Consider the following 65442-nt stretch of genomic DNA (forward strand, 5'->3'; position numbering starts at 1 on the left):
AAGAAAAAACGTAATTTGAAGTGTCACTTAACTGACGTCATTTACATACTTAGCAAAAATAAGAATACTACATTTTTCAGTAACATGCTTTTTTTTAAATTGAAATCCGGAAAAAATTGCAAATTTTAACTGTTAAGATTTGTTTTTTTTTTAAACCTTTTTAATGGCTGCCTTGTGCTTGACGGAACTCCGTTAAAGCTTTGATGTCTGGCTTTATATTAGTGAGATTTAATCTGAGGTCCCCTTTGAGGCAGATGTCCAATCTATTTCTTTGCTTCGTGAGAAGCGGCACTACAGAGCTAAATCCTCTTTCAACTAAATATGTTGAGGGGAATGAGATGAGGAGCTGTTCAACTTTTTTCCAAAGTTGTGGGTAAGTACCCATAAGCTTCACCCAGGCAAGTTCGTAACCGTATTGCTTGAAAGTAGTTTTTGATTCACAATCAAATTTGACATCCATAAACTCTGTCTGAAAAGAGTTTTCCAGTTCATTCACATCTTCAAAACTAAATGGGTCTAAAATCTAGTCAGGAATTTGTAAGTTGGTCAAATCTGCAAACCTTGATTCCATGTTCTTTTTTAACTGATCAAGGTAATCAATAAAAATTAAAATTTTTTCTTCAGGAAGTTCATCATCCAAGATTAAACTCTTTTTTAGAGTCGGAAACAGGATAAATTCTTTACGGCCAATATTTGCCTTGTGGATTTCGAATTTGCAATGAATGCTGAAATTATGCTTTTGACCTTGATGAAGTTCATCTTGTTTCCTTGAAACTTAATGTTGACTTGTTCATTTTTTCAAAAATATCTGTGAGATACGCAAGTTTTAATTTGCGCTGTTTCAAATTCTCACTTAAAGCAGAATCATGCAAGTCGAGAAACTCAGCTACAGAGTCGAATATTTCAAAGAAACGGCGCAAACAGTTTCCTTTGGAAAGCCATCTCACAGACGTGTGTAAAAGCAAGCGTTCCAATTTTTCATAATTTTTTTGGCAAAGCTCTCGAAACAGGCGATCATTGAGAGAATTAGTTTTGTTAATACCAGTAATGACTAATTGTAAGGTTTCATGTAAAACACCACTCAATTTTTTGGCAGCCAAGTGTTGACGATGAATGACACAATGGATGGTAATCACTTCTGGCATTCCTTTTTTAAGGTGTGCAAGAAACTCAATATGACGACCTGCCATGGCAGGGGCACCATCTGCTGCGCAAGCACTTACATTTGTCAATGGAATTTCTTTTTCTTCAAAATGATCCTTCACCACTTTAAAAATCGACGATCCCTTTGTATCAGTAATCAAAGTTCTGGCGAACAACATTTCCTCAGTTATCTCTTTCAGCTCATTAATAAACCTTACATAAGCTAATAAAATAGCTATGTTATTTGTCATAGTTGATTCATCAATCTGTAGTGCAAATTTACTTTGTTTCAAAACATTTATGAGTTTGCACTCAACGTCAGCAGCCATTTCATCTATTCTCCTGGAAACTGTGTTGTGTTACTCAAGAGGAGAGATTGACTTATCTTTTTACTAGAGCCCTCACCAAGCAAAATTTCAACTATTTTTTTTGGGAGCCGGTAGAATAAGAGATTCGCCAATCGTATGAGGCTCACCACATTTTGCTATCAAAAGAGACACTTCGTAAGAAGCAAGAAGCCCTTTGTCAAGATCTGTTGCTTTGTCTTCTAAGTAATTCACCCACCTTTGGCCGTTTATCCGCTTTTGTTTTGAGGTCTTGAAAATAACTAAGGGGTTTATTTACTTTGTCACCATGTACTCTTGACAAATGCTCTTTCATTCGCTAGAAAATGTTTTATCGCACGAAAGACAATGTGGAAACTGCACATTTTGCGGTGACATGACAAAAGCAAATTTTAAATACTCTACTAAATACTGTCGGTACTTCTTTTTCGAATTCATATCGAACTTTCACACTACGAAACATGCACATAAATCAAACAATAGAAACTATGTAAGCAGGTTTATGCGCTGATTGCAAGATTCTGAATGACAAATGATAAGTAAATGCAAAAATCCATTCCTACACATATCCATCCACTTTTCAGGCGTTAAATATATACCAGAGCCTACGGTCAGACAGTGCTTACAAGATTTTTTTTCTTCCTCGTGAAAACGGCAATAAAATAAAAGATATTATTATTCGCTTTTGGAATTTTTTTTATCCGAACAGATTTGATTGAGCTGTAAATCATATATGCCTTATTTTCTGGGAACGACTTTCTTTGATTTGACGTGCCATATGCTTGGTTCAGTATTACACAACATAGGTATTCTGGAAGATATTTCTGAATTGTGTACCGATTTGTTTTAATAAATATACACTGGTGTGCAAAAATTAAGGACGAGACGGTTTTTTCAATATAACTTTGCACAAAAGCTTTCCAAATCAACACATTTAATACCGTAAGATCCCCAATACGTAAGGACATGTGTAATGTAAGCAACACTTACTAAAAGAGAAATCAGAGGGATAAAAAGAAGCTTCATTGAAAAAGTAGCATGGAGCACAATGCGACTGAAGGCCGAAACATCCCTGTGATAGGTGTCCAGCAAGAAACATCCGATCTTTAGTAGGGGATATGATCTCCCCCGACTGCTGAGTAGGTTTCACAGCGTCTGCCCATGCTGAGAATGAGGGTGTCAATGAGTTATTGAGGCATTGCTGCCCATTCGTCTTGCAGCGCCAATCGAAGCTCCCGAATCGTTACTGGTGGTAAGGTAGGAGCTGCAAAGCGTCTGCCTAGAAAATCCCATACATGCTCGATGGGATTGAGATCCGGAGATCGTGCCGGCCAATCCATACGTTCAATATCCTCACTCTCTAAGAGCTGTTCGGCAGCTACTGTAATGACATGGTGCATTGTCGTCCATGAAAAGGAACTGCGGACCCATAGCACCTCTAAAAAGACGCACATATGGAAGAAGAATCTCGTTACAATAACGGATCTCGTTGACTGAACCTGCGTCGAAGATGTGAAGGTCTGTAAGACTACCAAGCATGATGCCTCCCCAAACGAGAACACCTCCATACCAGTCCCTTTCAATGATGTTCGAGGGATGATTGCGGCTTCCCCTCTCTCCCCAGATGAGTATGCGATGAGAATCGCTACTCAAACTGAATCTGCTCTCATCTGTAAAGAGTACTCGTCCCCATTCATTGTCTCTCCAATTTCGGTGTTCCCGGCACCACAAGAACGCCTTCTCCGATGGGCAGGCGTTAGAGGTACACACTGTATAGGGCGTCGTGCAAACAGACCACCACCGTGCAGTCTTCTGGCCACGGTAAAACGCGATATCGGTCGTCCAGTCGCCTGTGTCGTGTGTCTAGCGATTTCTCCCGCTGTCTGCCGCCTGTTTCTTATAGCCTATAAGACAATATACCGGTCATCTGCGGGTGTGGTTCCTCTTGGACGACCACTATTGAACCCCCGGATAGCTGTTCCTGTAGTTTGAAATTGTCTCTAAAGTCGTGAAACGATGCTGTGAGCAATTCCGAACTCTGCAGCCACACTTGTCACACTGCGACCTTCCTCCAACTTCCCAATGATTCGACCTCCGGTAAAAGCATCCAGATGTCGTCTAACAGATTGATTATTCGCCATTTCTCGCTGAGGCAGGAACTTGGTGTGATTTTAACTGCTATACGGCGTGCAATCTCTTTGCCAGAAATACTGATCTTACACCGACAACATGCTTTATACTACTCAGATACTCCCCCATTACGTCTGCCTGCATATCTGCGCATGTGCTACCGTACATCACCTTACTTAATCTCCTGATTGGTCTTTCTGTCCGCTCTGCCTCTTCGTTTAGCTGATATGCTAATTTTTCGACTTCGTCCTTAATTTTTGCACACCAATGTAGTTTTTGAAAAGTCAAGAATTTCCCATTACCAGGTATCCGAATACCGGTTTATTCGGATCCCCCCTATCGTCCCCCAGAAATTTATCGCCCCCAGGTTGGGAATCACTGCTCTATGCTAATTTGAACGAGAAAAACAAGTGAAATAAGGAAATGAACTGAAACACTAAAGAGCAGATACCTTATTAATTAAAAAAGAAAAAAGGAGTAGCTACATGAAAAAAAATTCACTGGTGTGAGAAATTAGGAGAATTTTCGGATTTGGTCAATTATCTCCATAACTACTCTATCGATTTTAATGAAATTTGGTATGTACATACATTGAAACAATACAAAACAAATAACCATCCAAAACTTAAAATACGCAAGCATGATCATAAATAACACTCGTCAGAGCCGGATAGTATGAAACAGCGGTTGCAAAAGTGAGCAAAAAATGGGTTAGTCTGGGCAATGGTCCCCTCTAACAGATATATAGGCCTTGCAGTGCGACTTCATACTTAAAATAAATAGAACTCGACCGATGGTTCAACAATTTAGCCATCGGCATCGGCATCGGCGGCCGATGCTAACTTGCGGGAAACATCGGCCCATCGGCCTTAAAAACATCGAAAAGCCGATGGAATTGGCCGATGTTTTCGAAAAAAATAAAAAAGACCTTTGCTGTTTTACTTTTTAATGCAAAGTAAAGGGAGTTATTGTTTTCATATAAAATTGTTTACTTAAACTTCAGTATGAATTTCTATTTTAGTCACCCCTGAAAGAGTTTGTACTGCATTCAGGTACCAAACAAGTTAATTATTGCGTTGTTTCTTGCGGCTGGATGTACGTATGTATCTCTCATAAGTCATAACTCAAAAATGGTAAGCTGTAGAAGGTTAAAATTTCGCATGTGGGGTGTGCGTACGTTCCAGTTGTGCACTTCCCTTTTTGTTTTCGATCGGGTGTTCTAAGAAGCCTATTTACTCATTTTTTTATGGCTATGAATTACTTATTTAAGTACAAAACTAATATAGCGCCTCAGACTGGCGATCATTTGGTGATACACTCTATAACAAAAACATCGACGCACCAAGAAGGAGTGATCCGTCTGAGACGAAAATTGGTGGATAGGCAGACAATGCAAAGAATAGTAAATGATTAAATTCTTAGAACAATTGAATAAATAATGTCAGAATTACACTAACAAGTTCAATAAGGTATTGACTCGCCTCTAGCCTAGATACAAGATGAAGCACGACGTGGGAAACACCGATAAAGCTCCCGGAGGCTGTCCTGCGGTATTTTCGGCCTAATTCGCTCCAATTTTCGAACGAGGATATCAACATTCCTTGCAAGATGCAATCGCCATCCCATCATATCCCAGACAGGCTCGATGGGAGAGAGATCTGACTATCTGGCAGGCTACGGAAGCGTTTGACAAGCTTCAAACAGCTCATAGCAACACATGCTGTATGTTATCTAGCATTGTCCTGCTGAAAACTAGCCGAGGGTACTGCAAAAGGAACGGCAACAAAACAGTCTTAGGATGTCGTCGACGTATCACTGTGCAGTAAGTGTACCTCTAATTACGAACAAAGGGGTCCATATATCAAAGGAAATGGCACCCCAGACCATAATGCCTTGTTGAGGGCCAGTGTGGCGTGCAATTTGAAACCAGGACCTCCTCTGCCCTGGGTGTCTCCAAACACGTCTTCGATGATCGTCATTGACACAGTTGACACAGTTGGAAGCGGGATTCGTCGCTAAAGACTATACATCCCCAGTCGGCACCATTCCAATCTGATTGAGCCACGCACCACTGTATTCTGGCTCGGCAGTGTGTAGGCGTCAGTGACAGGTGGCGTAACGGTAGGCGCGAGCGTAGATTTCGTTGTCCCAACCGTCTGTAAATGGTCATGATGGACACTGGTGATTGGGTTGAATGTCTGTTGGTTCATAGAGATGAAGAAAGCGCTGTGACAGCTGATCGGACAATCACTCTGTCAACACGATCTGTTGTGACCCTAGGTCGACCGCTAACATCCTGATGCTGAACTCTGCCATTTTCCACCCATCCTTGCCAGCATCTTCGAATCGCCGCATCGCTTCGACTCAAATGACAAACGATTCTCCGATTTGACCAACCGGCCTCTTTCAATCCAATGATACGACCTCGTTTAAACTCTGACAGTTGCTCGTAATGAGCACGAACCATGAGGGGAGCCTTTTTTAATTTGTTGAAAGGTAATCTGAAGCACAATCAAATCGAAAGTTTTAACAACTGTTGAAGAATTGCTCTTTATATACATCTGCTGGATGCGCAGTTTCGATGCGCTGGAGATCAAACTATTCATTCATTGGACACCAAATTTTCATCATTTGCACATCTGGTCAAAACAATCATGCATACAAAATTTCAAAGCAATCGGAGGATTGCTTCTTGATGCGTCGATTTTTTTGTTATAGAGTGTATATTGCCAAAATGGAGACCATGGGAAACAAATATGAGATGGCGAAACCGGTTTTTGTGTCATTTTGTTAGATTCCCGTTGAACCGACGGTAATTTTTAGAACACTTGCGCGCCCCCCTCCCCCTCCCTGTATTTCTGAAATTAAACTCTAGTTGCACTTCCAAGTTGTTTAAAACTAACAGAATTCATAAAATTAGAGAGATTTTTTTTTTCAAACTTAATCTATTGTTTAGGAAGAATTTAAAGCATTAATGTAAGAAATTGATTAAAGACGTTTTGAATGGTGACATAATTCGGAAATCAAAGGGACTTTTAAATGTTTTATTCAGAAGTGCTGAAGTCGACTCAGAAACTTCCGAGGCGTTGGTGGTAGCGGTTCTGTACTAGACAAATGGGTACAACGTTGGGAACGAAGTTTAATGTTATGCGTTACTCCAAAATCAGCGGGTGACTCCCCTCCCCGCCTCTCCCTCGTCGTTTCAAACATTTCTTAAATATTTAGCGATTATTTATTTTGCTCAAGAAATGTCATGTTGCGTATTTCTCATTCTTGTTTCATCTTTGTTTCGTAATGCGCCATATTTTTTGCATCATTTATAGCGATCGATTTTCTTCTATTGTAAGTAACTATTTTCATGTATTTTTATAAAATCAATGAACGAGTTTTTTTCGTTTTCATCATATTTTTAATAATATGTTATAGAAAAGTTTGAAGGATTTTCTATTAGGGTCATTCCATAGTGACTAACGTAACATTCGCAGCTGATTTTCAAACTTTTTTTACTTACACCGGGAGTAAAAATAAATGTGTTTTGGTTTAATATGCAGATTTAAAATGTACAAGGTGACTATTTTTCATTTCTACGAAGAATTTGAAGCAAAATAAGCGCCTGCAGGTGTTTTTTCACCAAAAAAGGCATCGTGACTAACGTAACATTTTTGCAACCCTGAGAAACAATGCTTATGTTACAAGGCAAATTTTTCTGAAACTTACGCAGGCATTTAAATTGGCCGATATATTTGTAAAAGGTAAACAATCTATTTTTTAAAATGCGCTACAAATCTGTTACAGATGAATCTTTTTTGGCCCTTAATGGTACTTTTACGAAAAACTGTGTGTGACTAACGTAACGTGACTAACGTAACCATCGAATAACAAGCAATGACTGCATATAAAAATTTTTTTATAATTAATTTCTTGCCCTTATATTACTTTTACACTTTTTAGTAACTTTCTTTGTGTTACATTACGGTTCTTTCTTTACCTTTTTTCTATATTATTGTAAGAAATTGAATGGAAGGATTCAGTTCAATTAACTCAATTTGAATGGGCGAAAAAAAGTAAACAAATTAAAAAAAAAAACTGCTTTTACAAACTGAATAACATCGATCTTGGGCTAAATAAATCCCAATTTTTTTCTCTTTTAAAAAATTAACTTTATGCAAGTTAATAGTTTCACCGAATTCTAGTATTCTGCCGATATCCTAGTTATCGTGATAAGAAACTCCGTAGTACTTTTCAATGGCATATGATTTTTTAAGGTTTACTGATTCATCGAATGAATAGTGTTGTGCATGCTTTTGGAATAAAAATGTAATATTGACAAAAAAAATCGAAAGTTTTTGCAGAATGCATTTTAATTCCAGATATCACCGCAAATGTTTGAATTTCTAAATGATCATTCTTGCATTTTCTGAAATATATGGCAGTGCAGCAGCGCTTATTGTCACTGTATCAGGTAACATCTTCAAATGTTTTCAACAAGCAGCCACTACTTCATTTTAATAATAGGTGGAGATGTATTTTCTAAAAAATAGAGACGTTCTCTTTTGTTAAGACTGTATTTCTATTACCTTAATTCTTAAGCTTGGATTCTTGTGTTGAATGCACATTCAGCAGAGTACTCATTTTGCTTTACTCACCTTTTTTCTCTTTAAATAATTTTTTTAATTGGAAGTATCTTTATAAAGATCTTTAAAAAAGTATTTTTCTAAGTAAACAGAAGGTCTACAATGTAATATTACTGGTATTTTCACCCTTTATATTTTTAATCAATATAGAATGCCTACATGTTCAAAATTGTTCATGAAAATGTACATTAAATTAAGCAAGTTTTAAATATTAGCAGTCATTTTTAAAATGTTACGTTTGTCACATGCAAACTGTTACGTTAGTCACAGCTCAAATGTTACGTTAGTCACACTAATTATTTTATATCTACTGATACTAAAATAAATATTTTGCACTTTTTAAGTAGATATGACACAGATGTAAGAAAATAAAAAGTGCTGTTTGGTTCAATCATCTGGTTTAGTTTTTAAGCAGAAAATAGTACATTTTCGTGACTAACGTAACGCAAATATTTTCAGTGAAATAACCAAACTAATTAAAATACTTATCTTATAATGTATGCAAAAAGAACAGTCAATTTTATTGGGGCAACATCTAATCATTTAGAATGAACATAGTTCTTTTAAAAATTTGCAAAAAATTTTACATTATACAAGAGTATTACATTATACAACGTATAAGCATGTTTTTTGCACATGCTAAGCCTTTTCTACAACCTCGCACATTTAGAGCCAGAAGAAAAACACCGAATGAAATTTTTGCCAACTGTTACTGGATTCATGTACTAGAAAGTATGCTGAATGAAATGATAGGTCACAATTAAGGCTTTGTGGAAGAAAAATTTCTGAGGTTGAGGTTGACATTTCTATGGAATGACCCATTATGCATTTTTTACATTTCAGCAAATTTTTGTTAAATTTAAAAATTTAATTTGAACTTGTTTGCAGTGCTTCATAAAAGATTTTAAACGATCAAATTGTTCAATATTATGTGTGAAAACATCAGAGCAAGTAGTATACATATTTAGTTATTATTAACTTGGAGTAAATATCGAGTTTGTTAATTGTAGCTGCAATTTAAGAACCTCACTCTTTTCATGGCTATTTCTTTTTTCAGAAAAATTTATGTCACTGTTATAGCTTTTATGAAAAATGCAAATTTTTCTATTCATAAATTTGAAATAAGTATAAAAATATTCCTGTTATGATTTAATATTGTAATTTATCTGTTACCTTTTTGTTTGATTTCATGACTAAAAAATGTCTACGCGTAATTTTTCCACTTTAATTGCGTAATTTGTTGACGGTTCCATAGTTTTCTTCTTCTTCTTTTTTCTTTTTTGAATGATTAAACAACCTAATTTAAAGTTTTTCAACTATGTATAGTGTACATAATCCTTACATTTTTACAATATTGCTGAAATCTTAGTTATATGTTGAATTAAAAAAAAACAAATCAGTTGGTTATTAAACTGTCTTCGTTTTTCTTCCTTTTTACTTCCTTTTACAAAAAAGGAAGTATTGTATTCGCGAAAAAATTTTCACTCAAAAATCGCCCTTAATTTCCATTTTGCTCACCCCCAAATGAATGTTGAGTTTTTTTTTCGATTCGACCACATGCGGAAAAGTGCCTAAGAATGTATAGACACGCGAAATATCCATTTTGACCATCACCGAGGTAATTACAACGACTTTTCTCGTGACGTCTGTATGTATGTGCGTATGTGCGTATGTGCGTATGTGCGTATGTGCGTATGTATCTCGCATAACTCAAAAATGGTATGTCCTAGAAAGTTGAAATTTGGTACATAGACTCGTAGTGGGGTCTAGTTGTGCACCTCCCCTTTTGGTTGCTTTCGGATGTTCCTAAGGGGGTCTTTTGCACCTTTTTGGGGGGAAATCATTGTTAATTTCGATGTAAACTCAAGTGACGTTATAATTTGTCGGACACTTGGCGATATATCGCCAGTCTTTTGGTCGCCAAGTTTTGTCGCCAACTTGGCGACAAATTTGGCGGAGTTTTTTTTTTTTTGGTTTCAATTTGGCCATTGTTGGTGATATTTAGAGAATAAATATTGAATCACATTAAAATAGCGAATAATGGGGAAATGACATTAAATTGGAGTAAAAGGAAGTCATGTGATGCACACATCAGCTCGTTTTTTGGCTGTTGTTCTTTCTCTATCATCATACAACAGTCAAAAAAGAGAAGTATAACTACATCCTATATAGATTGTACGTAGTACGATCCAAAATTTCGGGGACAAGCTGTATAAACTTAACCCAGAATAGTTCACATTACCGAAGCACATCCACCTTCAAAGGGTCACCTTGAGGGACTATGTACTTCTGCCAGTGTTCATATAACTTTTGGAAACACTCCTGGAAGCCTTTTTCGCAACCTTCTATGATGCAGCTTTATCTTCTCCTGACGGAAGAAAGCGGCGTCCATGCAATTTTTTATTTTATTTATTTTTTTTTTTTTGCTGGGAACAGGTAAGAATCACACGGAGCTAAGTCCGAAGAAACGTTATGTTATTTGTTTGTCATATCAGAGAATTGATTAACCAAACCGTGCATCCTCAACATGAAAGTCGCTTTCTTCCCTACGATGAAGTTAAAGCAGCAGCGTAAGAGGCCTTACAGGAGGTTGCGAAAAATGGCTGCCAGGAGTGCTTCTAAAAGCTATACGAACGTTGGCAGAAGTGCATAGTCGTTCAAAGTGATTATTTTGTAGACAGATGTGCTTCGGTAATGTGAACCATTCAGAATAAGGTTTTATACTGCTTGTCCTCGAACTTTTAGATCATACTACGTACGTATGAGTTTTCAACTTACTATTTCATAACGTTTCTGAGTGTCACAAGTTTACGCGTATGAAGACATCACAAGAGAACTTGTGATAATTGACTAAGGAGGTGTTCAAAATGGATATTTTGGTCCTCTATATGTTCTTGGGTACATATGCGTGTATAGATGTGCCGAAAAAACTGGTGAAGTTTGAATTGGGTGATTGTAAAATAGAAATTAGGTCGAAATTTGATTTTTTTTTATTTTTTTTTTTTTTTGTTGATTACAAGTCCTTAATCGTAGAAAGGAAGTAAAGTGAAATGAATAAATGATCCTTTAAATCCCTGACAATCTTATCAATTTATTTCCGTTAGATTTTTTTTTCTTTTGCCATCGGCCAACGGCATCGGCCATCGGCCATCGGCAATCGGCCATTTGGAGGAAAACAATCGGCAATCGGCCATCGGCCATCTTTGAACAATCGGCAAACAATCGGCATCGGCCCATCGGCCAAAAAATGCCATCGGTCGAGCCCTAAAAATACAACAGTTTATGGGATCCTGGGGCAATCGTTTCCACTCGTTCAACAACGCTGTTCTCAGACTATGGATGGTCCCCGTAGGGCGTAGTTGCGAGGTATAGGGATGAGGTCTTGGAGCCCTATGCTTATCTTTTGAGGGGCGCTGTTATGCCTCAGTTAATTTTAATGGATGTTAACACAAAGCCACATGGTGCTCTTCTGGTCGACGAATTACGGGAAAGGAAGGATATTCACTGTATGGATTGGCCAAGCATATCTCTTGACTCCAATCCTATAGAGCATGTCTGGAACGCTCTTGGGAGGGCAACAGCAACTCGCAACACCCCATACGGGGACCATCCATAGCCTGAGAACAGCGTTGTTGAACGAGTGGAAACGATTGCCTCAGGATCCCATAACTGCTTCCTTTTAAGTATGAAGTCACACTGCAAGGCCTATATGTCTGTTAGAGGGGACCATACGTCCTACTAACCCATTTTTTTTTTTTTTTTTTTTTTTTTTTTTGTTCAATTTTGCAACCGTTGTTTCATAACATCCGAATCTAACGAGAATTATTTATGATCATGCATGCGTGTTTCAAATTTTGGATAGTTATTTGTTTTGTATTGTTTTAATGTATGTACATACCAAATTTCATTAAAATCGGCATGGTAGTTCTGGATATAATTGACCAAATCTGAAAATTTTCTTAATTTCTTACACCAGTGTATTTAAAAGTGTATTTTACTAGTGTATGCTGAAGAAAAACCCCATTAAAACGATATTTTTCTACTCATATTTGAGCTCAAGCCCTTCCCCTTATTAGCACGCTGCTTTATCCGACCGGGCCAATGTGCCTTCGCTCTCGGCTGTGAAGTAATGTGCAATAAAAATAGGAAAAAGAAAGTTTTTTTTTTCTTGACCAAAAAAAAAAGGCAATATTTAGACCGTGGTTTCATTTTTCGTCATTAACAGAAACGATAAGTTTTAAAATGAGGAGTAAATCATGAAATTTGATAAAGGAACAAATAAGATCTCATATAGTCTCGTCTAGTCGAAAAACAGGTTAGAGGAATCATATATATCATGTTCAATGATATTATCAGGGTATATTCGGGGAGTCTTCCCAGAAATATTATCAGAATCTAAGCCATAAATGCGAAATTTTAGACAGTCCTTGGTGATATTAAGGAAAGGTTCAGGGACGTTCGGAATTTATTCAAAGTCCTAAAAATGGAATTTTAGACGATGTTTAAAGATGAGGCAGAGCTGTTTTTGCGGCCCCCATCGAAAAAACTTTCAAGATTTAGAATTGATATGGTTATTTTTGGCGGTACCTTTTCACTTTCTTCTTTTGTTTAAAATGTCATAGGGTAAAAGCTCCAGTAGTCGGCCGTTTAAGAGATCGATTGTTGATTTTTGTTAACCTATAAATTTCAGCTATCAATTCAACAACAAAAACATGGGAAAACTTTAGGCTGTACCTTTCTGATAATGATTCACTAACTTGTTTCTGGAATAAAAACATTTTTATTTTAAAAACCAAGCTATTGTTTATTCGGGAAAATGCTCCAGTAGTCGGCCATAGAAATCCAGTGCTCGGGCCAGTAGGCCGTTTCATTTTCATTACTGTTATGGCGTGTGAGTGAATAAATTTAAACAAAATAGAATGCGAAACTCTTACAGCACTGCAGTGTACTTACAAAATGAATTCTGCATTCCGGATATCTTCGTAACGTTTCGCTTTATATTATCTTCCAAACTGCAATCAGTTTGAATATGCATCACATGCAATAACGTTTTTTTTTTTTATTCATCTTTTACATCAGCGGTTCTCAACCTACGGAGAGAGGCAGGAAGGGACCCTAGTGGGTCGCAGAAGAATATCAAGGGGGGGGGGGGAGTTAGGGTATATCAGATTAAATGCAATTTAAAACAAACAATGATATTCCAATTTATGGTCACATGTGAATAGTAAATAACAGGGTCATCCCTCTCATTAATGTTGTGAAAGTGACTAATGTGCACGTCAACCTCACCTTGATCCTAAATTACCTCAAAAAATTGTATTTACTTCTTTTCATCTTGGTTTTCATATGTTCTAGTAATAAGCTGTTCAAAATAAAGTTTTCAACAGTTGAGTTAAATGTTACGTGTGAAAAATTATCTATTTACTAGTTTTCAGCTATCCATATCAGTTCAAGTTTCCTATTATACTGTTTGTATCAAGTAAGTACGGAGGGAGTGCGGAGCTTGAAAGTTTGAGAACCCCTGTTCTACATTTTTAACTAAAATGATACCATACACTGTTAAAAAAAATCAGGAAACTTCTATGGTAAATATAACCGTAAAATGGACCGTTTACAGTAGTGAAAATAATTACAGTAAATTGTACCGAAAAAAATATGCGATTGCAGCGTCAATTAATACACCACGTGACTTACAGTCCGAAGCAGATAACACCGTTTTCCCCTTCACTCGATGTGTCCCAATTCGTATGATAGGCAGCAAAACCGCATACGGATTTGAAGGTCCAGAGATCGAACTGCTGCTTGCATTTTGCATGTTTAACTCTCGTTTATTCTACATTAAAATTTAACAGTAAAATAGGATTTTACGGTGAAAGTTACTGGCAACATGGATGCCAGTAACTTTTACCATAAAATTTCAGGATTTTTTTAACAGTGTAAACTGCGAAAGAAGAAATTTGATGAATGGAAAAGACCCGGGTTAAACCGGATGGTTTTTAGGAAACGCATATTGAAAACTTTCAAAACATGAGAATTTGGACTCCCCCCAACCCCCCGACACAAAAAGATTTCTGTTTTGTTAACATGAAGACTGAGCAAAAGAGTTAATAGAATTCATGACCGATAAAGAGCGAATTACTAAAAGATATGATTGACATTTGACTGGACTACGTTCATTAAAACGGAACTTCAACATACGGAACATAAAATTAAAACTGTAGTTTTGGAAATAATTTCACTTCAAAGCAATGGTACAAAATAGCAAAAAATTGTTTTAATTAAAAGATTAGTAACCAAAGTCACGTCTAAAGCAAAATTTATCATAAAAAACAATTGCTATTTTCTGTGAACGAACTGCAGTAAGATGAATTATATAGGCTCGTCCGTATTTTCAAAGTTTTTCGGTGGGGGGGGGGATGGAAAAGGGAATGAATTAAATTCATTTTATAGGAAAAAAGCATCAAAATACAAGCAAAAATGTATAATTGCATTATGTTGTGAAAATCCATAGGGGTCAATTACCCTCCCCCCTGCCCCTGATTGCCCAAATTACGGACCTGTATGTAAATAAATTGAAATTGAGAAATTTGGGGTGTCATGAAGATAATCATACAGCGTTCAAGAAGAATATTAATAAACGATGAATAAACTAAAATGGGATTAGTATCTACGTAATGCAATTTTGAAGCAGTCACCATTATTTTCAACAACAAATAAATTTTAATTTCCTAGAGAAGAAAATCTGAATAATTAAATATTTGGTTATAAAAAAGCAGTAATAAAAAGTGTTACCAACATTTGAAATAATTAGCCTCAGTAAAATCAAACCATCAACGTAAGATGCTTTGATAAGAAAGACGATAAATCACCATTTGATAGACACGTTAAGTAATAGAACTTTTATTCTAAACGCAACGATGTACAACACCTGTTTTCAATAATTCTAAACTAAAATCATCATTCGAAGCAATAAAATGATGAAACGACTCTTTTCGTAGAAAAAAGTTAAGGCACAAAATTTAAGCATTTTCTTTAGGAGAAATAACGTCCGAAAGGGAATTTTTACTCAAAACAGCTAAATTGTCTCTGTGTCAATACTTTATTTTAATTACTATTTGATGAATACTAGAAAATCCATATTAGGTACGCAGTCGACTTCTGGGTATATCAACCAAATAGTATAGAACCAGTGATCAATCTGCCATGGCCGACTATTGGAAATGCTTAAGAATTCAGTACCTAGTGGGCGGCCACCCCTCTAAAAATTATTGAGTCTAACTTTGAGTATATTTTTTAATTAAAACGTTATGTTTGACAATCCATTTAACCAAAAGCAAAAGCAAATTTACAGTAGAACGAAAAAATGAAGGGTACTTTAACGTTTAAAGATGATGTGTCTTCTTAACACAAAAATAAGCAGAATCGTAAACTAGAATGACGGGCACATCATTTAAAATAAAATGACTCCTTACTACTTAAGAATATGTACCCAGAACTTAACTGTTATTGGGTGATAATTGGGGACAGGTAAGTGAATATGGGAATGCGTCATATGCGATTTTCAATTATTCATATAATATTTAAGCAGTTTTTTGTCCTTGTGGCCGACTATTGGAGCCCGGCCAACTACGGGAGCACTTACCGTACCTGATGAACATCGCTGTAATTTTTTTTTTTTTTTTTTCACTTTTTATCTTTAAACACGAAGAACTACTGATGTGACTAGTCAACTAGTCATGACATTTTTAAAATCTCGCTTGACTCTGTTTCAACTTGTTCTCTATTTAAAACATATTTTGGCATCACATATATTTTTCTCCACTTTTCCACAATATTTTTATTTAAAAAAAGGGAAAAGAAAATAAAAAGAAATGGAGTTATGTCGGTGGCTCCTATGCAGTTCTGTTTATTCACCAATTCATTTTTTATTTGACTGAAACTTGGTTAAAAAAATGTTTGAAACATTCTTTTCAGCGATTCTCGGTTAGTTAAATCACAATGCAGAACCTTAGACATTCCTAAATAATGTTCAAAAATTGCATTTGCTTTCAAAATTTCGCCAAAAAAAAAAACCTTTTTGAAACCTTTTTTCTATTTGTTTATTTATTTCTATTCCATTTTCTTAAGATCGCATAGATTTTTTTTTTTTTTTTTTTAATCATGAACTTGGTGATCCGATTTCTGAAAAACTGAAGCGGGAGAGGGGCAACACCTTTCTTGGTGAAAGCCCTGGTGCTCCCCCCCCCCCCCCAATGTTTGGTCACGCTACGCCTCTGGCATTTAGATATCCAACCGGTTGCATAAAGAGTAAGTTTCAGGTTAAACTAGAGTGAATGGCATTTTTTTATGCTACAACAATTAGGAGAAAGGAAAACAAATTATTTAATTGTAAAATAGCTTAGGGGCTACTGTGGCCCCTCCCGTCTTTCTAGGTATAAGTATCAATATTTACAATGCTATGAGGCGAATGATTAATTGATTAAACAAGCATTCAAATAGTGTCATATTATGAAAAAAGTCAGAAAGTTCCATTAGATACTATCCAAGCTATTAAACAACAAACTACGTGAGGGGCCACCGTCTTTCTAGTGTTGAAATGAGTTTTATTTTTTATACAAGGTGGAACGCGGTTTTTTTTTTTTTTTTTTTTGAAATTGACACGCAAAAAGTGTGGAGTATCACAGAGTGGTGGAGAGAGGCTCAACGGAAAGATCTGAATGGGAAGTATTATTACATCATGCTTTCAGTTGCCATCATGCTTTGGTCAAGACAGCATCGCACTTTTACTGTGGAGGCACATTTTTCAAACAGCCACTCGATCGAAATGATGACTGAAACAGGCCTGAACGCTTGCCTGATTTAGCTCCCTGTGACTATTTCCTGTGGGGTCATCTGAAGTCGCGTGTTTATAGGATCATCCAAAAACCCTGGAGGCCATGAAGAACTGCATCCGAGGTGAAACTGCCAATATGCAACTAGACATGCTCCAAAGAGTTGACCAAAACTTCCAAGTTCAACTGAATCAGTGTATTGACAATGGAGGGCAATGCTTACAAGATAATTTCCAAAACTGAAAAAGTATTATCTCCCATTATGTGTGACAGGAAAAAGATAATAAAGAATTTTTAGGTATGTAAAATGTTTTATTTCATTTTTAAAAACGGAAGTACTTATGCCCCACCCTGTGTGAAAAAAAAAATTATATATATATATATATATATATATATATATATATATATATATATATATATATATATATATATATTGTATTAAAAAAACAGCACCCATGCGTTGAAATCATTTAAGATCGTTACATTAAATACACATCAATGACAGATCGAATGAAGACTTGCCCATTCCCAAGATTCAGGTACTATTCTACCTACTCTTCTGTTTATGCTTTTTCTTTTTTGGAAATATTTCGCAATATATAATTGATATATTTTTATTTTAAAACTCCTCTGTCGATCGAGTTCGGATCATTATCCACAGAAAGAACATATCTTTTGAATGATTTTACACTCTGTTCAGAATAAAACGTATAACTGAATTAATGATTTCGAAAACCAGTCATCTGCTTTGATAAAATCAAAGAGATGACTAGTTTTCTGACTCAACAATTCAATAAAACAAGAAATTTTCTCACACAAAATTTTAAACACTTAGCTTATACTTTAACTAAAACTAAAAAAGTGGGCAATATGCTGCACAATATATATTTTGTCCTGTAGTAATTTATTAACTTTTTAATACATAATCAAAAAATAACGATCAGTTTGTTCAATTCCAAAAAAAAAAAGAAAAAAAAAAAGAATATTACTGAAAATTCTTAAACTTAAGTACTGATGATGACTATATATCGACAAAGGAATTAGTAGTTAAAAGTAGTTCATGCATGGTTAAATAGTAATGATATATAAAAATGTTATCCATCAAAACCACGTTCCAGGAATCTACTTGAAATGAAAGCACAGTATTTACAGATATCCTTAAGTTTTTAAAGGAAATTAAATATTGTACATAACTCTTAGAGACATTTAAAATTATCTAGCCAATGACATCTAGTAACATTTATAATATCTTATTATGTAAGCAAACATTGTTTAAATACTTCTTTTCAGACATAAACCGGAAAATAGAATTATGCTTTAATTTTTTTTTTTTTAAGTTTCTTTACAAAGTATATTTTTAGCTTTTGTTCAATTCTACTTAAGCAACAGCTTGTTCCTGAGAGCACAAGAATTTTTAAAAGTATTATGTGAAGAAAACACAAATAATTATATTATATGACTAATATCAATGTGTAAAAAGGGTTAAGCTAGTTAACTCTCAAAACTCCCAATGATCCTCTGAATTCCAGGTTTATTTCTATTGTTCAAAAGCTGTGGGTCTTTTTGCATCTCTAACTGGTATTCTTACTTCTATAGTGCAGTCTTGAAACTGCAGATATCATAAATGTCTTTGCCAAAAGTCCTCCACGCCAGCACTGCCAAATGTTTTCGAGGACAAGGGAAGGGAGATTTCTTCTCGGGGTTATCCTTAATTCACATTATAATTTTAAATAATGTGTTTTCTAAGACTATGAATGCATCTTATATGCCATTTTATCCTAAACAACACTATTCTCTTATAGACATTAAACTTGAAATGAGTTGGTTAGGAAGTTTTTTTATGGACACAACTGCAAGTTTTTTGCAATCAGGACACAGAAATTCAACAATTGCAACCACAGGAGATAAATGAGAAAGAAAAAATAAGTCATAATTCTAATGAACAATTAGGAATCAAACAGAACACAGCACATTTTTTAAATTACACTTTATTTTTTCACTTAGTAATTCATAATGTGTTCATGCGGCCAGTTACACAATAGCAATGACCATAAAATACAAACATTCTTTAAAATTGATTTAAAAGAAAGTTTTCATACTAAAGTGGAAAAATGAGCACTGAAGTAACCCCACATTGTTTAACAGTTTTAAGGTCTTCGTCATAGCTTCATACTGCTCATTTAACAAACTGTAAATGTATAAAATTCTTCCTAAAATACTCAATTCGTAATTTTAATTGTTAAAGAAATTGAGTGACTAAACATCCTCTCTCCTGTTTTGTTTTCAGAATTTTAATGAAGAGTGAAAAACATTGTCAGAATTTCTTGGAAGATCCCCTCCCCCCCAAGGAAAAAAACGAGAACTTTTCAAATATTTATTTTTTTTACACAGTAAAAAGTATGACTAAGCTGACCACAAAATGCCTAACATAAAAAATATAATTCAACTGAACAGAAATACATACCTCTACTTCAATGAATGAGGGGGAGATCATGGTTTTTTTTTTAATAAATGCAAATGTGATGGTTAGAAACAAAAATATATGAACATTGAAAAGGGCACAAGATTGAAATAACGTGCAAAACCAAATACTGGATGTTGCACTTTTTTTTTCACATAAATATTGTAACATATGTTGCTTCCAGGATCAGAAAGTTCATTTCTCAGTCTTAGCTCATAAGCATTAGAAACATCAAGTCAACTGTTACATTTTGTAGCACAAATTCAGATTACAGAATTTACCTATTTTATGGTTTCCAGGAACAACTTTTTCATTTCAAAGTTGAGTTTATAGATGTAAAGACATCCGGTAAAATATTTCTGTAATTTTTGTAATTTGCATATTTGTGCTACAAAATGCTGGATTTTTCCTGTTATTACTTATGTACCTAACACATAATAGAAGCCTGATTCACTATCTTATGTTACGTAAATGTAAATATATAAGTTTGTAAACTATCTTCCAGCTTCTGAAAGTATTTTGCAATGCAAAAAATTGTTTTTCCACTGAAATTGGCTTGTAAAATGCATAGTAGTGTTTTGCCTTCTTACTAGCAAAGATATATTTTTCACTTAACTCATTGTTTCTCAATGTATATGTTCAAATTACTAAAATATTAATAAAAAAGTGTCAAAGGATTAAAAAGCAGTAAATGTTGATGGGCCCTTTAAATAGTACCTTCAACAACTTGATAAATGACAAATATGCATTAAAAAAACTTAATACCTATGCATGCAGATTATAGATATTACAATGTGAATATGCATATAAATATACATACACGCACAGGAAAAGAGATAATACATTTCAACAGTTTGGAAAATGTGCATTTCTAAAAATGCAACAACTAAAACTGAAGTATTGTTTACATCTCTGCAACAAATTAGTGTATCATGCATGTAACATTAAAATTAAAATGTAAATGGAGACAAAGTAAATATTCAAGGTACTCTTTGGCCTCACTTATCTTAAAATTTTAAGATAAAAACTAAACTTGAAGCAAATTCAAAATGTTAAATGGTTTAACACACTCAATATGAGTGTTTTAATTTAACTGTGCAGCTTCACAAAGCTTAGAATATGATCAAAGAATAAATGTGACAAAAACATTTAGGGCATGCAACATTTAAGGAACACCCTTTAAAAGAGAAGCATATCAGAAAATTAAAGAAAACCTACACTTTGTGCAAATTCTAAATGCCATGTGGTTTAGCATTCAATATGAATGCTTCAATTAAACTGCACAGTTTAAAAGAATAGATCATGGCAAATTTACTATAAAATAAAAAGCCAAAAAGAGAGCTCCAGTATCAACAAATGACAGTACTTCATATTCATAGGTTACAAGTGGAAACAAAAAAAATCAGTCCTTCAACTCTAAATTAAGACAAGTTAGACTGAAGGGATGAGCCATTTACAGCACATTATTAAACAGAAATCTCTTATCATTTGAGCAGTTTTCAAATAGAATAAACCCTTTCAACTTTTTTAACAAAATACTAAAAATCAGAAAATTATACGGGCTGTAAAAAGTAATGTGTTCTGATTTGGTACAATTTTAGTATTGCATTACAGTTGGTCAAAACTATGTACCTAACCAGAAAACTTTTAATATTGGTAAACATTTATGTTCTTATTGAACTCCCATAGAGGACACTCATATCAGCTTTACTAAGAACATGTGTAGCATTTTTACAAACGAAGTGCATGTAAATGGTAAGGAGAAGTATTTCTCAATAAGTTATTCGAAGAAAACCTCTAACATAAATCTTCAGCAGTTTTAAAAAGTGGTATTGTTTGTTTTAAAGTAATCAAATTAAATGAGAAGCTGTAACAGCTCTATAATAATTATTTGTGCTTCAACTAATACTGTACTTTTTATATAAGACAGCAATTATTTTCTTTTTAATTTATTTAAGGAATAAAAAATTGATATTTTATAAATTTATAATTAATGAAACATATTTTGAACTAAATTCCTAGAACATCTTCTGCTTTATTAAATTTATCACTTCTAAAGTAGCTTTCAAAAACAAGGAAGAAATATCCAGAAAAAATTGAATTTTAAGTATATATATATATTGTATATATATTCAAAATTATATAATATTCGTTAAATACTTTTTCTTCTCATAAGGTATTTAAAAATTCACATGCTCATAGATAATGAGAAAAATATATGGTTTCTTCAGCCATAATTTAGCAGAAATAGGTAATTCTACAATTATTAATCAACCTTGTGAAATATTAATGGGGAAGACTTCAATCCCACAGAAAATGTTTGGTCATTAGGGATTTAATGCATAGCAAAGTTCTCACTTTTGGGAAATCGTGACCTCGAAATAAAAATACTTCAAATCCTGTGACAAAACTCAAGAAGCCAAACAACATTGAATGAAACTTGACTTTTAATCATCTTCTAATGAGGAAATGTTATCAAGCAGAGCCCATAGAATTTAATAAAAAATCTTACCTGTAAATCTTATTAACTTTTTATCAGTAAGTAAAAATAAACCAACATTAACTAAACTACAGTATTAAAGTATCCCTGAAATCATAAATACAGTAAGTACTTTCTGTTCAATATTTGTTGAAAACAATTTAATGTTTCATTAAACTTTTTACAAAAGCAGGCACTTTGGGATTCAATGCACTGTTAGCTTATAGTTCTGTAACTACACAGTAGTAAATGCACAAATGTTTGTAACATTCTACTGCAAAAGACGATAATAATAACAATGCCAATTGAGCTATCGTACAGGAGAAATTGAACTTTTGATAAGCTACTTATATACTTTGCATAGTAGCAAAAATACTCATTTTTCCCCCTTGCTGCAACAGCAGTACCATCACAATAGTGAAAATTTTGAAACCATTTTTCAAGCTTAATACACTATGGTCTTGAAAGTATTGTTAGAGTTATAAAACATTTTGCATAGATATCGCTTTATTTGCCCAAATATTCCAAATGCAAACAAGGTTTTGCAAATGCAAACAAGGTCAACATTTTGCATAGATATCGTTTTATTTGCCCAAATACTCCAAATGCAAACAAGGTTAAAACTTTGAACAGTTTCAGTTTACTTATTCTTTAAAAGCTCGAGGAGTAAAATAAAACTACTGAAGCTTACATTATATTTTCTACAAAAATAGTTCAAAAGAAAATATAAAAAATATTTTTTGAGGACTTGAAACAATGCTGAGTGAATTGAGTCTTGTTTTGTAGTACATAGGTTGGCTGGATAAATAAAGAGATCTTTTTCCTCAGAACTATACAATTTATACATATATACATGCAGGAAACCTATTCTGAATTTAGACTATATCTGAATAAAATGCTCACATTGGGAATGGATCACTGACAAAAGCGCAAAGCTCTAAATGGTGAATTTTTTTTTTTGGAGTTTACACACTTGAATTTGATCAAATCATGATGCGGCAACTTAATAGTGATCCAAGTCTGATTTCACATTTGGAGGATGGAAGAAACATCCCTACATCAATATGTGATAATGGAAGCGAATGATGATGGCCTTTCGTTAAATTTGCCACGAAATACGGAATATTACAGAAGTTGTTCTTCAGAAACTAACTTCAACCTATTGAAGACATTTTTGTATCTGAAAAAGCTGTTCGGAATTTTGTACACTCACTCCGAACCACGGTTGCTCTGAAATGAGAAATCACACAGGGTTTTCCTTTGCTGCAATTGCAAAAAACAACGCAAAAGCAAAAGATGTACTTAAGTGCCTAACTTCTGGCATGCAAATATAACTCAAAGTGGTTTCACATTTGCCTGTAAGAATAAGTAACAGCATTTTTCATAACTTGTTCTGTCCTTTATATTACTTTATTATGTTTTACTTATACTCATTTCATTCATTTTATTTAATCAAGCATTTGAAATTTAGAAAAATCATTTTCTGACTTTTTTTTGACTTATTTAACCACAGTGAAGGTATTTCACTCATACACCTAATGTAAAATCAGGGCTTGATCACTAAAGATTTGTGGCTTTGCGAATTGATCAAAGTAAGTGGGCAAACTCCAAAAAAATTCACTACTTTGGACCCTTGGCACTTTTTTTTCAGTGATCCCTTTCACATGTAAGCATTTTTTTTTCAGACACTGTCTAATTTCTGGGTTGGGTTCCAACATACACATATATACATATGTGTGTGTGTATATAAACACTAATCAAGAGTCATTCCAAACCAGAACACAATTCTGATTTTAAAATAAGAGCAAACATTCTACAGAAAAATTCTCTGTTACATAACAGTAAAAATTATTTCATGTTACATTTAATCATTTTGTGCATGCAGATACAAAAATAAATGACAATACAACTTTCGAAAAAGCATAAACTGAACAAAATCAAGCCAGTTTTTATGCACGAACAATAAACCATGTTTTTAAGGGCTTTTATGAATTTTTGGAATCATAACACCATAAGAAATTTTCATCACCACATACTAAATTTTTATGAGACAATTATTAGCAGATTTATTGCTTAGTGATTTACTCCATCAAAATTAATATAGTTATTGTTTAATACATATACCTATCAAAATATACAATATTTAACTAACCACAATTTGGAAAAAAGTATTTCTCACCAAAATGGCACACTTTCACAACAAAATATCATTGACAATTGGCGCGAGTTTTAATATAATGATTCAACTGTCATCGAACATCAAGGAAAGTACACTGCTTTTGGGAATGTATTACAACAATAATAATATTGAATTTTTGTTCCAGTTTTCCCAATTAGTTATATGAATAAGAAAATCAACTTAAACAAAGATCCAGCAACAATGCATAATGTTAAAAGGCACAGAATTTGACAGCTAGAAAACTAGTCATCCTTAAAAGAGTATGTAAAAACTACAATTATTTTTCAGGTACCAGTTTACTGAAAAAAAAAACAGGAAAGAGAATGCTTAGAACTTTATGAAACAATCAAAACTGAGAATCAGTATTTTAGGGGGGAAATTATATACATGTGAACCTTTGGTAGTATATGTCCTTTCACTGTTGTTATACATTACAATACAAACTTATATTCATTATATAAAGATCCACAGGCATAACAGATCTAATTTCATGAGACCATCTTGCAGGACCTCTAAGTTTGTAGTCTTAGGAGCAGCAACAAAGTGAGGAAAATTATGGCCCCTAAGAAGCTAGCATATCTTTACAATTCCAAAAATCATTAAAACAGCTGCAGTGGAAGACTTCTGCCAGTTGATTCTCATGCACGTAAAAAAGTAATGATACATTGATAGGGACTTTTACAAATGGAATTGATGAAGGAAAGAAAATAGCTAAAAAGAACGAAAACATGTTTGATCACATTTGAGAATAGGCTTCAAACAGAAGACTAATAGAACATGACTTAAAACTCTCTTCATATGCTGAGGTCCCCTGCTGCTGCTGCTGCTCAGTCTTAAGTACCACTTTTAAAATAAAACACATTTTGTTTTCTTCTTCCTTTTAACCTAAAATAAAAGTTCAAAATTCATGAAGTAAATACTGAAATAGATAAGCAAACCTTTACTGTAGATTAATATTAACTTATATTTCATTGGAAAAGCTGCAACTGTTTGCTACATACCAATGTACTAACACTATTTCTAAACACTAAAAATCATATGACATTTTTATTCTTAAATGTTAGTCTTAAAACAATTCAGAAGGTTTTTTTTTTTAATCACATAATGAATAAAATATTCAAAATATATATTAAATCAATTCAACAGATAAGTTTTTCAAAAACAGAAATATATCAGCAAAACTGCATACAACAAACAATATAACGAGTATTCACTTTTAAGAATCCAGTAATGAGCTACAAAAATTATTCTCACTCCATACACTCTAACCAAAATGTATCTAAATAATCAGGTTCTTATCAAAATTCAGCTAAAATTAGAAAATTCAAAAGACTTTTTGAAAAAAGATAAAGCCATACCTGCAAGGCAGCTCTAGTTGCAGTTTCAAAGACTTCTCTCACACCTTCTTTAGTTTTAGCTGAGCATTCTAAATAACCATAAGCATTAATTTTTTCAGCCATTGAGCGTCCTTCTTCTGGAGTCACTGGCTTTTGCTTCATTTTGGCTAATTCACAAATTGTATGTGAATCATTCCTCAAATCCTAAAGCATAAAAATATTTTAGTCAGTGGAAAAAAGTATTTTATTATTATTTTTTTTTTTTTTTTTTTTTTTTTTTTTTTTGTAAAATGACTATCAACGGTTTTATAGTAAAACAAGCATATTTTTATTCATCATTTGTTTTATCTTATGCTTTATTCTTTGATATGCAACAAGTAATGAATAATTTTGAGGTGGTTCAGGGGTGATTGTGAGTTTCTGACAAATTACACAAAATTTGAGAGAAAAATGACTTGCTTTTTTCTAAAAAAATAAGCTCAAAATATCAAAATGTATACAGTCTGTCTCTGGCAAGTTGAGCTCTGCTGGTGGTCTGATTAAACGATTCCATTTGTTGAAATAGGGGTGAGGAAAAATGGCTGAAGGTCAAAAAGCTTAATGTTAGCCCAATTCTGAGCCAATCAATTCCTCTTCCTACTGATTGCTCTCCCTTGAAAGAAATGGACTTGCTCACACCCATAGCTCAACTTTTCAGAAGCAGACCATATGTAAATTGCTTTTGCTAAACACATAATATATTAATTTCAGGTAAATAACTGTTGAAACTAAAACATGTACCAGACCTTCCAACCCTTCCGTATTTTGCAGTAACATTCAACATTTCAACTATCTTCTGTCCTTCCGCAGATAAGAAAAAATCTTTACTATTGTTCCCATTTCACTTTCAAACAGATTCATTATGTAATTTCAGCAGTTTCAAAAGCTAAGACGACTTGTTTGTTTTGAAGCGACAATGTCATGCAGAAGCGAGTTTCTCCATAGTCAGTTCTGCACTAATCGAATCATACCTCCTGATACTATTTTCATGTTGCTTCCAAGTCCCCTTTCTTTGCCATATTGGCCAATAAACTCCTCCTTTTATGCAATTTTTTTTTGTCCCAGTTAATTGCTGACGTCTGATTGGTTTTGCCAGAGGCATAGCATGACCAAACATTTTGAGGGGAGAGGGGGCACCAGGGACTTCGCCAAGAAGGGTTTAGCAATCTTGTGGTGTAATTCTGCACAGTAACAACTTGGCAAGATATTTACGTTGCTATCACTAACATTTAAAAGTTGGAATTAATGTTTTTAAAATTTTCATTCGGCAAAATTTGGAGTTCGATTCGGCAAAAATTGGGGTTTTATTTGGCAAAATTATCATTCTGTAAAATTTGGAGTTCTATTCAGCAAAATATTATTGGGTAAAATTTGGAATTATATTCGGCAAAATTTGTAGTTCTATTCGGTAAAAATATCAGTCCGCAAAATTTGTAGTTCTATTCGGTAAAAATATCAGTCCGCAAAATTTGTAGTTCTATTCGGCAAAAATTGGGGTTCTAATCTGCAAATTTTGGGTTCTATTCGACAAAATATTACTCGGAAAAAATTTTGAGTTCTATTTGGCAACATTTTCATTTAGATAAATTTGGAGTTGGCAAAATAATCATCATTTGGCAAAATTTGGAGCCATTCGACAAAACTCATAGTTCTATTCCGCAAAATTTAGAGTTTTATTCAGCAAAAGACCAGGGGACGGCATATGTCCACTAGGGTGGGCCGAAACAAGCCGAAAATTTTTTTTTTTCGAAATCAGTTTTTGGATAGCGCGCAAAAGTTGCGTTGTAAGCTAGTTAGCACTCACAAAAAATTTCTTGGATATTAAAAAATATCTAGCCGGCGCTATTTGACCCTGAAAAACCGAAAAAAAAGTGAAAAATGAATTTTTGTCGAAATTTTTTTTTAGACAAAATTTCAAATATTTTGCTGGAATGCACAGAAAATGTTATGTAATGAGCCAGTTCGAGCCCATAAAATGTTTCATTGATTTTAATGAGCATTTAATCGCTCCTTTCCAACATCAAAAATTGGAGAAAAATGAAAAAATATTGAATTTCTTTAAAAACCAATGTGAAAATTATTTTTCAAAATTAAATCATAGACTGATTAATTAAATAGCACTATTAATCATAGTAATTATTATCACGAAATAGTATACATTTTCTAGAACTACATATAGAGATAATAAAATTTTGAAAAAGAAATCTTCAAATTTGATTTATATGCATAATGAATATTATTTTTTGGAATAATATTGTCCCCTGTTTCAAATGAAGGAAGTTCTTTCCTAGCTTGAAGTTTGGCACGAATGTATCCATCTCGTGCAGTTTCACCACGAACTTTTATTGCAGCTTCGGTTATTTGTTTCACACAACGTTCCACAGCTTGCGTGTGACAGGGAAATTTCTCGAAAGTGAGCTCTGTAGGCTGTTCTTTGCACATTTCTTTCAATTGTTGGTCTTTTAGATGCATTGTAAGAGGTGGCTCTGTTACAACACAGTTTTCCCAATCAACTAAATCAACATAATCAGCAGCTTCAAAATTGAGTTTAGGACGCTTAAAAAACCGTACACCATCCGAGCTCTTCGTCTTCTTATTTTTAGAGTTCAGAATGCGCCTAACAGCTAATTTTCGAATGTATTTTCTTGAGTCGAACAACATTTTCAACAGTAGCTTTTCAGGATGAGCGAAATATGCATTATTTGAGAGAACTTTGAAAATTATCTCCTTAACGTTGTCTGGAAACTGCCTTGCAAGAGAAATCATTTTCCAAAAATGTAGGGCACCATACTGGCAGTTCGGTTTCATTTCTATTTCAAACCGCATTGAAGCATAAACTAACATTACATACTTTACAAGCATTGTAAGATTTTCTGATGGAGTTGGAGTGTCTATATACAAGCGTAACAAACAGTTTGCAGTTGTCAGCCATCGCGTATGACTAAGTTTGCCTGGGCTACTGTCAGCCACGCTAGAAGGACAACTACCATCTTTTACGGCAAGACAGATTCTATACAAATATTGTTGTTCAGTACTTAAATATTTTATATCTTCCATGTCGAAAACCAGAAGATTGCAGTCAATTTTATCAAATTTGACTACAGGAATTTTTTCACAATCTCTAAGAAGTTGTCCGATAGCTCCAGAATATGAATGTGGTCCCTTTGTGCAACCATCCAATTCCAGAATAAGATGCCTTAGTGGCAACTCATTAGTATGCTGCAGACATAAGTTCCACTGTAAAGGTCTTTTAAGATATGTCTCAAGTAAACGAATTATTCCACCTTTCTATCCTGTATTTACATTTGTACCGTCGCATCCAATAACCGATAAGTTAAGCAAGCTCATATTATACTTTTTTGCAAAGCCTATAATACCTTGCAAAATTTTTTTTGCACTTTCACCAATTGTTAGTGATAAATGACCGATGTACTTGCTACCTGGTTCTTCTATCACTGCTACATGTGCTTCAGATGCGAATTTTTGATGGTCAGATGTCGTTTGAAGGGCTTCATTTTTGCTGCCGTCAAAATACAAACTCTTTATAGCTGCCCCTTTAACTGCTCTTAAATCCCTTTCTCTTAGCTTGCTCCTTTTTTTATCGACTTCCCACCTTACTTTTTTATCGACTATATATATAATATATATATATATATATATATATATATATATATATATATATTGTTTAGGAGAAACAAAGTCGAAATCAGCGAGAACTGCTATAGCAATTTTAGCAACTGCTCTATTTGAAACGCCAGTTAGATCTGCTGCTAAAGCTGTATGAGGCATAGAAAGTCTCATTTGACTTGTCGTTGTTGATGGCGCATCAGTTCGTTTACGTTTTCTTGAAAGCGGATAATTCAATTTAAAATCGTCATCTGTATTTTCTGTGCTTTCTCCTGATTCAAGCTCTGTTTCAGGTTCATTCAATGTAATATGACTTTCCTTAACCCTCAATCCACTTGTGCTGGGTACTGATATGTCTTTCTCATCCAAAGCAACATTTGTTTCAATTTTCTGGCATCTTTTTTCTCTTTTTCGTAAAATAGTTATAAAATAATCTTATTAATAATAGAAGCAGTTGAGAGCCGTTTATTATCCAGGAGAAACAATTGGAACCGAAGATTAAAAAATTAGCATCTATGTAACTATTTTTTATTTGAGTGTGTGCATTTTTTTTAAAATTGGCGTACAAATGTCGCATAAAATTGATTGAATTTTCACTGTTTTTTTTCCAAGTAACGTATTGCGTAACATTTCACTATTTACTTATTTCGAAACTACTTTATTTATTTATTTTTTTCATTTTTCCCATGTTTCAGTCTTGAAGGAGCGTAGCTAAATATTCTACGAAATGTATAAAAGTCTTTGAGGATTTCAACTAATTCACTGACAGATACTTCTGTTTGCTGAAACTAGCTTCAATTTTTTAATTTTTGAACCCCCCCCCCCCCCCTTTTTTTTTGAAAAAGTGCATTTTTGCCCTTTTTTTTCAGTTTTTCGAGGTCAAATAGCGCCGGCTAAATATTAAACAAATTTAACGAAATTTTTTATGGGTAATAACGGACCCATATAGCAACTTTTCCGCACTATCCAAAAACAGATTTCCAAAAAAAGTTTTTTCGGCCCACCCTAATGTCCACATCGCCTGGGACGGCGGAAGATACTAGTCTCATTTCCGCCCCAACTCATGCCCTGGCTTGTAGCCCCGACTTCATAATTAGCGTTGTAGTCTAATAAATATTTAATGCCAAAAGAGCGATTGCATGCCAAAATGCAACAACTTCCCAGCCGAACCAGTCACGTAACCCGGGAACATTAGTTTTCAAGCTTATCTCACTGAGACATTTGCCTTTGCTCCCTCCATTAGTATTAATGCTCCAAGATAAAAATCTTATTCTTTTTTTGACAAAAAAATTCTGCTGCTTTAAATTTCAGCATCAATTTTGAATTAAAAAAATTTTTATATCAGATTTTAGTCTTACTTGATAACAATTAGATGAAGTCAAAAAAAAAAAAAAAAAAACATTGTTAGTGAAATAAATGTAAGAGCCTATTTTTTTACTTTATCATCATTTTTTTTGGGGGGGGGACTTATCAAATATCATGAACACACACTTTAATATAATTATGTCTCAAATTTTTTTAATAAAGACTTCTGATACATTTTTAACCTCCAAAATATGCTGGTCACTATTTTTTTTTTTGGTCCAAAGTCAAATTGGGGAGACCAGAAGAAAAATATCTCATGTCATAAATTAACTTGGTACATAATACCTGTACCCTGATTTTCATCTTCAAACATTCGGCCGAAAATTTTAAATGAGGTTTTTTGAAAGATGTCACACACATAACACACCTGAATGGTTTTCATTACGAGTTGGATCTTTACATTTGAATGTAAGAAAAAAAGAACTTAATGTAATTCAATCGGAAAATTAAAAATTAGGATTTTGGGAAGAAGAAAATGTGTGTCTGTCCCCTTCTCCCTAATAACTTTTGAGGGCATAGACTGGTTTGAACATTTTTTTTTTTTGTTTCAAAGATCTCAGTGAGGACACCTCATTCTTATATTATTTTTTTTTTTTTTTGACTTGAACAATTTTTGTTCAAATTTGAACAATTCAAAAAGTAAGCCCCAATGAGCAAATTTAAGGCAAATATAGATCCCAAGTTTTAAACAATGTTATGAATCGCTAAAACATCTGTTTCCCGCCATTCTCTTTGTGCAGATATTTATGACTTATTTTTAAAAAAAACTGCCAACATTGGAAAACAGCTAGTATTTACAAGCTGTGTTATCCGGCGCTGCACAGTCTACCTTGAAAATAAAAGTTGTGTCAAGTGACACATTTTTAACAATCAGGCTTAAATAAAATAAAAAAATAGTGTACGATTCGACTCCAATAGGGGCGAAAATACCCCAAAGCAAATTCTTGAGCATCAAGGACCTCTACGCCAAGTTTGGCAAAGATCCAAAGTAAACTGAATTTGAATAAGGAAAACCCCCTGGTGGGTTGAAGCCCTCCCTCCCCCCCCCCCCCCTCCGAGGACAAAAAACTCCATGTGAGTTCCTGAGCACCAAAGAACCTCTGTGTGCAATTTGGCAAAGATCCAATTTAAACTGAGGATTTTTATCAGGAAATCCCCAACCGCTACACCCGGTCACATATGTAGCAAAAATGAAATATTTTTTATTGCTTTCGTACGAGCTTTAAAAGAAAATATTTTTTGTGGAATACTTACGCGGTATATTTAGACACATGCACAAAAAATTACTGTTCATTTTAAAAACTTCACAGGATGTTACAAAATAATATGAAGAATAGCTTATTTTCAGATTTTCTGAGTCACACACTTGTGTGTGTGTGTAATGCTGTGATACAAATTTTTATTAAAAATTTTTTAGAATTATTTTATGAGAAAAAAAAAAACTGCCACCTAAAAACTCTTACATATGTTCTGTTACTAACAGAAGAAATATACAATAAGGATACAATGTTAAGAAATATTTTTAAAAAAGTCATACTTAAAACTGGCATGGCCCAAATTGCCTTTAAAAATTGTTGTTAATACATAAAAAAAATTTTAATAAAAAAAATGTTTTATCAGCTTTTTACTGATATAATATTAACATTAATTGTATATAATATTATTGTTACAACTGAGTACAGGAAATATTTTCATTTCTCCCCCCCCCCTTCCCAAATGAAGAGAGAGGTTAACTAGACAGATTGCATTTTATTGGTTTGGAGAAAATGAAGTTATTTCTGCAAGTGGTAGTGAAACAAACTTCGAATGAAACATGGTGAAGACATGTTTGAGAAAGAAGGAATTAGACCTGAAAGTTCCAAAATTTTAATAAGTAGCAAGTGGCCAGTAGACCTTTTTAGCTACATAACTGCTTTATGCGTTAACTAAAGGTGTGTACAGTCATCAGGTCCTTTCCATTAAATAACATCTTTTCATCATTTTTTTTTTTTTTTTTTTTTTTGATAAATTATCTTAAAGACGTTATATAGGTAACAATTTAAAGCAACCTAAGTATCTTAAAAGTTGCTTAATATCTTCCTAATTTCTAATCTAAACCAATTCTGAGTAGATGAAACATATATCCAAAAGATATAGCTGCAGGTAAAACTACTTAGCAAGACCTGCCGGAATTAGCTGATGATCAACTTAAAATTCTGCAGAAGAAAAAAAACCATTGCCTGAATTACTTTTAAAAAAGGGTAAATATTCTTGATTGTTGTTGAATGATCAAGGTTCAATTCAAAACAAAAAGTTGTAACAATTTTCTTCTTTGATCTCACATGTAAAGATCACCAAATTTAAATAGAATTTCATTATTAAACTACTTTTATTGCATTTATTTTTAATAAAATTTTGTTAGGCATATTTTATGCTTAAAATCATGCCTCAAAAATGAAAAAGCTCTCTTATGTTTAATAACAAAATTATACATATTGTATTCATTTGTTGTTCTGATTAATTTAAAAATAATTGAATACATAAGCATATGAAATATAGATACCTTCTTATTTCCCACAAGTATGATAGGAACATTCGGGCAGAAATGTCTAACTTCTGGCGTCCATTTTTCAGGAATATTTTCTAAACTATCTGGACTATCAATGCTAAAACACATCAGAATGACATCTGTATCTGGATATGAAAGTGGGCGTAGCCGATCATAATCTTCTTGTCCAGCAGTATCCCACAAAGCTAATTCAACCTAAAACAGCAGAAAAAGCATTTACCTTTTTTTTAATTTAAGGGAATCCCAAATTATACAGTAAACTCTTGATTACCCGCAGAATTGAATGGCACAAGTGTCCTGGATAATAAAAATTGCAGACAAACGGCAAAAAGGGGGAACTAATAAGGTAAAACTAGCTCTTCCTCAAAAACTTGGCTGTATTGATGCATAATACTTTCTACAAACAATGAAAATATATACAGTGCAGTAAAAATGTTTTGTATTTTAGCCTAACAGAACTTCACATCAATAAAGAACAAGTGTATGTACTATAAAGAAAATGCAATAAATAAATAAGCAAATAAATAAAACAAAAACAACAAAGTTTAAATTTATAATTGTTCAACAAGGAAAAAAAGTCATTAGTATTTGTTTTTTTGTTACAAAAATACATGTTTCTAACTGTTGATTGACTTGTGGATAATCCGCTCACGGATAATCGGGAGTTTACTGTATGCAAAATTTAGCTTTTACTTTGTTTACAAGTATCATTCCAACTTTTAATTCTTAAGCATAGAGACAAGCTTACATACTTACTAACATTTTAAAAGGGGAGTCAGTAGGGGAAGATGGGGTACACTGAAACAAGGGGTGTACAATAAAATTATTGAAAATTTCTTCGATAAAGTTAATCACCAGAAGCTAAAATTTTTTATATATGTTACTAGCTGCGTGGCCTGCTGTCACAAGGGCTACTTTAAAAATGACAGCTATGTTGATATTTTTGCTATACTCTGACATCAGTTTCTAACATGTTGAGGATTAAATTAAATGCATGATGCAGGGTTTGCAAAACACAAGTAAAACATATGTATGGCAAAAATCTCATTAACGTTAATAATAGTTCTAAATGATACAAATTGCGAGTATTTTCAATTAGAATAAAAGATGAAAATATATGCAATACCAACTATAATCTGTGCTCATGTTAAACTGAATCACATCTGATCATGGGTGCAAGTTTGGTGATGTGTTCAAGACGGAAAATATTTTCAGTCCTCCTCCCCTCCAAGCATGTGTGCTTAAGGAAAAATATATATGTATAAATGTTGTAGATTTTAACTATGACAGAATTTGGAATCTGTGTTTGATGTGAATTTTAAGCTTTTGACTTTTGTAGTAACATGAACTTAGTTTAAATTGTAATATATTTTTTTGAGAAATAAAACATTGTATTTATAATTTCATCTTATTCTAATTGCATTGGACGCTAATGTGCTAAAAGCTATAACAGTTCAATTAAATTGATGTTTAATGAAGAATTTTTATCCAATAATTATTTTTATGCAACAAATTCAAAAACCTAATTCTTAATTTTTAGCGTAGTTGCCATATTTGGTCACTTGCAAGATGGAAGTAGACAGTAGGACTCGACCAATGCATCGGCGCCGATGGTTCAACAATTTAGCCATTGGCAGCCGATACTAACTTGCAGGAAACATCAGCCCATCGGCCTTAAAAAACATCGAAAAGCTGATGGAATTGGCCGATGTTTTTGAAAAAAAAAAGACCTTTGTTGTTTTACTTTTTAATACAAAATAAATGAAGTTATTGTTTTCATATAAAATTGTTTACTTAAATTTCAATATGAATTTCTATTTTGGTCACCCCTGAAAGAGTTTTTAATACTGCATTCAGGTACCAAACAAATTAATTATTGTCTTGTTTCTTGTGGCTGGATGTACATATGTATCTCTCATAAGTCATAACTCAAAAATGATAAGCTGTAGAAGGCTAAATTTTTGCATGTGGGGGTGTGCCTACGTTCCCCAGTTGTGCACTTCTCTTTCTGTTTTTGATTGTATGTTCTAAAAAGCCTATTTACCCATTTTTTGTGGCTATTAACTACTTATTTCAATGGAAAACTAATATAGTGTCTCAGACTGACGATCATTTGGTGATATATATGGTGGCGCCTCTGCAGCTGCAGCTCCTCCGGTCCTGAGCAATGTCCCCTGAAATCCACTTCTCCTGGTCGGTGGCGTCCATGTCCTACACATGCTCATACACTCACACACACACCTATGTGCATACACAAGTCTATGCACACACAAGCCGACACATGCATGCACGCCTACACACATGTAACCGCCCAGGAGAAGGGGCAGGTTTGGGGGGACAGGAGCAGTTTCTAGAAACAATAACTCCAATGAGTAGGGTCCTGTTGCAACCTGTGATTGCGAAAAACATAATTTGAATTAAAAATAACAGAATTCAAATTAATTTTTTCTTTGCAATCGGCCATCTTTGAACAATTGAAATCGGCCAAAAAATGCCATCCGTCGAGCCCTAGTAGACAGGATTCTTTAAGTGCCTGTTTCCAAAAACAGAATTAGATGTCTATTGCAATACAATGAGTTATTATACAATTCTGTCGCTCCCACACAGAACTTGAATTAAGCACTTCGAAACACTGCTGGCAAGTAAAAAAGAGTGATGTCTAACGAATTCCAAAAATTAATTGCACATCACTTATGAAAGATAGATTTTTAAAAAATATGCACCTAAATTTAAGACATCAAAGAGTAAGGTTTCTAAAAGTTTCGTGAAAATCCGAGAAGTCAAGTTGAGAAAAGATTTTTAGTTAATTTGACACAGAATGACATAAATCCTAAAAAATAGGGCCTTTGATTATTTTTTAAGGGTTTTGACTACAAAATATGGCCTTTAGAGGGGCCCCTACAAACAGTCCTTGAAAATAGGGCCTTTATAGGGACTTTTGAGGGCCTGTGGGAACCCTGTAGGATACAAGATTTTTTATAACTGTTGAATTTATCTCTTGATTTGGCACTCTAGGGAATCATATTAATTTGTTTCTTATTTTGGTACTTGATGTGTGTCATTATTGCATGCTGAAATAGTTTATCTTCAAAGCTGGTCTTTATTTGCTAGTCAAAAGGGTATCCTTCAACAGCAATTGAAGATGATATATCATCCAACGTTGCAATTGGAGCATCAAAAGGGAGAAAGTTTGGCACAGAAAAAGTTAAGCTGAAGTTAATACTGATATTATTCATAGAAATAAATAAGAAAATCATCTAAAATATCAGAAAATATACTGACCAAGAATCACCCTGGTGACCCAGAATTGCTATACTAAACTGGGGTATAAATCAGTATACTTTTAATCACGGTTGTCCTGTTTTGTCCACCCCGGAAAAAAAAACGCGAGAAAAAACCATCCTGGACAAAATGTCATTTTGTCCATTTCGTCCACTTTTTCGGTAAACTGAGAGTTTTTAATTAAAAATTTGAAGTTTTTAAAGCTATCTCTCTTTTGCCTATTATAGCCTCCTCTGGTACTGTTCTGAATACCCACAAACCTACTAAAGTAGTAATTTTTCTTAATATGTATGACATTAACATATCCATAAAATATGCAAGTACATAAATATTTTACAATGGGGTGACATCAATAAAAACTCGAAAAATATAACAGATATAAAATATTTTTAGTAAATTATGATCTAAAGTTAGCTGCACCAATGTGTAATTAAAAACAAAAAAATAGAGTTATGAAATTCTAAAGCTAATGATTCTATTTTAATTAAATGATTAATTCATAATAGAAAATGCATTAGAATAATATACTACTATTATTACACCATAACAATAAATTTATGTATGTATAGTCAGTTTATTTTTCATTTCCTCCATTTCATCCATTTTGTTCTGTTTCTTCCGGCGTCCCGGACTTTTTACAAAAAAGTGGACAAAATAACAACCCTGGCTGTGGGAACTTAACTTTTTAAAACTAAAAGGAACTTCAAAATTAAAAAGTATTTTCGAAAGGCAGTTTATTAAATTCTAAAGTTAACAATCATTCTATTTTAATTAAACGATTAATTCATGATACATAATGCTTTTGAATTATATACTAATTTTATTGCACCATAACAATAAATTTATGTGTGGATAATCAGTTGATTTTTCATTTCGTCCAGTTTCTTCCGGCGTCCCGGACTTTTAACAAAAAAAGTGGATAAAATAAAAACCTTGCTTTTAATGCTAACTATTTTTAAAAAGAAAAAATGTATATCGGTATGAAAAGCTTAGACCATTTGCTATTAAAACACAGCACCAATAACATTGTTACTTCACAAATGTTTCACCTACACGAATCTTGAAAAAAAAATCACGATTTTCCGAGACAATTTTTTTCGAAGGTGTTTTCATAGAAGTGTGAAAACAATTTTTTTTTTCTATTATTTACTTTACTGTTGCATTGTTTTTGCCTTTGATATAGGAAAATTGAATGTATAAGGATGACTAAGCATAATTTAGTTTATTTGTAAAAACATTTTTTAACAGTAAAAAATTGGTGACCATTATTTACCCCGGAAAGAAAGTGACAAATAATTCCCCCGGTGACCCTACATCTTACATGGAATACATTTTAGAAACTTGAAAATAAATTATTGACATATTTCATAACATCAATGCAAAATTACCTGTTTACCATCCACTTCAATATCAGCTACGTAATTCTCAAAAACTGTGGGTACATAAACTTCTGGAAATTGATCCTTGCTGAACACTATAAGAAGGCATGTTTTACCACATGCACCATCACCAACAATTACAAGTTTCTTACGGATGGCAGCCATCTAAATACATTCAAAAAGAATAATGAAAAAATTTGTCAAGTAAATACATTTTTAAGTAATTACAGCAAAAGATGATTAACATAAAGGGTAAACGTGATACTAATCTAATGACATGTACAATCTACATACTGTTGCATCAAAAATATAAGAAATCTGAAAAATATATGGAAGAAAATTATTTTTTTACAAAGATAAAATAGATTGCATGTTAAAATTACATTACAAATTTATTCTGCACTTCAGTCATGGGTGTTAACCCCGAAAAAGAAGAATCAGAGACAAAGTTCCAATGCAATCCAAAGCTTTAGGAATCAGAATTGGCACCTAGGTTTGAAAGTCTAGGTGTCAAATCAAAATTTTTAGTTTTAAAATGCAACTAAAGCTGCTTATTTCTAATACCGAGTCTAACTTAGTTTTGAAAGATAGCAGCACCAACTCCTCAATTTAGGCATAGTTCTAAAGGGAGGAAAATCTGTTGGAACTCGGCACTCAAGGTAACAGCTAGTGACTGCATACAGAACTTGAGGATCTATAGATTTAACGGAGATATACCAGAGCTGCTATTTTGTTCACTTTTTGTAAAAAGTCCAGGACGCAAGAAGAAATTGGACAAATTGAAAAATGACCAATTTTCCATATGTTTGATTACATACAAGCATTATGATGATGCAATTTCATTACTTAAAAAAAACTCTTTCAATTTAATTACTCAAAAAAAACATGATTGTATTTTAATCATTTTCTAATTTTTCCAGAAAAAAAAATTATTTACAATTTTGAGCAACAATTTCTTTTTCTTTTAAAATAATCAAGTTAAACAATATGAAGTAGCTGTTGAACATAATTTACATTACTATATGGCTATTCATTTCTAAAGAAAAGTTCCTTTTCGTCATAGAAAAATATTTTTAAAAAACAACTAATTAATAATAATAAATTAAAGACAAATACTAATGTGACAACTAGCAACAGGCTCTGGGCCCAACTAGGATGGTCTTAGTCAACACTGAGCAACAAAAAAAATATAATGTTTTGTCCCAAAAGTTTTGTTGACTGATTCTTATAGTACTTTTTACACTGAATCCAAAAATAATAATAGTTTTTATCTATCACGTATGGTTTTCTTGTGACAGTAAAATACAAATAACACACTTTTTTACCTATTTACAGCTATTCTACATTAAAAAGTGGTTGTAAGGGATTTTCTTGAGTATTTTGCTTCTGGTACATCTCTTTTAAGTGTCCAGCAGTAGTCAGCCAGCATTCTCGGACTCCATTTTCCTTGATATCGTTTTTCCATGCTTGAAATATCTTGATGGAAACGTTCTCCATGTTCATCACTAACATCTCCAAGATTTTGTGGGAAGAAGTCCAAGTGGGAATCAAGAAAATGGATTTTTAGCGACATGTTGCAACCCATATCACTGTAGGCTTTCAGTAGATCGTTGACATATTCCTTGTAGTTGTCGTCTTTATAGTTTCCCAAGAAATTTTTAACCACATTTTTGAAGCAGGTCCATGTTCTATTTTCTATGTCATTAAGTCTGCTTTCGAAATTGTTATCTTTTATCAAATCTCGTATTTGTGGACCAACAAAGATGCCCTCCTTGATTTTAGCATCGCTTAGTCTAAAAAATTTCTCTTTTAAGTACAAAAAACCTTGTCCATTCTTGTCCATAGCTTTGACAAAGTTTTTCATCAATCCTAACTTGATATGCAGTGGTGGCAGGTAAACTTTTTTAGGATCAACCAAAGGTGTGTTTTGAACATTTTTCTTGCCAGGTTCAAGGGATTTTCGCTCAGGCCATGATTTCTTTTTATAATGGTTTTTCCGATCTCGGCTGTCCCATTCACAAAGGAAGCAACAAAACTTTGTATAACCAGGCTGCAAGCCGAGTAACATAGCAATTACTTTAAGATCTCCACATAAGTTCCATCTGTATCTATCATATTGGATATTATCTAAAATCAGTTTCATATTGCCATATGTCTCTTTCATGTTTGCAGCATGGGCCAAAGGGACTGAAGGGAATTGGTTACCGTTATGCAATAGAACAGCCTTAAGGCTAACTTTGGATGAGTCTATAAATAAACGCCACTCTTCTGGTGTATGCTCATGACCTAAAGTATTCATTACTGCTGAAATATCATTACAATAGACTAAGTTTCCTTCTTGGGAAAAAAAATCCTCAAAATCCTCTTGCCTGTTTCTAAAGTTACATACTTTAGTACTTTTGCAAAGTAAGTTCCAGCCCTTAAGGCGTGACCCCAACAGTTCTGCTTGTTTTTTAGATAAATTCAAATCACGAACCAAATCATTAAGGTCACCTTGAGTTAATAAATGAGGTTCAGTGCCTACCTCAAAACTAGGATCTTGTACATCATCATCTTCTTCTTGATCTGGTTCAGGATTTGTAATGTCACTAATTTCTATGGACGTTAGAGGAGTTGGTATTGGTAGTTCTTGACTATGTCTGACAGGTCGGATCGCTGAAGGCAAGTTGGGATATTTTAAAGTATGTTTTGACTTAGTTGTTATCCCTGTTGTAATTGTTAAGCAAAAGTAACAGTCTGAAGTGTGATCCGTCGGTTCCCTCCATACCATTGGAACTGCAAACGGCATGTGTCGTCGAGAACCGTCGGCCCATCCAGTCAACAGTCTACAGCATGTAACACAACATATGTGTGGAGCCCAGTTTTTGTCCTGGTCACCCACCTTACAGCCAAAATAAAGTTCATAACACTTTTTTATCAAAGGAGTAAAATTTCTTCTTTGCAATTTAAAAGTTAACTCACCACACACATAACAAAACGTGTCCGGATGATTTAAACATCTACGAGGCATGTTTAACTATGCACACAACACAATTTAAAAGCACTGTCTCTTGAACAAAAATTCCTGTTTGGGAGGCCATACAGCACTGACTGAGCTTGAGTCAACAAGAGCGAGCGTGTCGCGACGCGCTGGTGACCTTGTGCGCTGGCAGACAGCCAAGGCTCCTTATCATAAATTGAATATACATCCATATACATATATATGATACTTAAATATAACTTAAGTGAAAACTTTTCACTAATTAATTAAGTTATTTTTTTGGTAAAGTGTTATTTTAATAATATATTAAAATTTCAAAAAATACGAAAAATTAAAAAATAAAATAGGATTTTTAAAGAAAACCTTGCGTGATAGACTATTTTTGATTGCATATTTGAACTCTACACATCAAAATACACAAGAAATAGTGTATATAATGCATGGGACAAAACATGTGTTTTCCAAGTCCCCAATGAAGATCAATGGCCCTTGTAAAGCTATCCACCCCCTTCCTCATTACCGCCTCTTCTGGTAAGCCAGCAGTTCCCAACCTTTTTAGTTGTGGGGCCCACCAGTTTTGTAGAAAATACCATTGAGGCCCACTAACTACTAGATATTACTGGTACAGCCAAAATGTACTTTCGGGGGGGGGGGGGGGATCATCCGCTCATAACTGTACTTAAGTGTAAAGAATATACCATACTAGAACTGAAAGTGTTAAAAACAAAAGTTCTGGAGATGTTAATACCCTTCTCCTCTAATGCTGCACCACTGATAATAATGTACTGCACAAGAACGATTTTCTAACTAATTTCTAAGGGAAAAAAAATAAGGGAACTGATATCTGCATTGAAACTGAATCGTTATCGTCTCAAATAACTCGCAACATTAAATGCATTTCCATATATATATATATATATATTAGGGTGGTCCTTATTTATATGGGGGAAAAAAATTTCGGAATTCAACAAGTGACGCCCCCCTAGTTTTGTGACACTATAATAAAAAGTAATCGGTGCAAAATTTGAACTCGATCGGTCAATAATAACACGTGTCCTTAGGAGGTTGAACTTTCAACACTTTTGATAATTTTCTCACAAATCTTCGAGTTTTTACTTCAGACCCCGTACATCGTTTCTTCTATGTTTGCAAAATATTTTTACAGCAAGATAGCACTAAAATTAATCTTTTCAATTACTTCATATCGTCTAAAGATTTTACGTTGAATAAGAATGAAATATTGCTTTAGAAACTTTACCTTAATCGTACGCTTTTCTCAATGTATCTCAATCGTGTGCATTTTTTTTTCCGATAGTCTTGGAGTGTCTGTAAAATCCTAGATTGCTTTTGTGGCTCATATTTGGTAAATTGATTGTGAAATTCATCGATTAATTGTGCTCCTCTTTCAGTTGTATCATTCACAACTTTCAGCATTTAACGATATCTCTTCCCTTTAAATAGCTTCCTTCATTTTGCCATGAATCAGGATCAAATAGGAAAACTTCTTTTGGTGTTTGTAACTTATCAAACAGTTTTATTTACTTGTATTTGATTCTATAAAGAGGAAGATCTTTACTAAGAAAGTATTCCAAATCATCTACTGTTATTTGAAATTTTTTATACAGTCATCAGACAAGTCTTCCTATTCAGCAAGCATTTTTTTGAAGAATTCTTTTCCTATCTTCAAAGTTAATGCCTTCATCCAATACGGACAAAGCTACTAGTTCATCCCCTAAGTACCATAAGTGATTTATGAATTTTTCAATCTCTGCTTCTGTTGAATGTTTGTCATCATTTTGTATGCTGCAAGTTTTTTAGACAATAGACATATTAATTTAAAAGGCCTAGAATGGGTTGCTGCAAGAAACTATACCTTCATACAACATTTAACTGTAAAACAGCATTTACGAGCAATCTCTTCATGTAGTGTCAATTTAAATTGCTTCCTAAATATATAAATTTTCAAACAAGAAATTCCTTTTACCACCCCTCTGGGTCAGGGATAAGCTCTAGGTTGCCGAAAACATATCCCTGTAGAAGGGAGGATTTCACCAAGAAATATTATTACACGTTATGAGAATTCCCTGTAATATTTCTTAATTCCGCTTTCTATGAACATTGAACAATAATAGGTCATCAAATTCTTCTTTTAGAATTTAAGTGGTATGTGCAATTTTTGAATTTTAAAGCGCCTTAATAATGGAATATCGAATCTAGAACTAAGAAAGGCAAGAACTTCTTTAAAGACACTCTGCAGTACGATTTCAAGTGCATGATGATAGCAATACAAATGCAATATATCACCGTTCAGCTTTTGCTCTAAACAATTACATGCACAATTTACACGGCCGGTGTTGTCAGCCGCTGTATAAAATACTACAGCTTGAACAGTTAGCAATAAAGAGCAATCATCTAAGATATCATATACAAGTGAAGAAATATCTCAGAAATTCTGAGTAGCTGTTCAACATTGGAACCTGAAGCTATCATGGTAAGCCTATCGGCGTTTTTTTCCCAGTTACATCTGAATGCAGCTTTGTATCCCAGGGAATAACTAAAAAATCTAAATTTAAATTCATGAACTCTGATTTTACCTCTCGAAGATTTTTTCTTGCTCTCTTAAGGGATGTACGATTGATCATAAGGTTATATGGATTTAAATTTACTGCATCTACATAGGCTGTTAATAAATGAGCAGCATCTTTGTCCCTAATATGGCATTTGTCTAACATTGATGAAATGCGAGCAGATCTCAATAGTTGTCAAGTTTTTTTGCGTTGTGGTAGACCAGATATAGAAAAAAGGTTCAACAGGTTAGGATAGATACCCATTTCGGTTTCTAAATCTTGTGAATTACAAGAGGAATTTAATGATAATAAAGGACTATGTACTGAAATAGAAGACAGTTTAAAGTATAAATTTTTACATTATTCCGATCTGGAATATTTTTAAATTTATATTTTAGATATGGAAAATAGAGTTTATTTTTATGGTAGGGTAAACGAGGATTTTTCAAAATTTAAATTATAAGAATGCATAAACATTTAAGTATATAACTAAAGAACAGCGAATTAAAATATAATTGTCATTACTTATATTTATAGCATGGAAACCTAGTGACCCTATTTGCCATACCTATTGCATACACAGAAAATTTTCTAAATCAACACCCCCAAAGCCTGGAGGGGGCAATTTGCTGTTATCAAAAATCATTCATTAATGGCCTAGGCCATTCATTAATGGCCTTTAGAATCCCTTCATCTTGGTGGAAAGAAATGTTCCCCTGCCGCTTGGTTTGAAACGAGTGCGAATAGTGTTATGCCTGTCCCAAGGCCATTGGTGTACATGTACCCTATGTAATATGTAAAATTTTACAGAATGAAAGTGAGAGAATGGTTGGTCAGGAAGTAGCAACATCTATTGAGGTTCAAAATTACTTTAAATATGAAACCTAGGAATATTTTTACATAAAAATGAGAAAATCCGCAATTTTTTCTTTAAAACTCAAAAAAGAGGGCCCTAGGGACACGTGTTAATATTCATGGATTGACTTAAAATTTTGCATGGATCATTTATTTGTATAATGGAACAAATTGAGGGGGCGTCATGTAAAATATCTACAACTTCAAAAATAAGAACCACCCTAATATATATATATATTTTTTTTTAAACTGCAACGAAAAGTCTCATTCAAATAGGTAGGTTCTCGAATAGCCCCTTAAGTGTCTCAATTCATTGGTTAGTCGTGTCAGTTCAATAAAGGAGGAGCATTTTTAACTTAAAAGTTTGAACCTAATATTTTTTTTTTTTTTTTTTTGACAATTTTCTTTAAAGGAGTTTCTGATTCATTTAGATTTCATTTTCAATTATAAAGGAAAGTTCCTAAGAAATATGAAAAATCTTAATCTTAAAGTTCCTTATTGGCGATAAGCTAGGGAGAGGTTTTGAGCGACGGTGCATCAAACTTTTTCGCAAAAAATGGAAATTAAGATCCCGAGATTTATTTTGGTTCAGATTCTAGACCAGTGTCCACGGCCCAGTAACAGGCTGTTCGCGGCCCACTTGTTGGCCGAAGCTCATGAGTTGGGAACCGCTGCAGTAAGATGTTCCAAGTGCCCACAACCCTAATATTACTGTGTCATTAGTTTGTTGTGAAGGATAACACCAGGTTAGAAACTATAAGCTTTATGAATACTGTTTACACATCTTATATTTAAAAAATAAAACCACACAAATAAAATAAGATAAACTGCAATTTTTTAAGCTCTTGAAAGAAAAAAAAATATTGATGAACAAAGTTTATCTTAAAATCATTCAACAACAACAAGAGAAAAAAAACAATGCTTAATGTGTAAAATAGCGATGTACTGTACCTGGTGAAACAGAAATGCGTTAAATACCTACAAAGATTGCATACATGAATTTTTGTTATTCAAGGAACGCCTTTAATAATGCAAGAAGATTGCTCACATCTTTTTGCTTTGGGAAAATAGATTCACTGTAATACCAAAACACGTATTGCTATCTTGCCCTTTCAACAGGTTTTTTTTTTGACAATTTCCTGCTGATGTAAGAATCTGTTTGTAGCAGCTGGCATAATTTATATTTTTTCATCTTGAATATAGTTTGTATAATTTAAACAAGCAGCTATAAGTAAAGATCTTTAAAAAAAAAAAACTTTCATTGTGATGCATTGCAACATCGCCATCTAAGTCGACGTTCGCCGACCTTAACCCGGCCCGGTAGCTACCGGTCGGTTGATCACATGACAGCTAATATGACCGGTTGTTTACCAACAAATGCTTCATCGAACACTTTCGGTTGATCACTGGTTACTTGCGTAGACATGGTGCAGACGAATGATACAAAGATGATTAAACATTAGTAGCAACCAGTTGACTGGTAGCTCTCATAGAACGCTGCGGTTAGTTACCGGTTAGTCAACAGTCGACAGGGTTGCAAGTAACGGCCAGTGGTGGTTTTAATCATGTATAAAACCAGCTTGAATAAAATCGGTTTTGTTCAGTTTCGGCCATTGGACGTGGATATAGGAAATAAAGTTTAAATAGAATAATATATAACTGTTTCCTAGTTTTATGCGAACAAAATGAATTTCAAATTTAATCAAAGTATATTTATTTTTTAATACATTGAATACATGTTACAACTTTTGTGAAGAATAGCTATTAGTTTGTATTGCAGGGTGTTTTAGTATTCCTAATAAACGAGTATCCTTTGTCTTTGTTGTGAACAATTTGCAATGTTAATATAAGAATAGTGGTATTTAAATTAATAAATCGATTTCACAATTTATTTCAATTATCATAAATACACATCCTATTTCTTCCAATCATGCATTAAAATGTGCAATATTATGCATACAAACTCTATGTGTACACTTATTAGTACGCTTTTATACAATACAGTTTTTGGTCAGCTGTATGTTGGTTAAATCCAGTTTTGGCCGGTTTATGCCAGCGGCCATGGCTAAAACTACAACCCTGCTGGTCGAGGTCGGTGAATGCAACCTAAGACTGGTGATGCATCACAATGTAGAAATTTCTACATCACCCTGTCCCTGATACATATCACATCTTTATTATTGGGTAATGAACTACAAGCACACATACACAGTTCTTACACACTACTATCAACCCATTAAAATAGCACCCCTTGTTTGATGAAGAAAATAAGTGCACATTAGTAGCAGTATCTTCTCTCCCCACATTTTATAGATATTGAAGGTATTACTTACTGTTTGAAAAGCAAGTAATCAAACACCATTTACGAATACCTTTATCCCCAGTGAGAAATAATACAATAACGTACACTATCCAGCTAGCATTAACCAGTTGAATGTAGAGAGTGATGATTCGCTACACATTCCATCAAAATTGTAAACCTTACATAAAAACCATATTCTGTTTTTCTTTTGCAGGAAAAAGTAAACACTAGCACATAAAAAATGGCTAATGACTATGTATAGTAAACTCCTGATCCCAATTATCCACCAAATAGGGTGGCATGGTAACCCCAGATAAGCAAATTCCAGAATAACAAGAAAAATAGGTAAAAACAATGCTAGTGTACGCAACAGCTTAAAAAATCAATAACACTCACACACATTTAAACTATATGGCTAAAACGATAAGTGTTTTTTTATTGAAATTCATGAAAAGCTAAGTAAGGAGTGCTCCGTTAAAAGGGAATTTAATCAATAACTGCACAGCACAAAAATTGAAAAAGCTTCAACTACACTATTTTGAGATCTAAATCTTAAAGGTATTGTCCCTATCAAACTTGTAACAGATATTAAAATATTTGCATGGCTGCATAGATAAAACATTTCAAAAACTAAACCGAACTATTCTCTTTTTCATGAATTTGCAATGTTATATTGCTCGAAGATTGGGATCATTGGGATCATAAAATCAAACTAAGCCTTGTTCAAAAAAAATATCAAATTACACTGAGACCAGTGACACATCCAAGGGGGGGGGGGGAGGGGGACAAGTACAGAAATTTTCTACATATGACCACAGAAATTAATAAGCTAACCATATCCCACTCCCCACCCTACAAAATTAAACCTAGTATGAAAAAAAAATTCTGGCTATGCCACTGGAAGATACATAACATTATAACAGTTGATATTCAATATAATTTAAATCATCGAACATATTTTAGATCATTTTCACCCCTCACTTTATTGTGGTTTAATATAGAGTGATTAAATGGCATTAATTCTCTTACAGAAAATATAACAGCTGTTTTCAGATCATTATTCGCGTAAATTTCACAATTAAACATTAAAGTGTTTTAAATCATTTAAAAATATTCATTTAAAATTTAAACACTTCTGGGCTGGAAAATATTTTTATGAAATTAGTTTCTATACATTCGATTATGGTTATCGTTACTTAACAAATAATTACACAAAAAGAAAAAAAAAGTTTAAAAACTAGAATTTTAAATGTTCATACATTTGACATTCCCGAGAAATCAAAATAACAGTAGAGAATTATTAATTACACGATAATCATAAAAGTATGAAAACTTCAATAATACATTCCAATTTAAGAAGCATCCGGCAAGTTTTGGCAGTTTATTTTGAATATGACACAAGTAAATAGCACGTCTGTAAACAACAGATACAATTTTAATGAAGATTATTCTCTGCTAAGACAATTAGAAATTTAAATGCTGCTATGTATAAATTTACTGAAGATTTATTAAGATAACAAGGATATAGAAAGAAATATGAGCAAATATTGGTAAGATTTTCGACATGATAACGATTGTTTACATACTTTTCAAAAGTTTGGTAAGAAACTATTAAATAATTATGTCACTCCACTGTAACATTTTATAAAAAATTAACCAATAAAACAGTGTTCCCGTGAAATCTGTAAAAAAATATTTACCAACAACAGCACATTGAAAAGCCGATACAATTCAGAGAACTTGTTTCAGAGGACTTTGGTAGGGTTATGATGAGAGCAAATGAAAGTCGAAAGAAAACAAGCTTCAATTATCCGCAAATTAATTCAGAACTTCAAAATAGGATAACTGGACATTTATCACATATAGAAAAATACTAATGCTATTATTTAAACACATTATAATATTACTTACAGAAGATAAACTTGGACCACACCTCGATGAAGCATTCAGCAATGATCGCGCAATCACTTAGGAATGTGAATCGTGACGTCACTCGAAAAGAATAACTTTAGGTTAGCAATTTATTTGATATTAAACATTTTCAAGCAGAATCTATTTGCCATAAAATAAGTCTTAAATTTGCTAATATACTAATACATTGAGCAATATACTTGTGGGAAACAAATGCATTTTTTCCCAATAGGTTGTAGTTTTAATAATAAATGAGTTCAAAATTCAACTGCTTAATTCGTATTTTCGCTTTCGTTGATTGGTTTTTTTTTTATTCAAGATCCTGAAGGGACGAAGGAAAAGAAAGTAATCAAATAAATAACTACAAAAAAAGAAATAACACTTTGAAAAAATTGTCACATTTCAAACTTAATCTTCTATTCATTTGTTTGAAGGAAACTTTCCAAAATTATATTACATTTTATTCCTGCTATTCCCCCTCCCCTCATCTTTCCCTTCAAACTGTAACAGGATTTTGAAACGAAAACATATGAATAAATAAAGATTTCGCTTCAATGGAAAGTAGTTTTAAAAGCGCCAAAACTATTTGATTATTATTGGTTTAATTTTCATACGTACTAAGCAAAAAGAAATAATAATAAAAAGTGGTCCTTTCCTTACCCACGGTGGATGAATGAAATCGGTCCAGTCGGTCATTTTAGCCAAAAATAGATTTTAGGTCCTCAAATGGAATGCGTAACAAGAACTTCCCCTCAAAGGATGTCCAAGTCCTGAAAAAGTCAACTTTTATTCTGTAAAACGTAAATAAGAGCAATCAAAATTCGACTGTAAATTCATATATTCATACATGCAACATGTTGCCCTCCGTTTTCTTTTCTCTTTTTTGCTACTTCCCCTAAAACAGTGACGGATTTACAATGTCGCAATTACGAGGGCACCTCATGATCGTAGAGGGGATCAAAGGGGGAATGCAGAAAGAAAAATTATAAACTTTTTTTATTGTCCTCTGATAGACAAAGGAAATCTAAAGGGGCTTTATGACAAGTCCCCAAATCTGTAAATCAGTCACTGGAAGCAAAAAGTCTCGAAATTCATATATTCGCATTTCTTTCTCAAAATGAGTTAATATTGCTGCCTCGTTTGCCTTTTGAAACTGCTTTTTTTTAATGATTTTGCTTAGTTTCGTCGAGCCCGTTATTATGTGCAAAATTCCTTACTCCACTAATAAAAACCATTGTAGGCTCCAAACTGCAACCGACAAAAACCGTTTGTTTGCAAAAGAAACAGGTTATAGGTGCTGCCATCTACAGTTAGCTATCTGCGTTGTACACTATTTGTTATCTGTGATCGACAATTATGAATAGGGAACCACCTTTCTTTTCCCCTCAAAACGGGACATTTAATAATTTTAAACAACTGCATGTGATTTAAAAACAATCGCATATTTTTAGTTTGTACAAAAACATACCCTGTTTATTTGGTGCTAATTTCAAGATTGAAATTGGGTGGATTTTATTCAATTTACTTATAAAATTAGCATTGCGGAACTATATGATTCGACAGTGTGCTTTTTCACTAGTCTACAAATTATTCAAAGGAGTAAACACACTTTTTATCAGTGCATAGGGGAAGAGAAATTTAAAATTTATTTAAACAAATAGGAACACAACAAGAGGCGCACCTTCGTATATGGAAGGTCACATTACGACTTCCCAAAAATTTTCCTTATTCTGCAAATTTTCTCTGACGATTCGGAAAAGTTTGGAGACATAATTGCAATGATGAAAAATGTAAGTTCGTGGCACCCCTGAGTGAACGTTCGCATGATTTAAATTGCATCAGGATTGAAAAGTTCGTTGATTCGAATTCCACCCAAAAAGACGGTTGATTCAAAAAATTCTCAGTGTTTCATTTTCTGTCACTTTAGGAAACGGGACATTTCAGCGACCCGCAACCATGTCGTGCGGAAACAAGAATAACGAGACACGCTACCTGAAAACGGGACGTCTCAGTGCCGCGTATATCGTAGCTTTTGGCATTTGGGACATTTAAATTGCGGTATAGTTGCGTTTTTATAACGAAACATATGTTAATTTTGACTAATCTTGTCTACTATTTGTAACTGAACACTATTTAACCAAAAATTATTTTTAAAAATTAATCTCCTTTTGAAATTATCTTTTTGGTAATTGAAACTTACATCTGCGTCTGCATATTTTCAAGACAGGATTTAGGATGGGGCGGGGGGCACACCAAAAGGTTCTGCAAGGCGCAGCGTAGCATATCACGCATCTTGTTCATGGCAGAGAAGGCTGTCCCAATATTAAGAAATGGTGTATGATTTTAACAGCGCCAGTTTTTTTTTTTTTTTTGAGCAATCGTATGAATTGCAATTGTTTTCACTTGACCTCTGATCGAATGACGTCCACGGCCTTCAATTTTTATTTCTCTATGCTATAAGAACGACTGCATTATAAATGCAGTCGTCCAATAACTGTCTCGGAATCGAATTATTTATAAACAACCTTCTCGACTTTACGCAATCATTTTTACGCGAAGCACATATAGCATCCAGCATCCGGTCCCTCTGGCATTCATTTGAATTTTGACGTCTTGAATTTAAATTATGGTTTCGATAAAAGTCACTTGAAGAAACAAGAAACCATACGAGTAGAGTTTCTACGAGTAGGGTCCTATCGCAATCTGTGATTGCGAAAAACATAATTTGAGAATTCGAGATCTCAAAATTCAAACTTTTGTTTTATCGTACAATCAGGAACAGGACCGACGAGAGACCATTTCAGCCTAGTCGGAAACTAGGGGCCCGGGCATTGGGAGGACTCGGCGACATCGACGCAAAAAAAAAAAGAAAAAGAAAGAAAGAAAAATAGAAAGGAAGAAAAAAAAAAACTCTGAATAAGCGAAAATGTAAAGATTTTTTTTTTTATTTTAGCCTGAGTGTTCGGAAATAAATAAATGTTCTGTTCTCACTAATGATAGGGATGGTGAAAGTGTGTAGTGAAATAAACGTCAATCGTTTCGTGCATGTAACCTTTTATACATATGTTTATATGCATAATGGATTATCCCCCGCCCCCTCGCCAAAAAAGAACGATTGTAAGAAATCACGAGAGCGTTTCGAGTTGAGAATTGCGAATAATATTACTGACGTCAGGGGCATTTTTACATTATTGGGGGCCCGTCTCAATGTATTTTTGCCCATCTCCCTGTCTATCACTCTAAAATAAACTGCAATATTGTTAAAAATATACTTTTCATAACTTTGATCGTGAATAAAAGAAAGCAAAGTCGAAGATTCTTCAAAGGATTGTCTTCAGACGTTAGACAGTATTGTAAAGAGACAGTTGATTTTAAAGCTCAGTTGATTTAGTTTTTCGTCTTTCATGATAAACGAAGATTAATTATTGATAAAATTAAAATACCACCTGTTCATCAAACACTAACTTATTTTAAGATTGATTGACAAAAATAGGGCTCCTAAAGAACATTGCGACAGGCAACTAGTCTCGGAATTTTAGCACTGGACAGGGCCGTGCAGTTGCACAGGGCCCCGCACCGAGTTGTATTATTATCAATGAATTTCTTTTTTTTTTCTTTTTTTTTCTTTTCTTTTTTTTTTTATTTCTTTCTCCGTCTTCACAGAACAAGCTTGACCTAGTTCAAAGCTCTACTGAACGTGGGGCCCCATAAAAATGCAAAATGAGGACGAATAGAGGGCTCATGGAGAACCAGTATACGCCCTCCACCCATGCAACTAATACTACACTCATGTGCAGCCCCCTCTCCCAAGGGCCAGACCCCTAGTTTCTGGTTATAAGTTCACATGGCCTCTCGCTGGTCCTGGAGGATGAATCCCAGATAATTTTCCGGGGGGGGGGGGGGTTGCTTTAAAATTTGTCAGTTAGAGCCAGTGTTGCCAGATTGGCGGGAATTTAACCATTTTGGAGAAATCTGGTTCTCTCTGGGGAAATGGGTTTTGAGGGGAATTCTTTGGGGGGGAATTTTTTTCTTGGGGAAAACTTTGCTCAACTTTATGGAATTTGCATTTCGCATTATGTGGAATATTATGCTACGGAATTCTCATTAATAGTTCTGCGTGAGTAACTAATTGATACGTGAAACAGGCAAAAAATAAGTGTGATAAAGAATGTTCTTGGATATAAATACATACAAAAATCATAGTTTAAATGCACATACAGAAGCAGAGTAGTAAATGCGAGTAGAAAAAAAAAGATTTGGTTATTTCTTATCTCTCGGGGGGGGGGGGGTCAGGCGCTTGTATTTATGACTAGTGGCACCCGTACGGCTTTGCCCGTAGTAGAAAATTAAAAGGTATTTTGGTTCACCTGTATATTTACAAATAATGCATGATGAATTTCTCGCCAATTGGCTTGCCCACGTTACGGTTCCACATTATGATAACTCGGTAATTTAATTGTCCATCTTATGATAATTTTGCTCGGGAAAATGTTCTTAATATTGGAATAGAAAAAGAACAAAATCGAATTTTCAAAAAATTGCTTAAAGGTGCACACCCCCATGCTACAAACTAATTCTTTGCCAAACTCCATGAACATCGGTCGAACGGTCTAGGTGCTATGCGCGTCACAGAGATCCTGACAGACAGAGATTCTGACAGAGAGAGAGATCCGGACAGAGAGACTTTCAGCTTTATTATTAGTAAAGGTAAAAAAAAGATAAAGATAAAAAAGACAAAAAAAAAAGCGAAAATGGGAAGAAAAAAAATTGGGGAGTTTTATAAGAAAATTTGGCTATTTGGGGAAAAAACTTTTTTTTTTTTTAAGAGACAAAAATATCCGAGGAAGTCGATTCATTTTACGGAAATATTAGTGGAAAAATAATTTTTGAATTTGGGGAATTTTGATAGAAAACATCGCTTTTTGGGGAAAAATTGGAAGGGAATTGGGGAAATCTGGATTTGACCATCTGGCACAACACTGGTTAGAGCTCTTCTAAAACAGAGATTCATTCTCAAGCTCTGCTCCAAAGGATCGGTACCGGTCTGCAAAAAATGTGGCCAGACCTCTGCGAGATTTTTACGTGGCCGCGTTAAAAACATTTCCTTATTAAGTTTTACTTATAGTAATATTTTCATGTTATTTTTACGTTAATTTTGTGATTATTTTTGTAATTTTTATGGTTTTTTTTCTCAAAGATTTATTTACTTATGTATTAATAATAGCAATTATTAGGGGAGAGTGGAAAAGAATTGGACTGCGGGTGAAATGGGACAGCTTCATTTATATACTGAAATGAAGAGTGAAAAATTATTGCTAACTTGTTCAGTATAGGTGTTGCAGTGTAGAATCACGCGAGAGTCTAAATCTGATACAACTACCGGTTTTTCTAGAAATGTATTTTTCTCATTTTATTTTGACTTATAAATGCAGGTGTCCCATTCCTTCTGACTATCCTCACTTGTCTCTACATTAACGTACATTCTTAGCAGAGTTGGATTTACCTTACGCTAAACAAGTTGTAGCTTAGGGACCCTGCTTTGTTGAGGGCCCCCGACTCCCGAAAATTGCATGATTCCGTCCTAAAAAAAAATGAAAAATTTGCTTTTTTTTTTTTGCATTTTTAAGTGCTTGAAAACTTTGAACATTTGGGAAAATGCTGTAACAAACACTGAATTTGAAAAATTCTAACGAATATGAACGGAAGGGCGAAACACACCAAAATGTGCCAAATTCAGCTCTTTTTGCTACATTCGGCATAAAAAAAAGGATAAATCATGGTTCTCACCTTTTTGTAACATATACGTATTGCTTGAGATATTTTTTTGTGGCTCACATGTCATATCTTGCTAATTGTTTAGTTCCAAATTCAGTGTTTTGGAAGTTCTTATATGTTACTGCTTGATTTTATCTTACGTCTATGGCATACTGTTAATCTGTTTAGCACAAGAAAAAAATTGCACACCCTCTATTCTCTTTCGTTTTCCACACTACCAGTACTGGAAAAAATATTGTTTGTGATGAGAAATCTGCAGATTTTTTTTTTCTTTTATTTAAAACTTAAAACAGGAGTTTCTTACAAGTTTAGAACAATTCGGTAAAATGACACAAGCAAGTTAATTGTTCTCGAGTCCTTGAAATTAAGTCTTTGAATCTACTTTAAAAGGGCTACAATTTTATTTCTAATCTAGCGTATTAACTATAAATTGTTTAAATGACTAGTTTGTTACTCTCTTGTTACCTATTTATTAAATCTTCACCCTATTTCTTTTTAAAAAATGTAATGCATTTTATACTAGAGGTCATTTTGTTTGTCGATGAGTTTTGGGGGATGATCAATTATCCAAAAGCCGATGTGAGCAAGTGACGATGCGGTGTCTTTTCTCCTTTCTTTGTCGATCAATGGCTACGATTTGTCGAACCAAAAACTATTTTTATTCTGCATGATCTTCGTTTGCAAAAGAGTATAAAATTTATAAAAAGTTTTGGTTAGCCTGTTTTTTCCTGATATTTTTATAGCTCCAATTATGTTTTATAAGGTCTCAAAACGCAGAATTTTATTCGTATTTTTCAAAATTTTCCCCGGGGGAGAAAATTTCGGATCCCCTCAAACCAAAGATATTTTAGATCGCATTTAAGGTGGTCCTTGAATCACTCTCCTCATACTACCCTTCTTCCAAGGTCAATCCTGAAAAGTATATACGTACGATTATATTGAGAAAATTTTTCTTTTGTCAATTTTCACTTAGGTATAATTAAGATAAAATTATATTGAAATGCACTCGTATTATAATAATTAACAGGGATGCACACCAGGCGGGAGACATGGCTGAAACTGAAAATCTTTAAAAAGGCTGTTTCCATAGAACGTTTCCCACTTTTTTTTCCGTGGTCTTGTTCGGGGGGGGGGGGGGGGGTGACTTGCGATGAACATCCCTGTAACAATTCAAGCATACATATTTTTAATTGAGGGCCCCGCAAAAAAAGTCTTCGTCCCTGCAACACCTAGGGTCGCCACTGGCACTGGAGAGCAAGCTTTCAAGAAACTTGAAATCCGATGAAGTTATAAAATCATTTCCCAAATCAAAAGGTGAGGAAGGTTGTTTTGAAATAAATTAAATAATGTATATATAGTTTCAATGTGTGAAAATTTGGTTTTGATGCGTGAATTTCCCGCAGGGCCGTCTGAAGAGCTGACGGTGCCCGGGGCGAATGTTTCCTGGCGTCCTCCCCCTCCTATACACAAGTTGATTTTGTGTCAATGCATTATACGTGTGAACGCATCACACTTGCATTTTTTGAATATTAATGAAAAAAATAATCAGAGGGCTGTGGATCGTAGAAATTACAACGCAAACAATGAATCTGCTTCTGATATTTATTAATTAATACCCCAAAAACTTTTCGAAAAATGGAAATGTTAAAAATTTAAATATTTATCTTGTAAAATGTTATCCCACAAGATAAGAAACAAACAATTAAAACTGAATTAGTTACTCATGTTGATCAAATTAAGAACACAAATAAATAATTTGTAGATTATAAATAGAAAATGTGTTCTTTGAAAAAATTACATCAGAATTAAATTTCGATCTGGACTCATCCAATGATTCTTTTCAAGAGTTTTTTGCTTTTACTTATTCCAAATTAATACCAGCATTTATGTATGTAGAAACAAAGATGTCATTTTTTTTTAATCAAATTTTTGTAAGTTTCTGTTTCACGTAGCTGACTTCATGGGTGCCTCATCACGAAGGGGAGAAAAACGGCTCAGTTTGCGCCATTGAAATTTTTAGAAGGAATATTTTCAAGTTAGACTTTTGAGGGGGGCGGTAGTCATCTTAACACCCTATATTTTTTAATGAATTTACTAAATAAAAATGTATTAACTAAATTGTCGTTTTACTTCTACTTTTAAAGCCAAAACCTAAGCCGACAGTGCCGAATCGTCACAAACTGAATGATATTTGGAACTGGCTCCCAATAAATCAAAATGATCATCCTTGAATGAATCAATTAACCAACGTTTTGAAGCACAAAAATTGCAAATCACTGCAGACACGTGTTTCGGTGTTACACGGAACACTTTTTTCAATGCAAAGAGGTGGGAGCTTCTGGATGAAAAGTCATCCGAGGAAAGGCTTTCCTCTGCCGAGGGGACGACTGCCCCGCTCGCCCCCTCTTCGGACGGCCCTGAATTTCTATGTCTTTTTTTTTCTCCTTTTTGAATTAAAAGCTAATTAATAGCAAATTGAATATTACTAACGCGAAAAACTTGACATTTGTGCGACCAAAACTCAAGAACACTGTTATAACCAGGGGTTTCAGACGAGTGAATATGTTCTCTCTAAGGTGAAAGCATGGTGAATGAAGGAGCAACGCAGGCCAGGAAATAGAGCAGAAGAGCCGAAACAGCATGCAATCGCAGAAAGACTTATTGCGCATGCGCTTTTGCCTTAGACATACATTCAACTACCTCAATATGGCGGACAAATGATGATTGCGTTTATGTGTCTTTCACATTGAATGAAGTACACTATTGGATTAAAACGCAACTTTTCTTGGATTAATTATCCGAAATTACAAGTAAGTACAGCTTTTGATCACTTTGTAGCTTTTATGGCTTTCAAACATAGTTAAAAGTTTTTAAAAGTGCATTTATTGCTTTTCAGTTACTGTTACTGTCTTTTAGTTTCAGTTTACAGTTACTATCGTGAAATTTCCATCATTTAAAACGCTGCTAAAAATATCTCTCATTATTTTCTTGAGTACTCGATAAGCAGCTTCTATTATTCACACAAACAAAAATAAAAAACACCGGCAATAAGGTTAACAATAATCAACAAGTGAGAACCTTAATAAAAATTATTCTTGTGCTTCGTAGATTATAACAGAAAGCTAGCAAAAAAAAAAAAAAAAATCTCTCTCAGTCTAGCTCTTTTTTTTTTTTTTTTTTGCTTTTTCATTTCAAGTGTTACAATCATTTCCTGTTAGCGGTTAATGTCTCGATAGCGTTAGAAATTTCTTTTGGTTTTTTAAGTGTCGAAAAACTTCATGTGCATTTTATTTTATTAATCTTGATTAACGTTTATGAAACGATATTTTTTTTTCCGTAATTATTAATATTATTTATTTTATGAATTTAAAAAAAAACGATAAAGGTTTCACTGGTCCGCAAAGTTTTTCATTCGCTTTTACCGCGCCCCTGGGTCAAAAGCGGTTGAGAAACAATGAGTTAGAGCACGATCAGATGAATTAAAGTAATGAGCACTTCTTAACTATGTTGAAAACTCTGAAATATGATCAAATGCTGTAATTACATGTTTTAATCATTTCCAGTACCGAATTCAATGTGAAAAATGTCCAAAACGTAGAATATCATAAATCAAAACAAAACTTAAAAAAAAAATAATAATAATAATAAATAAAAAAAATACACAACTGTATTCAAAAATGCACACAATACGGGGGAGGCGGCAAGGATCTGTAGTAAGGGTGCCATTTCTCTCTCCGAAGGTTCCGTTTTTTCACTCCGGCTGTCTATTTTTTAAAAGGTGCCTGTTTTTCACCTTATTTAGAGGTGCCATTTCCGCTCCGTATTGGGTGCCGCTGGTGAACAAGCGTTTCTCCCCTGAAAGGTGCCGAATGCATCCTATAGTTTTAACAGTGAAGATATTCCAGTTCAAAGTTTTAAAGGGCCATACAGAAGATGAGATTGGAACTTGTAGCCTTTTCAGGAGAATTACAGGTTGTCGAAGTATTAAAATTTATATTTTTCATTGCTATTCAAAAATAAATGCAAATGTTATGCCATGATACGCAAAAACACGCTACAAAACCTCGAACAATTTCAAAAACCACACTCTACGCAATGCACACATATATAACTTTAAATCCCTGTTACCGCTATAATTTTCCCCAAAAGGGGTTATTAATGGCGGGTATAAAGTGGTGTAAGTCACAAAACGCTGCGTTTCATATATCGGTGAATATTGGTCGTGCTTTTTGTGTTGGGATTATTTTTCAATGGAGATTATTTCCCTAAACATAAGTTAGGGGACCTAGGGCCCGTATTTTTTGACTCATTTTTATTTTCACCTCAAACTTTTAACATCTTAATTCTGCATCTCATTTTGAACATTTTTGCATTTGGAAGTATGCATCTAGGACTAACAGTTGCGAAAATAAATTTCTTGCAGGTTAAAACGGGACACCCTCTATATTCATTTCTTACCATTTTTACTTTCTGCTTTATTCATTATTTTTTCGCTAACCATTGTAGTTCATTTGCGTTTTTTCAATGTTCCCATTATTAGTAATATTTTGTGCAACTTGTTTAGGCTACTAAAAAAATGTTTGAACTTTCCACTTTCTATTCCACACGCCTGTTAAAATCCTTCTCACGCTTTCTGTCGCCAAAACTATTCCTAAAAGTTCCTTATATCTCTTTCCTGGATACTCTTTCGGCTATTATCTATAACGTCCCAATTAACTTTCATCTAGTAGATCAATTTGGCTTTCTTTTTAATATTAGCTTTTGGTGACTTCTTAATCTCAATTTTACGTTTAGTATCCTGAGCATTTTGATAGGAATTATTACTATTTATTTTTTCCTTATTTTAATACTTGCAGCGAGTTTTTTTTTTTTTTTGTTATCCCATGGGTACTAAGGGATAATTTTGAAGCTCCCTAATATTCAGGTGAGTCCTGTTTTTGAAATTAAATTATTCGGTACCCCCAGCTGAGTTACTAATATTTTCGTTGTTTCTTTTCGCGTTTAATATGATCTATTGGTAAATATATACATCTGAACCTGAATAAAATGTTTTTTTATTAATTTTTTATATGCATATTTTCCGACTTCTATTTCATTTTAGTTGTTTTTCCTTAAAAGAATATTATTGATCTGATGAAACATTTCGAACGCACGTGAGTATGTCTTGAAGAGAGATACCCTGCAACATTTTTAAATGAACGAAGTCGTTCAATTGAACGATTTCAGTGAACGGATGAAAGGAATGAACGATCCTCCGATGAACGGATCATTAAAAAGAACGGCATTGTCCATCTCTTACATAAAACAATCAAAAGCTTTATTTTTGCGAAAATGAGTGTGCTTTTACAGAAATTTATTTTTCATTCATATAACCGCAACTTCTTTCTCTCTCTCTCGTTACTCTTTTCACCATTCCCTCGAAACCAAGAGAGAGAGGGAGGGAGGGGGAATGCGAGAAAATCTGAGACAGAGCTACGCACATATAATTCTTATTCTCCTTTCCATTCAAACGTTTATTTGAAATGAATAAATAAATATCAACTAGAGTAAAATAAACAACTACGAGAAAAAGGGCCTCGGGAAAAGCAATCCAGAATGGCGTTTTTCAACCTTTTCGCATCCGTGGAAAAGTAAACATTTGTCAAAAGAAATTCGTAGAGCAGTATTTTTTTTTCTCGTAAAAAATAACTGCTATACAAAATAATTGTAAGATTTCTAGTGATTCACGAATAATAATTTTTCAATGCAAGATAGGAAACTAATGTGACTATTATAAAAGTAAATTCAGTGAAAAATAACAGAAAATCATAAAAAGTAATCACAAAATAAAGCAAAAAATATTGCATCAATTGCTGTTGTTATTGTTTTGACTTTGAAATTTGTTTTTCAAGCGGACAGGTAAAACTTTTCGAAACCGGTCAAATGTTTCAACGAACCAGTGAGGGGTTCATCGAACCAACGACTGCGCATGCAAAACAGCGCAAATAGACGCAGACGTATGCAAATAAGCCCCTTCGATTATCGCCCCCCCCCCTGCCCAACTCGCCCGAGCATTTTTTCTTTGTTACACATTGTGTACAATTTCGAATCTGTACAAAGAGACATTTAATCTTATACTTTTTTTTCTTTTCTTAAACCAATTAATTTTGGACTGAGTATTTTCATTTGAATTTAAATTTTATGTTATTTTTCTATTAAGAAAGCAAACCGCTGGTGACAAATATATAAAAGTTTCCCAAAATAAAGGAAACACTATAAATAGCGATGCATGATAATATGCTCTTCATTCTGAGAGATTTTATAACATACAATATTGTACTTCGCAACTTATGAACGAAAAAACGAAGCATATTAAAGACAGTTTATGAATCTCAACTTGCTGATGAAAAATGCTTTAAGCATTATTGACAAACATGCCGTGGAAAGTAAATAGTGAATGTAAAAATTAATAAGTGAAAATTAACAGATTTTAATTTAAAGAACAGCGTAGTGCAAGAATTTAACATTAAGAGCACTAAAGTGTGACTCTCTCCAGTGGCACAGCGAAGGGGGGGGGGGGTGAAAACGCCCCTCAGAGCCATTGGTTTTAACATAAATGCAAATTCAAACACAATAGTTTATGCATATGAAAGGACAGTTTTGATCAAAAAATCCCCTGCAGTAGGTAATTTTGTTTAAAAAAAACAAAAACCTCCAGAAGGTATTTTTCATCAAAACCCCCCCCCCCTCCAGAAGATATTTCTGGCTGCGCTAGTGGCTCTCTCTAGTAAAAAGATGTTTGGCTTTGAACGATCTCATTGATTGAGGTGGAAAAAGAAGACATTCTTAGATTGGCTCATCGCCAATAGGAATTACCAGCAACGAAAGCTGGATTGCCTCACCCCAGGCGCGGATCTGCATACCCGCAGTGCAGGGGGGACACGCTCTTAAGGGGCTTAAGGGGCCCTTACGGCCCAAGAAATTGAAAAAGCTAGCACTAAGACTTATTGACGTTACAAGTATACAATGCTGGCCTTTGGGGAGAGGCCCTACAAATTTTGTTGCAAGAGGGCCCAAAATTTATAGCTCCGGGCCTGCTTCACCTCCAGGCCGAGCTCTACCCACCCGCAGACCCAGCAATGCGAAGGAACCTACGCCTCTAAGGGGCCCAAGAAACCAAGAAAAAAAAACAAAAATAAATTTTTAAAAACTTATACTCAAGTTTTAACAGTTGAATATACTAACTGGCCAATGAATTATAAATCCAAGATCAATATTTTATTGGACCTCCTTTGGCACGGATAACTGCTCTGATTCGTTTGGGCATTGAGTCTACAAGTTTCTGGAGTGCATTTGCCAGGGTGCCCACCCCCCTAAGAGCAAGGGCGCACCCCCTAACTATCACAAAGGCCCCCCAAAGCTGGATCCCCCCTCAAAATGAGAAAAATACCCCGCAAAACAACCCCCCCCCCTAAAAATTTCAATGGCGCAGTCTGCGCTCCGGAGATTACCATGCACTGGCTAAGCAGCTTTTTTAGATCTTGTAAATTAGATGGAAGAGGAAAGTACTGCCGAATGCGTTTTCCCACCATACTCCACACATTTTCTCATGGAAGGTGTTGGAAATCAGACTGATGCTTAGCGAACCAATTTTCAACATTTCTGGCACGATGTATAGTTGTATTATCGTCCATGAAGTATCCGTCGCCATTAGGATGAAAATGGATCATTCCACGTCAAATCGACTAAATTAAATAGTCGACCGTGTCGTCATGTGTCCGATTTCGTTCATAATTATTTTACGAATAGATATCTATGAGAAAAGCCCAAATTATCTTTTTTTAGGTTTTTTGAAGGAAAATTACGGAGAATTTTTTGAAAAATTCTATTTATGATCATTTTTTGGAGTCACCGCTTTGCATAAATTCAGAAAATCTCTCTAAGTTCTTTATTTTTCAACCAATTAAGCTGAATTTGGTATCAATTTCAAGGTAATACTTTTTTTTCTCTCAGTGTAAATGACAAAAAATATTCTGTGTATAGTTAGGTGTTGCCACTCTTTATCTAAAGTCAGTTGTTATGTTTTTTCAATTGGGAGATTAAATAAGTCACACCTCCGTGGTACCTACTACGATCTGCAATTTTTTTTTTTTTTTTTTTTTTTTGTAGCATATTTAAATCATTCTCTTGCTATGTAGAAAAAAGTAGAAGGGTGTTTTCTTGTTGTTTTGAAATAAAAAAATAAGTTTGTTTTGCAGAAAATACAAGTTTCCTATTACTTTAAATCCCTTTTAAGCTTAAAAAAGGCCAAAAACTGTTCATAACAATTAATACTGGACTGTCAAGGATGTGTATCAATAGTTAATTGCTAAAAGTTGTTTACTTACGGAAAAAAAAATGGTGAAAAAAACCTCCGTTTCAAACTTTGCAAAGAAAAAAAAAACACTTGATTGAAAGAGTACTAAATATTAAGAATAATAATTTGAAAAATAGTGTACAAAAATATTTCTAATGCCAATATTTTGAATTTTTTTCTACATTAGAAAATGGAAAAAAAAAAAAAAAAAAAAACTGTTGAAAACTTTTCTTAGCAAAATGTTGTTTGGATTCCGTTACATCTGATAATGAACCTCCACACTTACAGTACTCATGCAGCACAACTCCATAGATTTTTTTGAAGAAGATTATTTTTGTTGATTGAAGTATATTTTAAAATCTCTTTGAAACTTATTGATAGAAATTCTGATTTTATCACAAACAAACTTGCAGATCATAGTAGGTACCCCGGAGGTATGACTTATTTAATCTCCCAATTGAAAAAACATAACAACTGACTTTAGATAAAGAGTGGCAACACCTCAGAATATTTTTTGTCATTTACACTGAGAGAAAAAAAGTATTACCTTGAAATTGATACTAAATTCAGCTTAATTGGTTGAAAAATAAAGAACTTAGAGGGATTTTTTGAACTTATGCCAAAACGGTGACTCCCAAAAACTGATCAAAAATCGCATTTTTGAAAAAAATTCTCCAAAGCGTAATTTTTATTCAAAAAAATCTGAAAAAAATAATTTAGGCTTTTCTCATAGATATCTATTCGTAAAAAAATAATGGAGAAAATCTGAAACATGACGGCACATGGCATTAGGTGATTTGACGTGAAATGACCCAAATGCAACATTGCAGGGTGCAATTATTGATCTGCCAGTATGTCCATAGGTGTCGCATGGCTGTTTGTTTACCCTCGAGGAACGCCAATGACCCATCCAGTTCCATGCCAGCAGAACATGCTCCATTTCATGGTACTATCTCCAGATCCTTACACAGTGCGAGCAGTAGCGCAACTAGGGGTTTACAAGAGTGGCTCTCGCCAGGGGGGCGGCATTTCGACTGATTAAAAAAAATGTTTTTTAAGAGTTTGTTATTATTATTATTATTATTATTATTATAGAATTTGAAAAATGCTTTCAAAATTTAAAAAAAAAAAAAATCGGAAGAAAAAAGAACTAGAGGGGGTATATATAATATCTACTGAGAAGGAACATTGGGCATCTTTGAAAACAATTCTAAAAAAGAAAATAAGGGATAAAAATTACAATGCTGCCTCCTATGTGTCGAATCAATGAATCAAAATGTTAAAAAAAATGGGGGGGGGGTCTCAATGACTTCCGATGACTTCCCACGTGGGTGGCCCTGGGGGGGGGCGCAATCTCTTTAGTTCACCAGGGGCGCTACCCCATAGTTACGCTTCTGAGTGCGAGTAAGGCAAGAAGTTTATCTCAAAGATTTCTTATTCATTAGCCAGTGAGTATATTTTTGTAATGTTTTGAAAAAAAATGTGAGGAAAAATTGATACCCAGCACATATCACTAAAGCCCATAAGCGAAGGGAGGGGGATAATGTAAAGTTATGGGAGATTTGTTTTCTTTCTGACATAGCTAATAAAATAAGTTTCCAAAAATCAGGATAAAAAAAAAAAAAAAACACACACACACACACACACACACACACACACACACACACACACACACACACAGCTACCCAGAAACGTTTAAATAAGTAAGTTGAAAACCTTAAAATAATAATAATAACAATAATAATAATAAGTGAGACATTTAAACAAATGAATTCAAAATTTAAGCAGAAATATTGAAGCAGTTAAAATAACTCGTTTAAAAAAAAATCGTTTGGGGGGGGGGAGAGGAGGAGGGATAGAGCAATCCAGTGGGCGGTTAGGGGCATTGCTGATTTTTTGTAGCGGAGCCCAAAATTTATAGATCCGGGCCTGTTCACCCCTATTAGAATAAACGAAATCGTTAAAGCTTTGGCCCAAAAGAAGTCAACTTATCAGAACCCGATCATAAAACATTATGCAAAAACATTGTACAAATATTGGAATATATATGCACTGGAAAATATCTATAAACACAAAAACAAGTTTACTAATAACAAACGAAATCATAGTTTCCATACCTGATTAAAAATAGAGATGGTGTCCTGATGGTGTCTTGTGATAGTCTGTTGTATGAGAAAGCTTTAATATCAAAAAGCCCAACCCTTTTTATTGAACTGGAAAGTTTAATACGAGATTTGATTGGAAGGCAAGTTTTTAGTTTATTATTATTATTTTTTTTTTTCATATATTACGCATTCCTAAACAGCATATTCAGCAAAAGGTGAAGGAACCATTCAAAGCAAATTTAAACAAAGATAATACACCAATGACAAAAAACACTTCGTTGGAAAATTCCACTATAATTGGTTTGCATTATTGTTAGTTTTCAGTTTTCGAAAGGATAAAGTTGTTTATAAAGTCGAAGAAACGTTCTCGTCGCACAATTTACTTTATCGTTTCAACAAAGAAGAAAAAAAGTTTTCTCTCGTTCCACTGTTTAATTTCAAATTTATTTATCTTTTCAACTTCTTTCATGATAGAAAATACGTAAACTTATTTTTTAAAAAAATCGACGTTTGAAAAAAGACCATTAAGGTTCAAAAGAAAGCACAGTAGACACTCGTTTTACGCGATAGTTACGTTCCGAGAAAATGCCACGTAAATTAAGACTTAGGACAAGAATAAAATAGGGGTTAGGTTTCATAGATTTAAAAAAAAAATGCTTCATTCTAGTGATAGATAAATATATAATAATAAGTTTAATGTGTATACATACCTAGCTAAATATTCTGCATACTAAGCAGTGGTGTACCTAAGGGGTAGCGCCCCTGGCGAACTTTAAGGATGGCATCCCACCCCTCTCCCCGCACCATTTCGTAGAAATTCGATTTAATCATAGC

General features: G+C 33.8%; 1 protein-coding gene across 1 annotated transcript; it reads right to left on the bottom strand.

Moving 5' to 3' along the window:
- Nucleotides 1–19455: 19455 nt before the first annotated feature.
- Nucleotides 19456–48478, bottom strand: LOC129219340 (ras-like GTP-binding protein RHO). The gene is made up of 5 exons (XM_054853704.1): nucleotides 48394–48478; nucleotides 37788–37943; nucleotides 33112–33312; nucleotides 25560–25742; nucleotides 19456–25086 (listed from the first exon to the last, which is right to left on the bottom strand). Exons 2-5 carry the CDS (start codon nucleotides 37941–37943, stop codon nucleotides 25048–25050), a joined length of 579 nt encoding a protein of 192 aa, XP_054709679.1. The 5' UTR covers nucleotides 48394–48478; the 3' UTR covers nucleotides 19456–25047.
- Nucleotides 48479–65442: the final 16964 nt, after the last annotated feature.

Source organism: Uloborus diversus, chromosome 3 (genome assembly GCF_026930045.1).
Source record: "Uloborus diversus isolate 005 chromosome 3, Udiv.v.3.1, whole genome shotgun sequence".
Lineage (NCBI taxonomy): Eukaryota > Metazoa > Arthropoda > Arachnida > Araneae > Uloboridae > Uloborus > Uloborus diversus.

Bases quoted from the DNA above. Each gene is read 5' to 3' on its own strand.
- LOC129219340 (XM_054853704.1), bottom strand. From the start codon at position 37,943: ATGGCTGCCATCCGTAAGAAACTTGTAATTGTTGGTGATGGTGCATGT. The intron at 25,743-33,111 runs GTATCTATATTT...TTTATGCTTTAG, and splicing joins TACTTGTGGGAAATAAGAAG to GATTTGAGGAATGATTCACA. The intron at 25,087-25,559 runs GTATGGCTTTAT...CTTTTATTTTAG, and splicing joins CAACTAGAGCTGCCTTGCAG to GTTAAAAGGAAGAAGAAAAC.